This window comes from Acinonyx jubatus, chromosome A2 (genome assembly GCF_027475565.1).
Source record: "Acinonyx jubatus isolate Ajub_Pintada_27869175 chromosome A2, VMU_Ajub_asm_v1.0, whole genome shotgun sequence".
In the NCBI taxonomy this organism is placed as follows: domain Eukaryota; kingdom Metazoa; phylum Chordata; class Mammalia; order Carnivora; family Felidae; genus Acinonyx; species Acinonyx jubatus.
Window position 1 is genome coordinate 127,564,555 of NC_069383.1, and position 71,571 is coordinate 127,636,125.

At 45.3% G+C, this 71,571-nt stretch overlaps 1 protein-coding gene across 1 annotated transcript; it reads left to right on the forward strand.

Annotated features, from left to right (window-relative positions):
* Positions 1-4,540: 4,540 nt before the first annotated feature.
* On the forward strand, positions 4,541-43,885 carry EIF4E3 (eukaryotic translation initiation factor 4E family member 3). Its single transcript, XM_053219070.1, has 7 exons — positions 4,541-4,777; positions 19,358-19,430; positions 29,511-29,605; positions 31,254-31,314; positions 33,882-33,948; positions 37,337-37,492; positions 41,858-43,885. The coding sequence occupies exons 1-7, from the start codon at positions 4,599-4,601 to the stop codon at positions 41,902-41,904; spliced, it is 678 nt and encodes a 225-aa protein (XP_053075045.1). The 5' UTR covers positions 4,541-4,598; the 3' UTR covers positions 41,905-43,885.
* Positions 43,886-71,571: the final 27,686 nt, after the last annotated feature.

Below are 71,571 nucleotides of genomic sequence, written 5' to 3' on the forward strand. Positions count from 1 at the left end.
TCACTGAGACAGGGATTTCTTTTGTCTGTATTGCTCACTAATGAATTTCAGGAGCCCAGAACAGTGCCATGTGCATAGCAGACATACAATAAATATTTATTGAATGTAAAATAAATGAACACCTAGCATTTACTGCATCTTTACTGTATGCCAGGCATTTGTCCTGGGTGTTGTCTCATTTACTCCTAATGATGAGTTACGAGACAGGGAATGTCAAGATGCCCGTTTCTCAGATGTGGAGACTGAACCATCGGGGGACAAGAAGCTTATCAGGTTTGGGGAGAGCTAGCTGTTGACTCAGGTTCTCTGACTTTGGAGACACTGTGTTTAACTATGGTGCACAATACCTCTTGTCTGCTGTGTGTCAGGGCCTTGTGTGCAGCATTGTCACCATTTAGACTGGTGGTAGAAGTCCTCCCACGGGACCACTAGCCATTCCTCTCCTGTGTTTTGACTTTACTGAGGGAAGTTTTCCATCCCACCGTGCTATGACAGAGGCATCAAGTGCAGGGAATTCAAGAAAAGCTGGCTGGCCAACAATGAGTCCCTGTCACTAGCTAGCTGTGTGGCTGTGTGACTTTGCACAGTGCCCCTGAACCTCAGTGTCCTCGTTAGTCAAAGGAGGACACTGAGTTAGGATCCCTTTTTCCCTTCAGCTCCAATATTCTACTATTCCTGTGACTCCCAGGGAGCTGGATGTGAGTGAAGAGAGAGCACCACTTGTTCCTAGGCAACCAGCACCCGCCTCACCCATGTTGCCATGGCGATGATGAAAGTTGGGCTGATGGGATTACCAGCTCCTGCTAATTGCATATGAGAGCTCAAGGTCTCTGTCTCTTTCTTGCCTGCTGGCTTGCTCTTACTTTCTCATTCTTCTAGGAACTGTGGAAAGATGTCTCTCCTCTCCTTCATCTTCAGCATCCCCAAGGCAGCCATAGTGCAATGGAAAGCAACTGGAAATGGAGCCTAGCTGTGCCTCTGAGGAGCTGTGTGACCTTGGGCAGGTTACTCGGCTTCTCTGAGCCTCTGTTTCCCCATTTGGAAAATGAAGGTGTTGGAATAGGGACCCCTGTCTAAGCCTCTTCCCAGCTCTCAAATCCTTTGATGCCTAGGGAGCATGTCAAGGGAGCAGACCACATTGTTACTAGGCAACCAGCAGGCACCCTGCCCAAGTTGCCTTGGTGACTGGATACTGGAGGGGAGGGGAGTAGCTGCTGCAGCTAATTGCTTAATTATTTATGAGTGCCTCAAGTCCTTTTTGTTGTTTTCGTTGCTAGGGGCTGTGGGGTCACCTTTTCTTCCTCCCTCCTGCTACCCCAGTCGTCTGAGGTGTGTGTTACGCAGTGGGAGAGGACGTTGGCCTGGATCTCAAGCTACGCACGTTCTAGCCCTGCCTCTGTCATTTCCTAGAGCTGTGGCTTCGGGTAAGTCACCTCACTTCTCTGGGCCTCAGTTTCCTCATTTGTAAAATGATGGGGTTGCTTAGATAATCTCCGTGTTTCCCTTCTGCCTTGAATTTCTAATCCCTGATGTCCTGTTGCAAAGTGGGGAAGAGGAGGGGAATTGTCCTAATTTTTTTTATCTTCTAAGGATGATTCTGAAAAGCAGCAACAACAGTTAAGTGTCTTACACATTTCGAATAGGAAGCGAATGAAAATTATGCCCATTGTTCTCTGCTTGCCTCTCACCTTAGCCATGTTGCCCGACCTGTTTTATTAATCTTAAGGTCCTTTAACTTTTTTTTTGTTTTTTGTATATCACCTACTTCCAAATTAGATTTGAGGGGTTCAGGGTATAAGATGCATATGTGCAATCAGGTCATTAAAAACAAAAATAGGAGTAAGTTAATATGAAAATAGAGATGCTTCTTCATTGGTGACTATCAGTGTTATGATTAAACATCAGATGTAACTGTGAGCATCCTGGAAGCCAAAGCAAAAAGAGAGGGAGGTGTATAATTGTTACTCACTAAAGAAAAATTGCCAGACTGTTCTTAGTTCTGAATTCTGGAAGTAATTTATCATGTGGTGCTTAACTCTCTTTTGGAAATTACCGATAAAACTTTAAAAATAACCCTTTGTTGTTGACAGTATGTTAACCTTCTGTTGCAGGACAGAAGGAAGAAACTAGACCAGACAGTTTGACAAGTTCTAATATAATTAGTAGGGGAAAAGTCCCTTTCTACCTTAGAACTTTATGAAGATAAATATCACTTAATAAACACAACTTCAGAGGCAACCATTATTTATAAATCAGTTACATACAAATTCATGTAACTGCTTGGGACAGTAATTTAGCAATATGTGTCAGATTTTTAAATGCAGGCCAAAATTCCACTTCTCTAAACTTACTCTGAAACAAACTTATGCAGCTGAAGAAAGACATTGAATATAAAAATGCTTATGGTGGCATTATTTATAAAAGAAAGTGACTATAAACAACATCAATCTTGAGCTAGTGAATTAAATCATATTACTTCTTTACAATGGTTTACTTTGTAGCCCTTGAAGTAGGTGTATGTGTTTTGATATGGAAAAAAAATCTTCAAATGTATCATGTTAAGTAGATAAGGAGGCACAGCAATGTTATGAAATGCTTCTATTTCTCTTCTAAAAGATATAGATAGGTACACAGTTTCTGTGTCTAGATACACGCTTTTATGTGCCTACTTGCATTTTTCCGGAAGGAAACTGTTAGCAGTGGTTTCCTCTGGGTGGGAAGATTGATGGCCTTCAGAGGGAGGGAGGCCTGACTATTCACTGCCTTATTTTTACTATGTGGACCTGTTCATTTTCCCATTAGAACGGCAGTAGAGGCTGACAGTTTAAAGCCTAGATTCCGGAGTCTGAATACTTGTGTTCAAATCCTGGCTCTATCCCTTGCTAGCTGTGTGACCTTGGGATTAATTTAACTTCTGCATTCCTCACCCATAAAATGGATAAATCCATAAAATAGTACTTTCCTCATCGGATTGTTACGAGGCTTAAATGAATTAATAAGTGTAAAATGCTCAGAACAGCCTAAACAATACCACATACACCTTTTCTTGAAAAAAAAAGGGGGGGGGAAGGAAAAATTAAACAAAAAACACTGCCTCTAACCAAAAGGAACCCAAGGATCTCAGAGTTGGAAGGATTTTATAAATATGTCACTGCTTTCAGCATCGTATGTTGTATACAAATTGTGTTTCAAGTAGGGATCACAAAGCGTTGGTCTTGTTTAGCTTGTCATTTTATCTGAACTGAAATACCTTTTAGGGAAAGCACTTATCTTGGGATGCATAATAGGCATTTCCAATGCCTGTGAAGTCCCTGAACCCATCTGGTTTTACAGTTCTTTCATCCCACTGAATGCTCAAGCCGAGAGACGAACATATGCTGGGCCAGGGAGAAAATCTCTGAGAAGACAGAAATCTACATCCACGGCTGTTAAAGGCCAGAGAGGGACCTAACCAACATTCAAGCTTTGAGAGGGCATCCGTGCCCATACCAGTTGCCTCTTCTTTTGAAAGAGAGTGACAGAAACCGGTCAAGGAGCTGTGCTGGGAGCATTGCTCTTACTTTGGACCCAGGAATCTTATGGCCACAGTGACATCCTCTGTCTTCCGAGGTTCAGAAAGCAGAGGGTTCTGTGTTCGAGATGTCCTGGTTTCCTTCTTTGAAGGTGCTTTGGGGCCAATCTGGAGAACTTAGACTGACTCTGAGAACCTTTGTTTGAAGTTGGACGGCCTTTGGGCCAGACTTGGTGCCTGACTATAGACATATGGTGGCCCCAGAAAGGCTGAGCTGGGAGCTCTGTTCCCTTAAAATTAGCTGAGTTGGGAAACATGCACACCAGAAGAATGCAGAACCGACCTATCACCACCTCATGCCCAAGTCAGAGGTTCCTGCCTTGTGTCTGCCCAGCCTCTCTTCCTGCACTCTTGGGCATTCCACTTTCTTTATCCACTTGGCCAGCGGTTCCCCTTGCCATCTATCTGTCACATCCAACTGTGCTTCCATCTGCCCTTCCATCGCTCCATCCTCCTCCAACCATCTGCCAGCTTTCCCACCCATCCTTCAGACTGCTGGTATTTCTACGCACCCCTCTTCGCCTCCCTACATGTGCGTCTGAAACTCCATCCACTGGTCCGTCTGTCCGTCCATCCCTCCATCTTTCCGGAGCCCGCCCATCCATCTCTCCGGCCCCCTGTCTGGCTGCAGCGTGAGCCCTCTCCTTGACCGGTCCTCTGTTCCCCGACCCCAGAGCCCGCTAATCCATACCCGGCCGCAGCTCTGCCCTCCCGCAGGCCGGTCTGCCGTCGGTCTCCCCACCCCCCCCCAACCCCCCGCCCCCGCCGCGGGATGCAGGCCGGTGCCAAATGGGCCCCGCAGCCCGCAGCGGGCCGGCCGGCTTCGGTTTGGCGGCCGGGTCGTGCCGTGCCCCCGGCGGCAGGCGGCGCGGCTCCCAGGCCCCGGCGGGCGGCGGGCCCGGGGCGGGGCGGGGCGCGCGGGGCGGGGCCGGGCGGCCGCGGCGGGGCGGGCGGGGGCCGGGGTGACTCAGCCGCCGCTCGCCCCGCGGTCCGCGCGTCCGCCGGCCTCGCAGGCGGGGCGGAGAAAATGGCGATGCCCCCGGCCGCCGTGCCCCCCGCCCGGGCCCGAGAGCCGCCGGGGCCCCGCGCCGCCGCCGCCGCCGCCGCCGCCGCCGCGCCGCCGCTCGGCCTGCAGCAGCTGTCGGCGCTGCGGCCCGAGCCGGGAGAGGTCCCGCTGCACTCGCCCTGGACCTTCTGGCTCGACAGGTGAGGGGGCGCGGGGCCCGCCGCGTCCGGCCCCGGCCCCGCGGCCGCCGCCGTGCGCCCGCCCGGCCCGCGCCGCCGCTTTGTCTCGGCGCGGCCCCCGGCCCCGCTCGGCTGCCGCCCGCGCCCCCAGGGCTCGCGCAGAGCCGGGTCGGGAGCCCGGGGCTGGGCCGGGGCGAGCGAGTGTTGGGCGGCCTCGGCTCCGCCCGGAAGGGCACAGGCGCAGCCCCAAAAGTTTCGGCAGCACTTTCCCCCCTTTCTTCCCCGCAAAGGAAGCGTGCCGGCGGGCGGCCGCCCTGGCCGGGCCCTGGGAGATGGCCCGGTCGGGGGTCGTCGGGTCCCCGCCGTAAAGTGGGGAGAGCGGCGCTGTCCTGGTTGCCCCCGCGGCGCTCCGGGGGAGCTCGGGACCCGACCTCCGCGGTGACAGCGCTCGGGAAAGCGGACCGGCCGGCCCCCTGGGAAGTGTGCTGGGGTGGCGCGGATCGCGGCCCAGTGGGGGCCTGCACCCCGCGCCCCACCGAAACTGCCGCCGACACCGCTTTGCGTTCTTGCTCAAACCCTGGGCAGGTCCTTCCTGACCACTTGCGGTGCAGCCACGCGCCTTCTAGGCGCTGGGAATTCAACGGTGAGCAATACCTCACCTAGTCAGTAAAGCGGGGGCAATTATGGCTCTCTCGGGGGACGGCTTAGGTGCCATCTCCTCAGAGATGTTTCCCTGACCACCGTATCCAAATTAGCACACCCCAAACCTTGCAGTCATTCTGTGTTCCCCTGCTCTCGCTTATTTTGCTCTGTAATGCTTAATGCTGCCACATAGTATTCTGTATGAATCACTTTATTTTCAGTCTGTCTGAGTCCCTGGGTACTTTCTCCTCTGTTAAAAGCCAAGGAGCAGGGACTTTGTCCTTGACTTTTGCTGTATCCCAGCACCTAGAACTGTACCTGGCATACAGCAGGAGCACGAGAAGTTTTTGACAAATGAATAAATTCACTAACGTGAAGCCCTTTTTGGTATCTGTCACCCAGTGGGTGCCCAACGATGACACCTCAAGGTTGTCCCAAGAGCTTATGGAAATTTTGATGACACTGTTTCTCTGGTTAAGCGTTAGGGAGGAAGGTATATGGCTGTTTTCTGTGAAATTTACTTAATAGACCCAAGTCACGTCTTTAAAAGCCTTCCATAACATGCCTGCAAGATTTTTAAAAAGTGATAATCACCCTTTTAAGGGACATAAGTTCGTTCCTTTCTTCTTGTTGGAAATAGCACCCCTCTGTAAGAATTGAAACTCAGAGCCACTGCCTTTTCCGGGGACCCAAAGAAGTTGGGGGTGGGGTAGATTCAAGAGTCTCGTTATCTAAAACATTTTCACTTTCATTATGGGATGCTAAGAAAGCTTTTTACCGTCATAACAGGAGTGATTTTGGCAAACTTTAGCAGAATGAAATTATGTGTCTGTTTTCAGAGGTGCGTTGTAACTAATGTTGTTACCTGGTATATGTTTTCAAGGTAAACCTGGATCTCTGGTCTATAATGGGGAAACTCTTGACTGGTGGAAACAGGCTTGAGGGAGTTTCTTTTTAAACAGGTCACAAATTAGCCTACTTAAAGGCACAGCATTTTAAGTATGGTCCAAGATTTTAATACTACATAACAGTAAATAACTTTCTAAGAATATCTGGGATCTTTTAGGATAAGAATGTAGTAACTTCATTGAAGACACAAACTCGAGCTGTCCTAGTCTGTATTTCTGCATTTCTGATCTCTGAAAGCCAGCAGTCAAATGAAATAGTGTCTATAGTGTCCAAATTTGTAATAGAAATAATTATATTAACTTAGAAAGTATAATTACTTCCAACATTCTTCATTTGAATTCATTTTGCCTGACCACTCACCCCATGGCTTTTATTGAGCTGTATTCCCTTCTCTGGGAGTCCCTTCTGTTTCTGTAGGTTGGTCTCCTTCCCTGTGGGGTTGTGAACACATTATGTTCCAGAAGTTCATTTGTAACCATTCCTCCCTAGGGAAACAGTATTCTATAGAGAGTAGTGATGTTCTCAGGAGAGCCTTCCAAAGCAACCTTCACCCCAGCATAGCTGATGTCCGCCACTGAGGGCATCAGTATTGAGTTCCACAGCACGTAGAGGCCTCCTTCCACATAAGACTATCCTTTGGCACTTACTACCTACTTGTCCCTTTCAGCCTACTGTGTGGCCATGGACAAGTGATCTAGTCACTCTAAACGCTCAGTTTCATTGTTTGTAAAATGGGAATAATCATAGACTATATCTCATGGGGGCTGTTCCAGGGATTATTGGATGAGCATAAAATACTCACATGCGTGCCTGGCATAGAATAAGTGTTTAATAAATGCTGACAACACTGTTACCTGGAGCTCCAAAATTACCACCTCACCCCCCCTCCCCCCCCGCCCCCGACCACACACACTAATAGTCCCTGGATGGAGCACCTTGTCTGAACTCAGTGCTAGGAGGCCAGCAACCTGAACTCATTTCCCCCCATGAATGAATGGGAGAGTCCCTTAGTAGAGTTAGTTGCATTTTCAACAGTAATTTCCAGTAAGTCCTTAGTTGTTGTTGTTGTTGTTGTTTTAAACTAGATGGTATGGCTAAGAATTCAAGCATATGGGGCTATAATTTTGGTTGGGGATATAGGATGGAGACTTTTCCTCCCCTTTTCTGGGTATTTAAAGCCGCATCCTGTCTTGATCTTAGAGGCTACTCTTGGTTGCATGTCTCTCTCTGAGTGCTTTGTTTTCATCTCGTGGTGACCCCCTTTCCTCTGAGTATTGTCCATGGGACTCAGTCCTCTGGCCTCTTGTCCCCATCCACACCACACCAGTGATGCCGTTCAGTCCCAAGGCTTTTAGGTCCATCACTTTGCTGGTGATTCCCACAGTTTTACACGTGTGCATCCGTCTCCTTCTCTCTGTCTCCGTCTGATACACATGTGAACTCGACACAAGTCAAGCCACCTCTCCAGTTTCTCTCCCCAATTTGTCTTCCTCCATGTGTCCCATCTCAGATAAGAGCAGTTGACGGTGAGTCCATCCTTCCAGGTGCTCAGCCCCCGACTCTTGGAGACCTCTGTGACTCTCCCTTCCTTTTCTTCTCCTGTTCCTTCTCCCTCCCCTACATCCACTCTCAGCAGATGCCGTTGATTCTACCATCCACATGTATCCAGAATCCAATGCATTCTCTCCACCCGCATCCTAAACCCTGAGCCACACCACCTCTCTCACCTGGGCCATTGCAGGAGCGTGCTGACTATTTTCCCTGCTTCTACCCTGGCCCCCTACAGTCCCTTCCCATCCAAGCAGCTGAAGTGGTCCCTGTAATACCTAAGTGAAGGCCTTTCCCTTCTCTGCTCTCCTTTTTACTCAGAGCAAAAGCCAAAGTACTTACAATAGCCTTTGAGACGCTATAGCATTTCCTGTCCCCACCCAATATACCTTCCCCCTCCCTCCCCCACCCTCGTCTCCCTCTCACTCTTTCTCCTACCCTTCTAGGTCTTTCTCTATCATCCCAAGCATGGGCCTTTGCCACCAGCAGCCCCTCCTGCCTGGAATGCCCTTCCCTCACTCACCTGCTAGGACTGGGCTTTCCTCTCCTTTTGGTCTCTGCTCACGTGTCATCTTCTCAGCAGGGCCTTCCTTAACCACTGATGCAAAATGGCGCACACATCCTGACACACACTTCCCGTGCCCCTGACCCTCCTTTGTTTTTTCCATAGGAGCCTGCATTTGCAGGTCTCCTCTCCCTGGAATGTCGGCTTCCCAGAGTCCTTTCTGCATCATCCTGCCCTCAGCTCCTGGATCAGCACCTGGTACCAGCCACCCCACCCTGAATACTTCGGGGTTGTGGGATTATACCCCTGGTGACTTCCCCTTCTCTGTCATGGTGGTTCATATGATTCTGATGACCATCTATAAATCTGCCTCCCTAGCCCTGACCTCTCTCCTGAGTTCTGGACACCCAGTCTACCACATGCTGCTTAGCAATACCACCATCTGACACATTTTTCAGAGTCGGAATTTCCGTTTGTTCCTTGACTCCTCTCTCAAGTACACTACTCCATCCAGTTCTGTGCTTCCAATGGCTGGTCCCCTGTTGGAAGTCTAATCCGGCCCCTCCCCTCCATGTCCATGCCTCTGCAGGGCCTGGTGTTCCCTAGCCCCAGGTACATGCTAGCCTGCCTGCCCCCAAGCTCTTCCCTTCTCCCAGCACCCCCCTACCTGGGCTTCGAGGCTTAGCCTTCTACACTGTACCTGGTCTTGCCACTCCAAACCCCTACCTTTTCACCTGTGCCACAGCAGTGGCTTGTGACTCCATCTGTCACCACCTCAGGGTGCCTCTGTTGTGGGCTTGTGTGCTCCCAGCAGGTGGGATTCTGGATCGCCACCCTCCTTTGACTAGAGCAGCTCTGATTGGTTTTGTTGGTGGTGGTTTATTTTAGAAACTGGCCACTCTAATTTGAAGAAAGCATTCCGCAGGTTACAAACAAAAACAAAACCTAAAACCTGTAGGTCGCAGGTTATAAACGTCTACATTGCTGTTTTTAACGTGAAACCCACCTTGTTTTTAGCGTCATCCCCTGTATCTCCCCAACTCTGAAACACCACTCTCTATGCATCTCCCTGGACCCAACGTGTTGTCTCTCTGGTAACCATGGACTTGACAGCCTCTGATCTTTGTCTCATGATGTTCCTTCAGGTTGGGATGCCTCTCTCCCCTCTGTCTACCTAAAAGGCTGCCATGCATCCTTCAAGGCCTTGCAAAGATGCCAACTCTGTAATTGTCCTTAACTAGCCCTTGGCCTAGGCAGGATTCATCCCACCACCTCCTTTGTGCACCTGCAGCATTTTTTACAGGCCACTATTTATATTAAGAATTATTGATTGCTTCTCGGTCCCTTCTTCTTGACCATGAGACTTGGACTGCCCCATGTCTGGCTCCCTAGGAGTGGATATGACAGTGCACATAGTAGGTGCTTAGGGAGTATTTGTGTGCTTGTGTCTTTAGTCACAGAGGTAGGCCAATCACATGAGCCTCCCACCAACCCACCCCAACGGGGTTTCCCTCCACCCAACCAGTGTTTTTCACACTGTCATCCCTCTCCACTTACATCTGAACCACCTGGCTGTGCCTCTTAAAATATAGGCTCCCAACCCCGCCCAGGACCTGCTCTTTCAGACCCCTGAGATGGAATGCACATTTGTGACAAATGCCTTACCCATCACACGTGAAGAATTACTGCTCTGTTTATGGATGAGGCTAACTGAGCATATCATTTGCCCATCCCCGTCCTCACCGTTAATAGTACATGCACAATGACAGCATGGTTCTGGGCCTCCCGGAAGGGACGTCTTTTGTACCGCATGCTTCCTTAGCATCAGTAGAGAGTTCCAGGAGGTACCAGAGGGAGCCCCCTTTCACGGTGTGGTGCTTTCACATGCATTCCAATGGTGGGCTCCATAATAACAAATCTGATACGGGGACAAGGCCATGCTTGTTGGAGAGGATCTCAATACCATCCTTGTTCATAGAGTGGCCTTTTGGGACCAGGCGAAGGTAGAAGACTGCGTGGAAGGCCATAGCTGACAGGGACAGAGTGGCTGGCATCTCGACTTTTCCTTTCCTGTTTTCATTTTTGCCTTTCTGAATCCACAGTCTCTCTTATTGTCCCAGGATTTTATTTTCTGGAAGGGGCAAAGGGTCTCCAGGGAGCTCAGGTGGGGAAAGGCTCTGAAGGAGGGGCTCACGACCTCAGTCTTTGGGTCATTGGTTCCTTCCCACAGGTAGGCCTGAAGGCCCTAAACATTCTCACCCAGGAAAGTTATAAGCCCTTCCCTGGCACTAGCTGCTTAAAAAGTGTATTTTCCTTCTTTTATTATTACACATGCCATTTCCTTATTTCCAAACCTGAGACAGTCAGTGGTCTGGCATGGTGACAGTCCAAAACCTGGCCCTAGTGCTCCTGTCACCTCTGACACTGTCACACTTCTCTCCCACGCAACCTCTCTGTGCTCAGGGATTCGTTATATGCCAAGAGGGAAAGAGTTCCGGTTGCTAGTGTCCAGGAGCTTAGAGGCCAGGAATGAAAATAGATGGAAGCCTGGAAAAATAAAAATAAACGTGCAAAAATAAAGCATTTAGACTATGAAGCGTGTTTCAATAGACACGTTATTAAATGTTCCTGATAGGCCCTGGACCATTTTTGTATGTGACTGTCAAACAGGAAGCTGGTGTGGCCACAAGCCACAGGTGTGTTTAAAAGTGATTCAGTCGAGGGGCTCCTGGGTGGCTTGGTCGGTTAAGCGTCCAACTTCGGCTCAGGTCATGATCTCATGGTCCGTGAGTTTGAGCCCCGCGTCGGGCTCTGTGCTGACAGCTCGAAGCCTGGAGCCTGTTTCGGATTCTGTGTCTCCCTCTCTCTCTGCCCCTCCCCTGTTCATGCTCTGTCTCTCTCTGTCTCAAAAATAAATGTAAAAAAAGTTGAAAAAAATAAAAAAAAAATAAAAGTGATTAAGTCGAAATCAGCTTTAATGGAGTGAACGATTTAGGAGGGGTGCTCTTCATCACAGAACTGAGCCTGTCTGTCAAGAGTTTCCCTCTGACTGCTGAGCCGGATGTCAGTAAATTCAACAAGACTGGCTTTATGAGACCTATCCCTGGCTTTCAACTCTCCCTCTCTAAGGTTGTTCCCTTGGCTCAAATGAAGTGGTCACTCATACAAGGTGGAATATTGTCAGTATTCATTTCTTTCACCAACCATTTATCATGTGCTTGGACATTGGGTGTGTGCATACGTTATGTGGATATATTGTACTGTTTGCAAAATTTCACATCTTTTTCCACTCTAGCTTGTCAGTATTAATTCCTGTGTACTCTGTTGGGCTAGGTGCTGCCCTGGGTGCCGTACGTAATTACCCACAAGGTTCTCACAGTGTTGCAGTAGGATGTGTCAGCAACATTTTACAGATGAGAAAGTTGAGGCCCAGAGAAGCACCTTGACTAAGGTTACCCAGCCAGTACAAAATGGAAACAGGATTTGAACTCAGGACTGTGTGTGACCCCAAGCACTGGTGTCCCTAGCCCTGTTGAACACCACTTCCTTGTGAGCATGAACAATGAACGGGACACAATTCTTCCACATCTCATATCCCGAAATAAGGAAGCTAGGTAGGACTTGAGAGGCAATCTGGTCCTCCCACTTAATTTCACAAACAAAGAAACCGAGCTCCTGTTTCATGGGGAAAAAATGAAGCCAAGGACTCCCTGCTTCAGAATTTGCAAAGAAGAGAGCCTTGCCTCAAATCCAGATTTAAGAGCTTGTGTCGGATTGTCCTTCACATTTAACGACAGCCTCATCTTGATCATCTCTTTGGGTGACGACAAAAAATGCATCTGTGAGAAGAAGGATTTTATGTGTTTTTGATGATGCTATCTGTAGTTCATTAGCTTTTACTTCCCAAGTTGTTAGCATTTCTTACGGTGACTTAATTTAGATGACACAGGCCAGCACATCTCAAACTTCGATATATATACAAATCCCATAGGACTCAGCAGGTGTCTAATGGGCCTGGAGATGCTGTCATTCTATCTAACAAGCTCCCAAGCAACACCGCCAGTTAACTGACCACGCTTTGGCAAGGATGCAGGCAGGACTTGGGGAAACCTTTCCGGCATCTTTTCTTTCTAAGAAGCATCTCCAGGTGTCCAGGTCACTGGTAAGTGGTGCTGTGGCCTGCTAAGAGCTAGCCAGGTAACGGGCAAAGATCTTTGCCTGGAGTATTCGTAAGGGCTTCTGTCTCCATGAATTATTCATGAGCCTTACCTGTAGCAACCGTATCTTTAAGGGTGGGGTTGAATGGAGAAGGTGCATTTGCATTGCAGGGAAGTAAACTGAGGATTGCAAGTTACAGGAGGGTTGAGACTGCTTGGTGCAGAGTTGTATTCATGCCACCAAGCAGAGGATGGGTCAGGTAGTACGTGATCACTTCAGGCTCGTGGGAAAGAGCGAGGTTGCCAGCCATCCATGGTTCAAGTCCCAGCTCTGCCACTAGCCAACTGTGTGGCTTTGGCCAAGTCACCACCCTCAAACTTAGTTAGCTTTTCTGCAGAGTGGGTTTGCAACCACTGTTTACCTCATTATGTTTTAATGAGGGTGAAATGAGATAATGCATGCACATAACACGTGATACATGGCCTTTTCAAGTATTGGGGGCTCAGTAAGTATTTCTGGAATAAGAGAGAGGGTAAAACGCCTTGGAGCATTTCAGACTTAAATTGAACTGGAAGGGTTCTGTCTTGTGAAATTCTCAGGGACCTGCTTTAATGAATCGATAAAGATGATTTGTAAGTAACACATTAGCTTTTTGCATGTAAATGGTGCTTAGGTGTCTGTAAACCATTTAGGTAGAACTGTTGGTCCAAACTTATGGGGCTTCCTGCCTTCTCCTAACTCCCCAAATGAAAAGAAATTTTACATAAAGAGTCTTAAGATGCATTTCCTGTTATTCTGTTATGCAGTTGAAGACACACAGGAGTAATATAAAGCTGGATTTGCGAGTTTGCGGTGTAAGTAACATTAATAGTTCCCCTGAAGTCTTTACACAAATCACCTACTTGGCAGACCTCGAAGGACCCCCTCTCACTTCTGCCCTAAACCATCACAGCTTCTCAATTAGCCAACTCGGAGTGGAAACAGCCCTCAGGGTAGCTCTGGCCTTAATCCCGGAGACACTGGCACCCGATGGGCTTTCTTTTCTGAAGAAGGAATACAGGAGTTTCTCAGCTGTGTGTGTAACTCTCACAGACTTGGGATTCTTGCTGGCTGCCCCACAGATTAGAAAACGTACTCAGTATCTCTCAGTTCTAATTGCATGCTCATCGGTTCCTGTTTTTCTGCCCCTGATGGTGATGATGACGATGGTGATGTTAGCCACAATTGCATACTAAATGCCACATGCTGGGTAAATGCTTTAAATAGAATTCGGTCATGTCATCTAAGTGGCAAAGCAATGGGTGATAGAAACCATCTTCTCAGAAACAGGAAGTGAGGGTCAGAGAGGGTCAGGTTTATCACCCAGCTGGAAGGTGGCTGAGCTGGGACTTGAACTCAAGTCCATTCATTCTAAAGATGATCCTCTTAGCCCCTCTGCTTTCCTGCCTGTGTTTCTTGTTTTGTAAAGTATCTTCTCCTCATGTTCAGCCCCAGAAAATGATGACCAGTACATGTGTTCTTACTGAATTGTGTCCCTTATATCACATTTTTGGATATCGTTATTGCCAGGGATTCTGGTAGCATCCATCCCAGCCCTGCGTCTCCACATCTGCCCCCTCCCTGCAGTGTGGCCAGATGGATGTTGGCAGGGGGATGACGGTCCGGAGCAGCTGGTGGGTCCAAGAAGGGAGTAGGTAGTCTAAAAAGAGATGAGAGAGGGATTTGCCGTTAAGAGGCCATGTGTGACCACCCATGATGGCAGTGACTGGTTTTTACTGGGAGCCATCCTTGTTTAAGAGGAAGATCATGGGCATGAGAGCTAGACAGATCAGGGAAAGAACCCAGATTTGCTACTTAAAAAGACTGAGCCTCAGTTTCCTAATTAATAAAGTGGGGATGATGACACCAACCTGACCGCGTTACTAAAGGATTGGAGACAATAGAAGCCAGACCCTCTCATATGACACGTGCTCAATAAAAGGAGGCCGTTATTACATTAATATCATTAAATCAGAGGGAACACTCTTGGTGAACACTTCAAACTCCTTAATGTGATCCATCCAGAGGGCATTTATTGTTCTGCTCCTGTGTTCTCAGCTGCAGCTGTATACCTCGAAAAGGGGGCATAGAATTCAGAGAATGTGAAAATAGGTTCTGAGTCCCTGGTTCTGTGGTTTCCCACCCCTCTGGCTGTATGTCCTTCTAGGAAGGGTCATCGTCGACAAGTATATTCCTCTCATGGCTTTCTCTCCCACCTCATCCCTCCTTGGCAAAGAAAAGAGATCATAATTTCTTTGGCTTCAGGAATCTGGGGAGTTCAGAAAGCAGGGGTGCCAGTTTGAGAACGTAAACTTCATGAGGACGGGTCTTTGTGTAGAGTGATCACAACTGTGTCCCCATCAGCTAAAAGAGATGTGCAGTGAATCTTTGTTAACTAAATAAATTATAAATCCTCTGAGACTCTGTTACATGTTTCTGACAGGGGTTCTCAGCATGGACTCTGTTGACATTTTGGACTAGATAATCCATCGTTGGGGGTGAGGTGGATGTCCTGTGCCCTCTGGGAGGCTCCACAATTGCCCTGACTTCTACCTATTAGATGCCAGTAGCATCCCCCTCAATTGTGACAGTTGGACATGTCTCCACATATTGCCACGTGTCCCCTCGGGGCGGGGGGGGCATGCAACATCACGCCCAGATGAGTGCCTTCTTTGGTCTGCAGAGTGAGGGTTTGCTGAGGGTTCTGTTGAGAGGTTTGGGTTTGTAACGTGAATGAGATACAAAGGTTTGTTAAAGATACGAGAATATACTGTGTATGTGAGATAAGTAATAGTGTGTCTTTGATTTACCTCCGGGGCAGACATTTATCTTCCAGCCGGCACAAGTCTCTTTCAGAGTCACGGGGAGGAGGGGTGCAGGGCGGTCAGCTGCCAGGCCTGCAGCTCTGCCCTGAGCCACCCGCATTGCTACTTTAAGAAACAGTAACAGTAGACGATGCAGCTTCTGGTTCAACTTTGAACCGGCAAGTCAAGTACAGGCTGACCTGTTTACAAGGCAGATTATTTTAAAATCTCAGCTTGCTTATTACCCTTTTAAAATTGATTCTGTGGATATGACGCGGTTTTGCTGGTTAAAGATGTCCCAGGTCAGGCGTGAGGATTAGGCATAGTGGTGTTTTTCAGTGACCGTCGCAATCAGATTTGGCTCACAGAAGAATACCTTTCCTACGCTGGCCAAGCCAACCACTTTCTACTGTCAGGAATTCTGACAACACTGTTTCGTTACTTTGAAACCTGGATATTCAGAAGACACTCCGGCAGCAAGAGGAAACCTTGAAGATCACAGAATCCAACCTTCTCCATTAAGAAATTAGGAAACCGAAGCTGATATTTTTCCTTAAAATGCCAGTACATCAGCATCACGAAATGTTAATCAGAAGACACCTATCACTGAGGGTGATCCTGTTGGTTTGTGTGAGAACTTTCTCTGCTCTACTGGCAAGACTCCTCCCACAAAGCTGGGTGGCAGGGATTCAGTGCTGTGATGGAGGTGGAATGGTTAGGACCGGCAGGAGTGCAGTGCAGGGGAATGGTGGGCGCACGGGCGGGAGTGCAGTGCAGGGGGAAGGGTTGGTGCACGGGCGGGAGTGCAGTGCAGGGGGAAGGGTTGGTGCACCTGCAGGAGTGCAGTGCAGGGGGAATGTTTGGAACACTAGGAGGAGTGCAGTGCAGGGGAAACGGGAAATTGTTACCACATTGGCAGGAATGCAGTGCAGGGGGAAGGATTGGCGCACCGGAGGTATTGCAGTGCAGGGTGAGGGTGGGTGCCCTGGTGGGACTGCAGTGAAGGGGGAAGGGTTGGCGCACGGGCGAGAGTGCAGTGAGGGCAGAAGTGCTTTGCAGGGGGAAGGGTGGGCGTACGGGGCAGGGGGGCAGCACTGGGGGAGGGTGGGCGCAGGGGTGGGTGTGTAGTGCAGGTGGAATGGTTGGCGCACTGGCAGGAGTTCGTTGCAGGGAAATTGTTAGCACCCTGGCAGGAGTGCAGTGCAGGGGAATGGTTGGTGCGTCTGCAGGAGTGTAGTGCAGGGCAAAAGGTTGGCACAGTGGCTGGAGGTCAGTGCAGGGGGAAGGGTTGGCACAGCAGCAGGAGTGCAGAGTAGGGGAATGGTTAGCACACTGGAAGGAGTGCAGCACACCCTCAGGAGTGCAGTGCAGAGGGTAGGGTTGGCACACTGGCACGAGTGCCATGCAAGGGCAATGGTTAGCACACTAGCAGGAATGCAGTGCTGGAGAATCATTAGCACACTGGCAGGAGTGCAGTGCAGGGGGGATGGTTAGCACACTGGTAGGAGTCAGTGCTGGGGGAATGTTCAGAACACTAGCAGGAGTGCAGTGCAGGGGAATCGTTTGCACACTGACAGGTATGCAGTGCAGGGGGAATGGTTGGGGCACATGCAGGAGTGTAGCGCATGGTGAATGGATAGCACGCCAACAGGAGTGCAGTGCGGGCGGAATGGTTAGCGCACTAGTAGGAGTGTCCTCACACACTAGCTCCTGATAATATTATCTGACCCAGACGGAGTTGCCTTGTTGTTGTACTCAAGAGCCCTTTCTGGACCCTGGAAACTAGATTTCTTTATAAGACTTAGACGGTGAAACTGAGGGACCCTGAATGATTTTGTATGGTTGTCTCCTTTACTAGAATGCAACTAAAAGACCACAGTGTGGATACAGAGGCATTTAAAAAGAGGCATATAAAGGAAATATTCCTCAGTGACTTTTTCCAGGTAAACAGTATTACCTTCACATTGTATTAAGTTGACCTAATGTCTGAGGTGAACATTCCAGTTATACTCCTTCTGCACAGTTAAAAAATTGAAGTGTGATTTAAGAAATAGTAAAAATTTGAAACATGCCGTTTTTGCAAAGAAGGAAAGACAAAGTACATTTCCTTCCTTTGAATCCTAACCTGTCTCCCACCCTGTTAGGGAAGGAGCCCTGTATATACTCTCCTATGTGCTTTGGGTAATCCAGGGATATATCCTGCTGGGCATATTTGGTGGAGAGGTCAGCTAAACTTTTCAAGTGGAAAGAAATAGACATTGGAATAAATGCCAGTAGGTTTCCACATAAAAGTAATAGATTTTCTCATGTGAAAATCTATTCAGAAAAGGTTCAAGGTCTGTCTCGGTTTTTTTGTTCAATCTTTTTATAATTTAAGCCAAAAGCAGCAGAACAACCTGCATTAAATAGTAAATTAGTATTTATCCAAGTCAAGGCAGTCTCTGTGGGCTGATGGATTGATTGATCTGGGGCCCAGTCACTGTCAGAGTTAGGTGTTGATTGAATACCTCACTGTTCACCACACTCTTCAACATAGTTATTTTAGCCTTCAGGTCTGGCAAGAAAATGCAATCATGTTGGTTATTGCTTTTAAAAAATGTCCGGCATATTTATAAACAACTAGAAAAGAGTCGTAAACACTTGGGTCAGATGTATTTATCAGATTTCACCTACTTAACATGGTCCTTTGTTTGCCCGTAAACTGGTCCATAATTGTTCTTCCTTAGTGACCTTCAAACAAGGGAATTGTATTCAGAAATTATTTTTTTCTATTCCAGGTAGATACCAGAGAGCATTTACTGGCCCATAGTTCCAGAATTATACTCTGTAGAACCCTGCCACTCATACCTCATGCCCACCCTACACCTGGGCATGATCCTTTCTTTGCTGTCCTCTCTGCCTCTGTGCTCTGTGAGTTTTGTGTGTATCTCAAGCGTGCAATGGTTTAACAGCTCTCCAGAAAGCGCAATGCCTTCAGGTTCCATGGGAGCTGTGTCTCTGCAAGTGGCCAGTAAAGATCATTTTTTACAGATGCCTGATCCTAGTGGGTCAACCATGAGCCAGCATGTTCTCCTCTCAACAAACCCCATTTCTCACCTCACAACCAGACATGGGGCTTTCAAGCTTTACTTGAGGGATGAGTTTTCATCTTCGGCCTGACATACCTGAATCCCAACGGTCTTGAGCAAGAACTGGTAATTCAGTGTAGGGAGAAAGAAAAGGTGGCAGGAACTGAGAGTCTTAGCTTCTAAGGATTGATGAGACGGAGTCCTGTTGCCCCCAGTCCCAGGAAATGGTGCCGGATTTTTCTGGTGAATAAACCTGTAGTATGTTGCCATCTAGTGGAACATATGGCAAACTAAAGATTAATGTATTCTGACCGCAGAGTTCCCCAGAGCTAATTAAATCAGCCCGAGAAAGTAACTGAAAGAACTTTTCTAAAAGGAAGTGTTTTGGAAATGTATGCAAATTTCAGGTGAAACTACAGTTGACTTTTAGTGATGGTGTTTTCTTAAAGTTGCCAAAAGGTTGCTCTGTTTCTTAAAGAGTTTGTGAATATTTACCACCGGGGAACTGACAAGTTTTTCAAACCTGTATCCCGGCAATGATCCTGCAATTTACCTGTCACCTACCTGCACAGTAGGCATCGTTTCTTTTCCACAGTCCTAGCAAAAGGTTTGGTTGTGACAAGGCGATTTTAGTGCTTTTTAAAATGTGGTTTTTTTTGAAGTTTCCAATATTTTTTTAAATCCATTTCCTTTAAAAAAATTGTTTTTAATTAAATTTCCACAGAATAAACATGCTTACGTTTAGGAGAAGCAAACACATGACTTCACAAAGTAGGAATTTCACATCTTGAATTCTAAAGAACATCCCAGAAAATGCCTGATTCTGTGGTTTCAGACCTAATTTGTGCAAAGACCTGCAGACTTCTTTCAGGAACATTGACTACTTGTTTTCTCTTGTTTCTTTGCTCTTTTGCTTTTGTTCGCTCAGATCCCTCCCTGGTGCCACAGCAGCTGAGTGTGCCTCGAACCTGAAGAAAATCTACACGGTGCAGACAGTCCAGGTAAGACGTCCAGGAAGTGGACGTCCCAGGTGAACGTGGTGTATGTTCGACCTGTAACCCTCCAACCTGAAACGGCTGCCGTGCTGGCCGTCCCCACCCAGCGTTCTGACATCGGGTGTCAACTCTCAGGTCCAAGCTGGTAGAGCCGCGCTCAGCTACGTGTAACCCAGAGGCTGGCCCAGCGCACGTCCAAGTGGCCTGCTCTTCTCTTGGTGACCTGCTGAAACTTAGTTCCTACCTAAATCCTTCACAGACCCTCAGGGGCAGCAGGCTGTGGTGCGTCCTTACATGGATGTGTGCCCCCATTCAAATACCAGCCTGGCCACCCCCTCTCTGGGTTCTCTTACCCTTCTCTGAGAGGCAAAATCATATCCCTGCAGGGTCATCTAAGGTTATAGGCCACCTAGGAAGAGCAGGCAGGTGTGAAGCATGAAAGTAGAAGGTCTCAAGCCAGTTTCCTGCTTCCATCATCCTAAATTGGGCAAGTGTTAACCCTTTTTATTTCTGCAAACATTGGTATGACGATAGCACCTACCTCCGGGGTGGTTGGAAAGAGTGAGCAAGATAATGTTTATACCCTGCTTAGCAGAATACCTGATACATGGTAGGTTCTCAACACACATAAGCTTAGATCTGTTAGTTCTTTCTCTGGCCAACTCTTATGAAGAAAATTTCCAAAAACCCTGGTTTATTTAGTTGAGCATATTTCCATTTTCTTCAAAAGCAAAGTCTATCAGGTTTATCCCCCTTTTCGAGGTTAATATAGTGTTTTAGACAGAATAAGGATTTTAAGGCTGCTTTATTCTTGGAATGACTAGTTGTCTTGAATTTTCTGGAAGGGCAAGCTTTGGAGTTTTCCTGTTGTGCCCCTAAAAATGTATTGGCAATTCCATGAGACGGGCATCTAGATTGTGTCCCTTAGGCAGTTTCTCATACTCAAAAGTAACACAAAGATCTTTTTTCAGACACTTTTCCCAGCATTTGGTTCAGAAAATTTGATGTGCCTGGTTCTGTGGTCCTGGGAATCTGATTTTAAGGTGTCATGCCTGGTCACTGAGCCGGGTGTAAAAACACAGCCCAGACCATAGGCCATGTCTGTTCCAATTGAGAAAATGACGTAAGCATGTGGAAGGCGAAAGAACAGAGCTGCTGTCAATAACCATGCGGTGCCAAGTACAAGCAGTGTCACAAGGCAGCACGTGGGCCCCCGTCCAGAGGGATAAGTGCTCTCATATTCCGGGAAAGGCTTCCCCTCGCTTCTTCCCTGCGGTGATGTTGTGGACTTTCATCACCTCTTCCCTAGCAGTCGTTGTACAGATCTCAGAGCACTTGATTTTGAAGCTGTCTCCACATGAAAGTCCATAGATCCCTTTTTCCACCCCATGATGACGTTGGGTCATCAGAGCTCCACCTGGGATTCCAAGACAACATTGGTGAAGTCAGATCAAGGGGTCCATCTGTTTCCCTGACCCTGCATGACAACAGAACATTGGGTTGGGCTTTGGTATCCTGCAGCAAGTTAGAGCCTTCAGGGACCAATTTAAAGTACCCAGGCTGGCACATGCTGGGAAATACTGTCTTGAATACTCTGTTAGGAGATAATTTAAATTCAGTAAACGTAGATTTCATAAGTATGCAGTTTGATAAGTTTTGACAAAGGTATGCAGACGTGTAACCATGACCCAGATCCAGATAAAAAGATTTGCATCTTTAGAAAGTTCCTCTGGGCCCTTGCATTCAGTCTTTTTCTTCTAGAACCAACCACTGTTCACATTTCTATCACCATAGATTTGTTCTGTCTTTTATTGAATGTCGTATAAATGGAATAACACAGTACCATACTGTATTGTGTCTGGTTCCTTTCCCTCAGTAAATATTGAAGGATTGAATGAATAAATGAATGAATGAATGAGAAGTTAATAAATGAACCACTTTCCTGAATCACAACTGACTGCTTGTATAAGGATCCTTTAAGCTGTAGGCCACGTTCTCAATGGAGGCAAAAAGTGATCCTTGGTGGGGTAAAAAAAAAAAAATCCCACTCTTTTTATACATAAATCAGAGATACATATACAGCACATAAACAAATATATGGCTTTGCTGTGGTATTGACCTTTCACAAGGGAGTAATTAGCACAAGGGGCTCTTTTGAGGAGGCCTGGAGAGGTGTGATAATGAAACACTGTCCTTAGTGGTCAGGAAGTTCTTTCCTATCTCTGATGCCTCTGCCTCCCTGTTTCCTCATCTGTAAGACTGAGATAATTGCAGTGCCTACCTCCCTAAGGTTGAGCAAGGTTTTGATGAGCTTGTGTACGGTTCCTGGTGGTGCTTGGCACTTAGTAAAGCCCTTGGACGTTGGCAGCTTTTACTAAAGTGGTGTTGGATGCTACCCCTTGGCCTCATCAGTTGACTGGCGAGGATGTGGGTGACGGTGTAGAGCGGTCACACTGCCTGGGTTTGTATCCCGTGTCTGCCGCTTACAGGGTCGGGCAGGTTGCTTAACTTCTCTGTACCTGCTTATTCATCTCTAAGATGGGGAGAATCTTGATACTGATTGTATCATGAGGCCCTGAGAATGAAATGGCACAAGGAGGTAAAAAGCACATAGTAAGTACCTAATAATAATAATAATAATAAACCTCACCTGCCATTATTCACTTACTTCTGTTGGAACATCTTTTTGTAGTTTCCTCAGTCACATTTTCTGTCAGAAAACCACATAGCACTACTTGTAGATTATTTATTTCAAGGTATTATTCCCCAGAGTATGCCCCTACTGACACCTCTACTCACGACAACATATTTAACCTGTCAGTAACTCTGAGGATTCCAGTCTGTGAATGTCCTAAACATTTGCGAATAGTCCTTAGTATTTAACAACTAGCTTTGGTGCCAATTTTAATTCATTTGAGGACATGCCTTGGCTCCCCTGTGTTGTTATTCTGTGATTATGTGTTGATTTTTGGACCTTCCCTCTTTCAGCACTAAAAAACTCATTCCTAATTGTGTCCTTGATTTTTCCCCATCCCTGTTGGGATGAAATATGAGAACCATGTGTTATTAATGACTGCTTTACATATAAATATATAATATGTCTTTTTGTACTTTGAAGCCCTTCAGCAAATCAGAGATGTTGATGGGAGTCGGGGAGGAATGGTTGTTCCCATTTATTAGCTGGAGACACTGATACTGAGAGGTTAGTGCTCCGAGAAACATCTAGTGGAAACAGCCAATCTTGCCACGTCTCAGGGACTAGAACTCCCGCCCCTTCTAGTTCAATTCTTTTTCTTTCACTCTGACCTGACTGAGAAGGTGGGGAGGTGCGTGCCTCCAGACGGTCCACTGACCCCTGCTGAGGACACTCTCACTGTAGCCAACAATAATTCTCTTTGCTTGGAGTGAAATTTATTTCCTACTTTCCTGCCTTTCTTGGAAAATTCCATTTTTCATCTAGTTGTGTTTTCCAGATGCTTATTGATTCCTTTCACTCTTTTGTAAACATTTCCAAACTTCCCACATTTCTCCTGTGTTTTTACGTCCTGAATGGACACAGTACAGAATAGGACACAGCTTCTGAACACGCCTGATTTTGCCTGTGAGACAATGGAGAGCTAGCTGCCAAATGTGATTTGCAAGAGGGGGCTCCCTCGTCCCCACTGTCTTTTAGCTTTCCTACCACAAAACCAGCATTTCCACCCATGAAAACTCATTGCTCTACAACACTCTATCCCGTGTCGGCCCTCCGGGTTATCCCCTTCAAGATTTGGCCATACTGTGTTCCACCGGTGCCGTGTTCACCCCGGTATTTCCTATAAGCTGGCTGAGTTTTTACTTAAATTTACATAATACAGAAACTTCATATTTCTTTTGTAGGTGGCTATCCAGCATCGTTTATCCTAAACAGAATGTCTTCATCAGAAATACATACAATCTGTTAAAATCAGGAGTGTTCCTTCTGTACCTGTGTACTGCCAGTGGTAATCAAGACATCATCCCTCATCAGAAGGTGTGGGATGGCTGTGCTCTTACGGATCAGTAGGTTAGGGTGACAGATTGCCTTCCACATCACTGGGGAGTGAGGGCTGTCGCTTTCAAAAGGAGAGGTGTGGGGCGCCTGTGTGGCTCAGTCGGTTAAGCTTCCAACTCTTGATCTCAGCTCAGGTCATGTGAGCACCCTCCCCCCGCCCCCCACACACACCATGTCTGGCTCTACGCTAACAGTGTGGGGCCTGCTTCTCTCTCTCTCTCCACCTCTCTCTGCTCCTCCCCTACTTGTGCTCTTGCTCTCTGTCTCTCTCTCTCTCTCATAAACTTAAAAAAACAAACAAACAAACAAACAACAGGAGAGGTTTATAGGTCAGTACTGATAATGAAGAGTGATGTGAAGATTGATTCAAATTTTGAACACAAGGGCAGCCCGCAGTGGGTGGCATCCTGCAATGGAATGGCCTGGAATGAACCATTTGGGTGAAGGGAGGGGACCGAGGTAAGAAAGAGACACTCAGTGTCTCCGCATTGAAGACAGACAAAAGGTACTGCAGCCAGGACTGCTTCGTGGGTCTGTGGAGCACAGACTTAATTTCAGGTTAAGGCAGGTTTCTTTATCATCTAATTTATTCACCATGTGCATAATGAGATCAACATTTATAGTAACTGTCCATTTGTGCCAACATAGAACTGCAGTCAGGTTACCCATGATCCTCTCTCTCTGCTGGGGGCCCTCGTATGGGTGGGGCTGAAGGGGCAAATTAAATCTTGGAAAGAAGAGTAATTTAGTCACTTCAAATGTAAAACCTGGTCTCTGAAGGGGATCGGAATATGCCACCCCCTAAAATGCCACTTTAGCATAAGAATTATTTTGAGCTGGAGACAGTTGAGAAAGAGCAGACACAAGAGGAGCCCTCTACCCTCCTGTCTGCCTAACATCAGGGCATACATTTCCCTTTTAAGGTGGCGTAAACTTCCATTTGTAAGGGTATCCCCCTTTCTTGTCACTTGAGTCTGCATAGCAAACCTTACTCAACAGCCATCTCTACCATATATGTCCTAGTCACCTCCCCAACTTACCACCTGTCAGGAGCCCCGAACCCCTTCTCCTTCGGCCAGTCACTTTTCACAGTGTATCACCCTTTGTTATAATAGTGTATAAGCTCCTGAGTCCAACCACTTTCTCTGGGCTTTCACTTCCATTCTGTGAAGCCCCTGTGCACTTAAAAGTATCAACATTGACAAAGACACATATACCTGAGGGCCTTATTCAGGAAGCCAGATGCACGCAGCTCCGATGTCTTTCCCCAGGCTTTTCTGGGGGCTCTCTCCTCTCAAAGTTTGAATTCCACTTAGCTCCCCAATCCAGACTTTGCATTTTATTCAGTGACTTCCTGTGTGGTGAGAGATTGCCCTAACACCCTATCCTTTATTTTATCATCAAGCGATGACCAGACCTCCAAACTTTGGTTCTCTCTGTAAGCCAGGCCTTTTTGGGATTCAGAACAAAACCCCTTTCTCTATCAAGTGCCCAGCTCTTGCCAATCAGAAGCACTTGGCTTTCAGCCTGTTGTGTCTGCTGTCAGTTAAAAATGTTCTCTAAGTTCTTCAGTTGTCTTCTTTGTTCTGGATTCTTTCTGCCTTCTTCACAAACATCGTTGATCCAGTTGGTGGGAAGCAAGCTCCAGACAACTAGAAATTCATTCCTAATAAAGGAAAATATTTGCATATTATTTAAAAAAAAATACTCTTCTGGGGTACCTGGGTGGCTCAGTTGGTTAAGCATCCAGGTCCTGATTTCGGCTCAGGTCATGGTATCAGGGTCCTGACTTCATACCCTTTGCTAATAGCATGGAATCTCTCTCTCCCTCTCTTTCTGCCCCTGCCTCCTCTCAAAATAATTAAATGAACTTAAAAAACTGCTCTCCTGCTTCATATGCTATGGCCCTTAAGAGAAATTCTGAATTTTGTTTTTTTGGGGGGAGGGGGTATAATTTGCTGGGCATTTTTGTTTTGTCTTACACCCGGTTGCCTGTCACAGCATGGCATTGTTTTCTTCTCTAGTATGTTCAAGTATATTGTCTTTTTCTATTCTTGAGAACATTCCAGTAGAAACTCGAGGAGGAAATGTGTCAGTTTTTCTGATAGTGAATGATGATCTGTTTGGCAGACGACGGTCAGGTGGCTCCAATCAGAACTGGAGGATTAGGGATTCATCAAGTGGTCACTACTGTCTAGTGAGTCTAACCACATCTTGCTTCCTTACTTTAGGCAGATCACAAACTTTGACTTCACCTTGAATCATTAAATTATGCAGTGAAATAGCTGTTGTCTGCTCATTATGTGGAGAACGAGGTTGGGTTTCAGGGGCCCCATGAACTGTGAAGGTGATCCTGAGAACCATGGTCCTAAATCCAGGTAGACTTGCTTGGATTTTCACCTCCCCTGATGAGCCTGCCTCCATTCAAGGAAGGTGCCAGAATGATGCTTGAGAACGTACCCACCAAAGCGCAGACTGCAAGGGCAAGTGTGGCCCTCATATATGCAGTTCTGTTCCCCCAAGGACTCATCACAGTGCCCCGCCCCTCACTGGTGTCTGCAAATGTTGAGCAAACGAATGATACCTGACTCTTCTGCCTGTCCTTATCCTTGAGTGATCGTTCAGGCTTTTGGAAGAAGCACTTAGGCACTGTACAGAAACATTGTGCTTACGTCTGCTTCAACCTACTATTTGCAGGCCGCTTAGAATTAATTATGAGAGTTATAAGAATCCTAAAAGCCATTTGGCTTTTGAAGTCTATTTGCAAGTTTCTATCTGTAGTAAAATTTAGGTGCTTGAACAAAAATAAAAATGTGTTACAGAGAATATCATCATGAATTCTCAAGCTTCCAGTGAAATAGCTCTTTTACTTCTGTGGGTAGGGCGGTGTAAGGAGCTGGGCAGTGCTGGATTCCTTCCTCAAGCTATTTCACCATCATGCATACAGTCGTCTCCCCTTGTCCAACAGGAAGACATTCCGAGGCCTCCTGTGGATGCCTAAAACACGGCCTTGTGCTGAAGCTTACATATACAAAGATTTTTTTTTTCCTGTGCAAGCATACCTATGATAAAGATGAGTTTATAATTAGGCACAGTAAGAGATTAACAGCAGCGATGATGAAATAGAACAATTATATACACTATAATAAAAGTTACCCGAATGTGGTCTTTCTCTGTCTCTCAGAATATTGTCCACTAGTCAGCCTTCTTGTGATGATGTGAGATGATGAAATGCCCACATGGTGAGGTGACTGACAAAGGCTGTGACATAGCCACTAAGCTACTATGGAGACCTTCTGCTCTTATGTCAGAAGGAAGACCATCTACTTCTGGACCACAGTTTACCACGGATAACTTAACAAATATTCCACTCATTGGATAAGGTTTGCAACAAGGAAACAGACCGGTTTAGTGCCGCAGATTTTAAACGGGGCTCTTTTCAACGGCATCACCAGATGTTTTGCTCCTGTTTTGTGTTCACACACAAACTTGTAAATATGTGCCTTGACAAGTACCTTAAGTCAGAATTCAGTCTATTGCTGTAACTTCTTGGGCTGTAGTCTCCTGTCAGATGTGCCAAGACTAAAAAAAATCAGCTGTCTGGTTTAAAAGAGAAACTTTTACAGCTACAAACCTTAGCACGATCCTTCGAGTGTTTTCTTTCTGGATGAGGAGAATATTGTGTTGTTCTTTTCAAGGTGCTTCAGACACTCAGTGAAATGCCAGGATACGAGAACTTTGGAAGGGGTGGGGGGGACAAGGGCAGGTGCTTTGTTTTGGGTGCCCCGTTAGGAGGTGTGAAGGTTAACAGCACCAAAGTCCTCTTAGTAAAGGAGGGATTTTTATTCTAGCATAATTTGATCCATAAACTCTACACAGGTCACTGCCACATCATCGCACAAGTCCCAGACTAGAGCTAACCAGCATGCTCAATGTGGTTAAGGGCATTTCCTGGCAGGAAGATATCTCTAGCAGGCATCCCTCATTCTGTGACTCCTTGACCTGGTCTGTGGCTTCCAGGATTGGAGAAGGATGTGCCTAAAACATATAGTAACGTTTTCAAAGGAAATAGCATAGTATTTAAGAGCACACATTTTGGGGGGCACTAGGTGTCTCAGGCAGTTAAGCCGGGTCATCATCTCGGGGTTCCTGAGTTTTGAGTCCCGCATCCGGCTCTGCGCTGACAGCTCGGGGCCTGCTTCAGATTCTGTGTGTGTGTCTCTCTCTGCCCCTTTCCCACTTGTGCTCTCGCTCGTTCTCTCTCTCTCTCTCTCAAAAATAAATATTAAAATATTCTTGAAAAAAAAGACACGTTTTGCAATCTAACTGTGGGGTTTCAAATTCACTTTCACACCCCAGACAGATATTGGAGCAGTGTTACCATCTCCACCAGTAGCAAACCATTATAGGGCGGATACCTCCATAAGGACAGATACCTGTTTGGGGGCCTGCTGTTGTTACCACTGACCTATTTTCAGCTCTTCCCCATGTAGCACCACTTTGGTATAAGGATCAAGATATTCTTGATAAATCTACTGCCAAGTAGTTTTCTCTTCTGTTTTTTTGTCAGGTGGTTTTCTGACTTAAATTTTATCTTACATTTCATTGCAGGTGCTCTTGCCATTAATTTGGCTTTAACTTTTACACCGACAGGCTTGAACTCCTCATGAGGAGTACCATCCAGCCTACATAAAAATTTCATTTACTGATATTACCCCATTGAAAAGGCCCCAGGATTTATTTTTCTAGTTGTTCTGTTAATTGTGCTTTCCTCACATCTACTAGGAAACCCAGCCAATCCCCCTTTACTGACCTCACCACACAGAGTGGTAACTCTTGTTTGCGTAGTAATTCTACACACAGAGTAGATGATGTAGTGGTACTATGGCCTGTTCCAAACGGTCTGAGAAGGGTTTTCTTATTTTAAGCCTAATCCTCGTCCCAATCCTAGTGGCTGTACTAAACAGCGACTGGAACAGATTAGTCTCCGTGCCTGCATTTCCTTATGTGGAAAACAAGAATAATAATTGGGCCCCTAAATGAGGTTTTCAGTAGGATAGATTCCACGCGTATGTAAAAGTTCATGGGCCAAAGCCTGGTGCTCTCGCTGCTACTCTTACTACTGTTAGTATTATTCTGTTATTTTTATATAATCTGGTTTTGTCTACTAGCCACCCTGTGTCTTAGTTAGTTCCAGCTACTATAATAGAATACTACAGACTGTTTGGCTTAAACAGTAGTAGACACTGGTTTCTCTCAGTTCTGAAGGCTAGAAGTCCAAGCTCAGGGTGCCTGCGGGGTTGAGTTCTGGTTTACAGCCAGCCATCGTCTTGTTCTATCTTCACACCATGGAAAGAGGGCTTGCTTTTCCTGTCAGAACACTGATCTCGTTGTGGGAGCTCCATCCTTCTGACCTAATTACCTCCCAAAGACCACCCTTCCTGATCCCATCCCATTGGAGGTTAGGGTTTCCATATATGAATTGGGGGAGGACAGGAACATGGAGTTCTGTTTTGGGCAACTTGTTGCTTTAGTACCCGAGCTGTTCCCTGTTCATTCTAGGAGGGAAAGGAAAGGAGACAGTACCTAAGGTGATCCCTCTCTGCCTCCTCTTCTATAGCTATCGCCTAATCCAGAGTGGAACAGTCTCCTTCGGGGCTTAGAAAGAAGGTGGGTCTGTGTTATAAGGAAATACAGTTCATTACATGGATTCAGCACTACAGTCTTTGTTAGATGCCATCGACCTGCCAGAAAAGTCATTAGCAAGGTCCATGCTCAGTTATATGTGGAGATATGTTGCAAAGGAATGTTTGTTTAATAACCGTAGCTTCCTGAAGCATAGAATTTGGTCTGACATCAGCAAGGAACGTTCTTTAATGCTATGTTACATTTTCTAGTAGGGAACTAGAAAGAATACTGAAAAGAAAATCTATTTGGAATGGTTAAGACTTAATGAGAATCTGGTTTTTTTTTCTTTAATGCATTAATTTTATAATCTAGTGGCATTGTAAATCAATACTGGGTATATTAAACAAAGTGTTTTTCTTTTGAAGATATTCTGGAGTGTGTACAATAATATCCCTCCTGTGACTAGCCTGCCTTTGAGATGTAGTTATCATTTAATGAGAGGAGAGAGGCGACCACTTTGGTAAGTGTCTAACTTGTAATTTGAGGTTAAGGTGGGAGGGAAGTGGTCGTGAACCTCATAAAATATTTACCTCATGCCAAATTGGAATGCCAAAGTAATTTTCTCCTGGTAATGATGGAAAGTAATTTTAGCTATTACTTAATTATGAAGGAAGCCGCTGCTCACAGTCTCCTTCACCTTGGGCTCCAGGATGATTCGTGTTCCCCACTGCACACCCCATTGTCGTCTCACCAAAAACAGGTCATCGTTAGCATGCAGAAGTTAGGGTGCAGCTCTTTGTGTGGAGTGCTGCTTCTTTTGGGTGTGTTCTTTCATTTGCTCATTAATGGCCTGGACAGTGGAGTGAAAAAGCCTAGAGGCTTTCAGGAGATGAGAGGAACAGATGGAGTATCCATGTCTGTTGTATGGTTGCTCCCCAGAGACCTATCTCACATGGACCACATAAAGAGCGTCGTGATCCAGGCCATGGCCCGGGGTCTAGAGGAAGATATCCTTCTTTAATAGCTTGGTGTCATGATGAGGTTGGCAGACAATAAGCCAGTTTGCTTAGGCTGGAGTCTCACTTAGTAATCCATTCTTATATCACGTCCCTCCACTGTTCTGAGTTATTTGCTCGTTAATAAAATGGAAATAGGCCCTGGCTCATTTGGTAGCCAATGACAGAAGTCTAACGTGGGCCCAGATAGATAGATAGATAGATAGATAGATAGATAGATAGATAGATAGATAGATAGAATTTGTCTTTGTCCCTGTAACTGAGCTGTCCACTGGTTAGGGCTGATTTCTGGCATATCTGAGTGCTCAAATGTTATTAGGAATCTGATGCTCTCCATCAGATTTATTATGCTTTCCTGTGGGTTGATTTAATTTTTCGGGCAGGTTTTCCCATGTGTGGTGGCAAAATGGCTTTCCTGAGTTCCAGGCTTACGCCTTACGTGTTGAATCACTGTCAGCCTTCGCCAGACCCATTAACATGCCAAGGCTGGCTCTCCTTGGCTCACCGTGGGCCCTCTTTTACATCCCTGACCAGTGACTGGGACTAGGAAGAGGCAGTTATTCTCCTAAGCAGACCTGGGTCATAAGCCCTCTTTTGAGGCTAGGATGTGGAATCAACCCTGTTGGAATGGGTCTGATATAAAGTAGGGGACAAGTAGCTCCTTAAAGGGAAATTGGGGTACTTCTCCCAGAAGAGCAAGCAGATACTAAACAGGAAAACATAGGAGATGCCCACCATGGGGGCCAAGTGTCCTATTAGGCATACGTTACAAGGTTGATATGAAAATCAGAGGAGACAATATCATGAATGTGGCTCTGAAACATAAAGGTGTTTACATATGGAAAGCCCTGTATTAATTGGTCTGTCCCCAGATAGTGTAGGGAACATCTCATCTCCGCCTCCTTCAGGGTGAGAAACAGGTGTCCCATCCCCACCCTGCCCTTGTGGCCCCTGAATCCCACTTTCTTCCCTCCCTGTCTCCACTCTGTTCCTTTCTCTTTCATCTGCTTCCTTGTCCGGTGAAAGGATGGAGGGAGAGTTTATTGAAGAATGTTCTATTGTTTGTTGTTTTTAATGTCACCTGTTGTTGAACTAAATGCATGTAATTCCTTAATCCTTGAGTATAAATTTAAACCTTGGTCTCTGATCCAGGGAAGAGGAGAGTAATGCCAAGGGCGGCGTCTGGAAGATGAAAGTCCCCAAGGACAGCACGGTAGGTTAATTCTGACCCTTTTCTAGAACTGGCTATGGTTGCGATTGTTGTTGACTGCATATGGTGAGCATCTTGGGCTTTTTAGACAGTCCACCTGGTAGTCTCAGAACAGGACTGGGGGTGAGAAATTCTGTTCTGACCTTGGCGATTTTCTGCCTCACGGTGTCACCTTGAAAGTGTAGTATCGTGTTTCTCTAGAGGGATGATGTGGTAGTGTGACTGTATCGTAAAGTCTGAAGAGCCACATACCCACAAACCTCCCAGAAAGGCTGACCGTGGCGGTCATTTCCTCACCAGCCATAACTAACGTGTGGAAGTTGGTGTACATAGTGAGAAGCAGGATCCCGCCCACCAAGGGCTCACTCGTCCTTCCTCCCCTGATGTTGGTGCAGAGGCAGGAGATGCTTGGAAGGCCAAGCGTCCTACCATTCTTGGGGGTTTTGTGAGAGGCTGTCCCTAGCCTCCCTGAGGGGCTGATGAAAGCCTGGTTGGTGGGACGCTTGTTTCTAGTGTCCAAGCCTCAGAAACCGAGATTTTCTAGGAATGGGCTCGCATTCATCATGCAGACTGAAAATGAACACGCAAACCTACTCTTAAGCTTTGGGAAACCAAAACACTTCTTTGAAAATGGATGAAAGGGCACAAGCTACCCAAGTCACCTTTTCATGGTTTCTTTTATGTGGATAAGCTCAAAGAACTGCAGTGTCTCCAGAGACCCATAGGTTTGAGTCATTTCCCTAGAAGCACAAACCTAAAGATATGACCGGATTTATTTGTGAATGATGCAAGCTGTCGCCAAGATGCGCAGCTCCAGGATTTGCCTGGTGTTTGGCTTTCCTAAAAAATGTCAGCGGAGCGAACAACCAGGCCAGGCCTGTGAAGCTCCTCTTGCCCCCCTTTCGAAGGAGGGAACGCAGAGAATGGAAGAGAATGAGAGAATGTAAGTTGTTTTTAATTTCGGCGAGAACGCCTTTTCCTTCTCAGGTTCTTTAATTACCCACACCAGGCTTTGAGTTATGGTAGAAACAGTAGTGATGTCAATGTGTGCTAAATGGTAGCTGTTGTGCACCTTGGCCCTTCCTCTCCCTGGCCATGTGCGGTCACAGATAATAACATGTTCATATTTGTACAAGTGTCCTCATGCCAAGAACCTCACGCCCTTTGAATTGTGGAGGAGTGGGAGTGTGATGGGCCAGCCTTGTCTGATGTGCCAGCGAGGGCAGGGAACTTCCCCTTGCCCCTGGCTTCCTTGCGACACCCTCAGCTTCATCGCCAACAGTGTAAGACACTGCACGTGGGATAGGTGGGGAATGGAGAAGATGATTTCGAGAAGGGAGCATCTAGGAAAGGGAAAATAAAATCCTCCTTGACAGTGAAAGGTCACAGTGCTTAATTGCTATCCTCTTGGTTAAAAATTCAGCGAGGCTGCTTTCAGCTTCTTAGAACATAGTAATAAACACTATTATTAATAGTTAATATGTAGCGAGCACCTGGCATAGAGCAAGCCTGCAGCTATTTGCTGAATGGAACTTAACTGTTAGGTTCTATTGCTGCAGTCACAGTGCTAAGCCCTTTGAATGCATTTGTTGACTAATTTCATGGTCACAACAGCCCTGGGAGGCCAGCCCGTTGTTATTCCCCCCTTCGCCTAAGGAAACTGAGACTCCCCGGGGTTCCTCACTTCCCCCGTTACAGACTCTGCAACCTGTCAGGATTCAAACCCAGTTCTGAGAGAGCTCAGGGCCTGTGAACTCTGGCAAGGACGATAAATAGGACCAAGAACTTTTCAAAGGGGAATAACTGGAAGCACTTCTAGGCCTCCAGTTACCTGTGAGTGCACGCTAGGTGCTGACTGGATGGCCTTAGGAGATCTTGGGTGGAAGGGGCTCCAGGTCTGTCACTTGTAGAGGTGGATGGGCACACGTACTGATCCTTCCAGGGATATGCATAAACAGTTGGTCTCCAGTGGATGGAAGTCTGCAAGTCTCTAGTATTCCCTAAACCAGAAATTTCCTTAAGTGCTCATCACTTGGGTTGCTTTTTTAAGTACCTTATAAACTGCAAGAAAAACAGAGGGAAGGAAGGGTTTGGGAGAGAAGGATTTTACTAATAGCATTCAGCTGTAGTCAGGTGATCCATTTTGAATCAATGAAAGGTAAAGGAATTGAACATTATACGTTTGAAAACATTCTTCCCCCACCCCCCATTCTTTTGAACTTCATACTGGGTTTTAGTAGAGATTGGCTTTGTGGCTTTGGACACAAAGGCTTTGGACACAACTTTGGACCTCTCGTATGTCTCTGTGTAAGGTTATCTGTAAAACAATACAGTATGTGCCAATAATGGGAGTGTTGACACCTGTGATCTGGGGATGTCTGTGGGCTCCAAATATGGGCATGAAAAGTGCATATGAAGCTGAAGAAAATGTGACTTGTTTAGCTCCTGGAGATACTTGTCTAAAAATATCTATGTTGTTATTGGTCTTTTTTTTTGGTTTTTTTTTTTTTTGGTTTTTTTTTTTGTTTGTTTTGTTTTGTTTGTTGTTTTTTATTCTTTTCCCATGCCAGTCCACAGTTTGGAAAGAATTGTTGTTAGCGACAATCGGGGAACAGTTCACAGACTGTGCCGCTGCAGGTAAAGAAGCCCGCACCATCGTTCCCCCACTCATGTGTGCTTGGCTTGTGCTTGTCCCTCGGAGAGGTTTGTTTTTGTGTGTTTGGCTTTTGACATGTTTTGAAGTTGTTTACTGTGTAACTGTGAAGTTACTTGGGTTTTTTTCATGTGATCCTGGCATTTCGTGATGTGTGTATGTGTGCATATTGACGTGTGTGTGTTACATGTATACATATGTGTGTATGCATATATTTTTTCCCACATAGCTCATCTTAATAGTATCCATGAACATCTGTCCAAAGTAAATAGCAGAAAGAAAAGAAAATTTGGTATCGTTTGGCTCTTAATACAATTTGGGGGAGGATTCTTATTCCAGTTCTTCCGGGGGGAAGTGCCTTTGAGGTCTAGCGGGGTTTACAGTTAGTCAGGCACAGCCCTTTCTGTCCTCCTTAGTTTTTTCTCCCTTCCTCCTGTCCCTCTTGTGGTCCCCTACCTGAACAGACTTAACAAAGACCAGGCAAGGATGTGCCCACCATTATTACAATTGAAGCTGCAATATAAGGTCTAGAGGCATTTTCAAATATTGAGTGAATTTCTCCAAGCCTCCCTAAGCCCATTTTTATTTTGCTCTTTTTTTTTTTTTAAATCATGAAAACACTGAAAGAGGAGAATTGAATTGTTTGTTTCAAGTTTGGTTTTCTTCCTGGCTAGTTCCTTCAGAATGCTCCTGAGGTAATATTTAGAATAACAATTTACCTGCTCAGCTTTCAGGTAAAAAAAAACTTTTCTTAGGTAAATTAGTACTGATTAATTAGTCCTCAGATGTCTTAGTTGGTACTGTCTTCAGGCCCGTCCCCCCTCCCCAGGCCACGCCAGTGTCATGGCTAGTTTCAAATTCATCTACTAGCAGTCTCAATAATTCTCCTTTTGTTTTGCTTCCTTATTACACCAGTTTTCATTCCCTTAAGACAAAACCTGGGTTAGGATGAAATTGTCTTAAAAGTACAGGTTCCTTCTGTTTTAACAGGGAGTCATTAGCAGCTTCACAATATGAAGCCAAAAATGCGTCCTGGGTATAATTATAAACACATAAATCCCTGGGAGAGGAAGTTTCCTGTGCAAATTATTCCTGTTTCCAGAACCAGGGAAAATAGTCTAAGTAATAATAAACAGCCAGGATTGAGTAAAGAAGGCCTGTTGTTCCGCGGTTGACTTAGGAAGCGAGTCCACTATTAACTGTCCGTTAAGCATTAGCTCTTCTATTAAGCTGGCTCTGCCCCCTGAAGCAAGTCGGCCAGTCTCTCTGGGCCTCCCTTCCCCCACCTTTAAACAGTGGCTCCTCCTAGCTGTCATGGTGCCGGTACCCTAAAATAATTAGGGTTTTGCTGGTCGATTCTACTTATGAATATTACACGTCCGCTGATGGATCTGCCTTTGCGTAAGAGTTGCAGCCCTTTACCACACCGCTTCTGAAAGTACTATGCTAGTAGGATCCACCTAGTTACCGACAGCCAAGCCAAACCGAAATCCTGACGCCTCAGCAGAGTCAGCATCCATCAGTCACAGCGCCCTCCGGCCAACAGTGTAGAAGTAGGCCCTACCCAAAGACCAGACAATGTTGATGTTTCCTACACAGCTGACCTCGTGTCTCCGTGGCCCTTCTTGGAAATGGTCAACTACACGTAGGGTTTCTCTCTTTACTTGGTGATTTTCTGTTCACATAGAAGTTTTAATAGTGAGTTTTAGCAAGTACACGTTGGAGGTGTAAGTTTTTTTTTAAAAATGAGAAGCCTGCACTAAAACAACATTTTTGATGCAATAATAAGTTTCTCTTGGCCAAGGAATGGCCACCATCAGGTCCTATTTGTTTTTTTTGGAAATTCTGGGTTAAATGTGACATCTATGCAGCAAAATACACAAATTGTAATGTGTTACAGCTTGATAAATATTCATGAAGTAAACAGGTTCCTGTAACTGCATTCTCAGGGAGCAAGCAGAACATCACTTACCCCCTAGAATCCTTCCTTGCCCTCCCTTCCCCCAAAGGTGGCCACCCGATCTGGCTTCTGATACCATAGGCTGATTTTGCCTGTTTTCAAACATTTATATAAATGGCATCATTTAGCGTCAAGTTATACACATTTAGCCAGGATCAATGCAGGGAGGGAGGAAAGGAAAGGAAGGAGGAAACAAAGGAATTATTTTACTAAAGACGAATTGCTTTAGTAAATTGAACATGCCCTCACTTAAATTGTATTAAATACTAGAATGTTTTAACCCCCAGAAGACAGCTGGAAAAATTGACGGTATAAATATTCAGATATATGGATTTAGAGCAAATTAGGCCAGTTAGACAAAGCATATTATTCAAGGCAAAATTTCCTACTTTTGATAATGCTCATCTCTCGCATTTTACTTATAGATGTTGAGCATGCAAGTAGAGAGAGCTGACCGTGTTTCATTAATATGCCGGGAGCATGCAAACCAGGAGTCAAAACTCTTTACTCCTGTCATTATCCTGTAAATTAACATACAGTAAGTGGCTGCAGGGGTGCGTATTATGGTACGACAAAGCCTTACTTCCCCAGCCACCATTTTCAAATATCCACAAAGTGGACCCCAGTCCAGAATTTAGTTAAATAAAAGACCTACATTAATCAGTGTAGATGAGTGCTTTAATGTCCATTTACGGAAGCCCCAGAATAGCAGAGCCAAACTCCGAAGATATTTACTCTTACTTTATATACAACGCTAACAGATGGCCATTGGTTCTGTAGCCCAGAGTTCAAAACCCGAAGGGGGATGGCCAGGGAAAAGCACTGGAGAGCAGAAAGAATGAAAAGGAAAGGAGCAGACAAGCAAACCACAAAAAAACAGAATGAGCCACTTGGAACACACAGTTTGGGGCCAGTTAGTATTGGGGCAAATAGCGCTCACCGCCCCACGATCTCTGAACGCTTGGCAGGCAGTCAGGAGCAATACTTGCTGTTTTTAACAAAGACAGTCAAGCATCGAGGAAAAGTTCATTTGAGTTCACTTGGCTTTCATAGGATAGAGCGTTATGCAACCCATTTTAGAAAAAGTCTCATCAAAACAGACTAAGAAATCAGTCAAAAAGCTTTGGTAACATGTTAAAAAGGATAAATTACTTATCTGGAAAATTCGTTTGGCTGGAACATGATGTTTATCTAAGTTCCTGGATAAATGCGATGTGACTGTTTCAGCTTTTGTCCACTAACTTGCTTTTTGTCCAACGTTTCCCCTTAGAAACAATATTTATTACGAGTTCTCTTGTGTCACCTTTTTATTATCGAGTCCATAATTTGCAGCTAACATGTTAAGTGCTTAAAAAACAATGTAGACAGACTTGACATTACCACTCATTTCTTTTTTCCCTGCCTTCCCTCAGATGATGAAGTAATAGGAGTCAGTGTCAGTGTCCGGGACCGGGAAGATGTCGTCCAAGTCTGGAATGTAAATGCGTCTTTAGTGGGCGAAGCAACCGTTTTAGAAAAGATCTATGAACTTCTGCCCCACATATCTTTTAAAGCAGTATTTTATAAACGTAAGTGCTTCATTTTCAGTTATTACTTTCTAGCCTATTCTGTCATACTTTTAAAGATAGAGACTGTGTTGCAAATGAGATGGAGGTAGAATCACTCAAAATTCTATAATCCAGAAAATAATTCAATAAAATACACGTGTTTTGTTTAAAAAAAAAAGTTTAGTCTCAGAAATTAAAATGAGATTTTATTATCATCTAAACACATGAGTCAGAAAAGGTGGTACATATTGTATTTATTTCAGAAATTTAAGCCTGATCTTAAATTTGTCATTCTCAGGAAAAAAATTACCTTCTATTTGAAGCAACAATAACAAAAATGTTATTATATGAGCTGGCAGGTAGATATTCAATCATCCCTTCATAAACAGGAATTTATAATGTATAACATCTGTATTTGTGGAGGAACTTGTTCTGAGCGCGGGGATGATTGAATGTTCTACTGAAATGCTAATACTTCCTCATTACGGAAGACTGTGACACAGAACGAAAGAGAATTCACGCACAGTGGTGAAATGTTAACAGTATGAATAGGTGTGTGGACCCATTGTTTCCATCATGATTCATGTTCATTGCTTTTGTGTGCTCTTTTGAAAAAGTCATCTTTTTCATAATGAAAACACCCCTGTGCTTATTAAACCAATGTTTGGTAGATCAAACTGCAGGTTACACTTTTAACAGTGAGTTAGAGAAACGTACTGATAGCCCTACACATACATAGGATAAATTCCTACTTCCCAAACTACCCCAAGAGCCGATCACCCAATTTTTTAAACTCTGGTATTTCATGGACTCTAAGATGCCCTTGACTATGGTGTCATTTTACTATTCGTAAGAAGGAAAAATAAAAGGCTCCCAATTAAACAATGACATTGTATTGATTCCAGGGGTCTTGAGATGTGGGGTGGGGAGTGGGGAGTGCATCTCAGTTTTGCCGAGATATACTCCATTACTGTTTCCCAACCCCTTGCCAAAAAGGAGGGGAAAAATCAAATGCTCTTTGGAGATTGTCTTAGTATGATAGAGGCTATTAAAACAAAGACCTCCCTCGTAGGAATCCTACGTTCCCAGACCAAATGATTTAGATTTTAAGCAACAAGACTGACCTGTTTCTGTCGGTATTCAGGAGGTGCTCAGCTTCTGAATTTTAAATGAAAGTTTAAATAAAAGAGATAGAAAGATGGCCCTGCCGAAGTTGATTCCTGGCTGTGCAGTGTGGAAATTGCACATTTGCAGATGCAATTTTCCCTCCTTAGGGCACATTAATTGTATTTTCAATCCAGATATTAATTGAAAGGTCACCAGGGGTCTTTTCTGGTTTTTCTCCTTCACAAGCCTGCCAGGAAGAAGTGTGTTTCATGGCCATTTATAAATGGGGCTACAGCATTCTTTACCACCTTTGAAGCAACTCCACATTTGACTCAGAAGAGGAGAGAACCAGTTTGGAATCATTAAGTCAGGCACTCTGAATTTTTGTCCCCCCTTCAACGGTGTGACCTTGAGCAAGTCACATCTTCCCGTCTGTTCGCTTTCTCACCAAAATATCGAGGAGGTTCGTCTTAAATGATCTCCAAGGTTCCTTCTACTTCAAAATTCTCTCATTAAATTTCCAAGTAACATGGTTAGCAGCAGGTCCAAGATGATAGGAGTATATCATTAGAAAATTAAGCCACAGGGTGGTTAGGCTAGTTTTTAGGGCAGTGGTAATAATCAGGTAAGACTGAACAAGGATGAGTCACAGCTTAGTTGTTATGATGGCTTGGGGGGGGGGGGGAGGGGAAGCCAAATCTGGGGGGAAAGTTGCAACATGGCCAGTTGAATCAAGTTGAATAGATGCCCTAAAGATAGATGCCATTGTGAAGTTTGTGAGTAATGCAGAACTGGCTAGGGTCTCTGTAGAAATCCATATTTTAATGGCATAAATTAACATTTAAAGACTCAAAGATTATTCAAATAAAAATTTGAATTGGAAAAAACAAGCAATTCTCTTTATTTTATATAAAGCAGGCAGTCCTTTACTCAGTAGGGTTATTATATACCACGTGCTGCAGAATTGATTTGGAAAAATGAGGTTTGTGCAGAAATCTTATTCACAGCATGATGGAGAACGGTCGTAGGGTGAGCTAAGTTAGAAATGGCCAACTTTCTGCTTTTATTCTGTCTTGTTAATAGGATCCTGGTGTAAGTATTCACAAGTGTACGAAAGCCAGGTGACATGGCAGGTTTTCCATGTGGAAAGAGCCCAAGCATATTCGGTCAAGACCTCCGGCAGGGGAGATGAGAACTGGGCCGTTGTTAAGTCATACATGATTTGGATACAGAGTAATTATTTGACTGAGAAACTCACAGTGTACAGAGACCCTTCCCCCGCCCAATCCCCCTCCCCCAGTTCTACCCTCCCCCACACCAATTCTGTCACCTTCTTCAGGGCAGCTGAATGACATCTTTTTGATGTGAGAATTATTTAGAGCAGAGGTTGGCAAACCATGAACCTTATGCCAAATCTGCCCCCTCCTTGCCTTCTTTTTTGTAAGGGCTGCAGCTAAGAATGGTTTTCACATTTTTACATGGTTGGAAAAAATTAAAAGAAGAACGACATTCTGTAACACAAGAAAACTGTATGAAATTCAAATTGCAATGTCCGTATATAGACGAAGTGTACTGGCACCTAGCAGGGCCTCTTTGTGCCCACGTGGTTTGTGGCTCCTCCAGTGCTGGCAGTGGCACGGTTAATTGTTGGGACAGACACCGGATGGCCCGCAGAGCATAAAACGTTTATTCTCTGCCCCCTTCCAGAACAAGTCCTCTGACTCCTGATTTCCAGAATTCTCTATTCTCTTGCCACCAAGGCTAACCTAAGGCTAAAAGAACTTGTGTCTCGCAGAACTCGCCCAGTTCTGAATGTTCCATTCTGCTATCTCCATGGCCCATCACACTTGCATTATTCTGGTATCTCAGCTATGCCCACCCCAGAATGGTCCCTCACACTCAGAGCAATAAAAATCTCTGGACAGTCCGTATCTCTTGATTTATCCCTTGGAGCCCAGCAACCCTGAGAGGTCTGTTGGCTTCACCACTTGACCCAGCATCACTGTATATTCTAGTGCAGATCAGAGCCCGTTTGCTTCAGTACCGGCCTGAAAAACTGTTTTAAAAAGAAAAAAATAAAATAAAAAGTGAAATATTTGTAAAGATTTACATGTGAGAAGTGTTCAGTTAGATCATTTCTGTAGGCTGTCCTTAGGAATTTGGCCAACTCACAGTATCCTGAGAGCTCTAAGTGTGCTTCCCCCACAGGGTTTCATCCAAAGAACAGGTTGGGATGAACCTCCAGGATGATCCTGAAGGGAAAACGATCCCTTTGCCTATCCCTTCATCCCTTTAGACACTGGTCTGAAGAATTTAGTCTATACTAAAAACAGAGAATTGGGAGGGGCTTAACAGGTGAAGCCGGCCAGCCCATCCATTCACTGCCCATGAGAGGTGGGGGGAGGGGGAGGGACCGGAAGACAAGCACAGAGAATTCTGATTTGCCTTTGGCTTTATTAGACCCAAGCCCCGGTGGCTTGTCCCCTTGAGAGAAAAGGACCTACTCTTGCTTTATGATGATGGTTAGCCGGATTCAGGAAGTGGATTTCCACCCTTGGCTTTTTTTGTCTTGGACAAGATGTTATGCATTTCATGAATGTCTCATTTCCGACTTCCACTTTACAAAATTGTTAAGTCTTTGAAAAATACTTTTGATAGCACCATTTTTTATTCTAGAGTTCCTAATTGTAATTAGTAATTTCATAAGCCAGGCAATAGGACTGGGGGGAGATTTTTTTTTTAATTAAAAAAGAAAATATGATTGGAAAAAATAAAAGACCCATCAGTTTTTTGAAACTTCATTTCCCACAGGGGTGCTCAGAAGTGGGGAGATGTAATACGATTGCTACCCGCTTGTGTTGTTCTTTTGTTTTGCTTTATTTTTGTTTTATTTTATTTCTAAAGATAGGTCCATGAATGGCCCTGGCGTGGGTAACATGGGGTCTCCCACCCCGTGCATTCTGTGGGGCACATTTTCCCCTGTAGCATGGGAAGCCTTGCATATTTCTCTTCATCAGCTCGTGGGGATTACTCATCCTCTCGGCACAGCAAGAAGAAACAGGCAGCATGCCCATTGCTTGTTTATTCCTTGTTTTAATTTTCATTATTACGTTTCTCAGGAAATGCACGCCTTAGCTAACAGTTACTGGCACAAAAAGGTATTTGCATTCTTGCCAACATTTGGGGAAACTGAATGAGATGCCTTAGAGAAGGGTTGCCCCATCCTTTGCTTAAAGTTTTCTTTCCTTTTTTTCTTTTTTGTTTTTTTCTGTCCTTTAGCCCATGAAGAGCATCATGCTTTTGAAGGTGGACGTGGAAAACACTAATTGCACTCTAAAGAATTCTTTGTCCTTTGCTGATTGGTTTTGGAAACGGTCTTAACAGGAGGGAGAGTGAAGAGAAGACTTGCCGAAGCCCGATGCTGGTCCATTTAGAGTGGGTTTCTGCCCTTGCAGACTGGGCACTTAGGGCTCAAAGTGGCAGGTGGGGTTGGGGGAGACTGTGTGGGTTTCTACCGTCACATTATTTGCTTTTTTTTATTTTTCTTTTTTGGCTTTTTAAATTCTCTGTTCTTTTCACTCTGGGCTTTTTTTTTTTTTGGGGGGGTCCTTTTAAATTTCCTTATTCAGTCTAATTATTGTTTTCTACACTCCCCTTTTATTGAGGCACAAGAAATCGGTTTCCCTTTAAGTAGCTCTGCTGTACCTAGCTAATGAGAATATGCATAATCGTGACAATACTGCTTTTGAAAACTACACTGTACTTGGAGGAATACTAGCTTGGTGAAACCTGTCTTGATTATTTGTTGTGACACATTCCTACACACTGTGCACTGGGCATTGTTTTTTTTTTCTGTCCCAGGAAAAAGAAAAACCATACTTAATCTGATTTTGCACTGACAGCACACACATCTTTTATTTTTCTTTACTTTTTAAACTTTTTTTTTTTTTTTTTTTTTAGCAATAAAAGGAAAATAATAGTTGGGTTGCCTAACATGAAAACTTGTAATCACAGTTGAGTATCAGGATATAAATCAAACTCTAGGTCTTCAGACCCTCTGTGGAAGTATTTCTAAGCACAATTTCAATTCGGCCTTTTCGAAGGATAGGCACAGAGTGGTAGCAAGGAATTTCTCCTGGTAGGAAACCTTGTATTTCTGATTTAAAGAGGAGGTGATGTTTTAATTGTTCGAGGTAAAGCTGCTTCTGAATTTTGGGTATGTGTACCCACCCACTTAGGGCTTTCCAGATGTATCTGAACACACTTTGTTAAATTATCCCTTTTTCCTGCTCACATTGTATGTCGTTTCCAATAATTAATAGTCCTCCAGCCTGGGCAGCTCGCCCCTGCCTTTTTCATTTAGGAGCAGCTGGGTCGATCTCATTTCCAGGATGAATGTGAACGTTGACAAAGTGAAACTCTGAGTGCATTTTGTTGATACTAATTTTTGGAATTGTTGATATATATTGTACTATGTTACCAAAGAAATAATGGTTTTAGTAGAAGGAAATGGCCATGCTCTGGAGCGCTGAGCCTCTTTCCAAATGCACCCATTTCCCTCTCTTGACTCCACCAAGCCTCCTACTGCTCTTACCTGAAAAAGGCAGGGGCGTTGGAAGACACTTCCTCTTGCTGGCTTTTTCTGGAGTCAGGGGAGCTGACACGTGCTTACACATTTCACACAAGGGCCCAGGGCTCAGAACTCGTACCCAGGATTTTTAATCCCTCTTGCAGTATTGACCAGCAGAGAGAGGTGGGGCTACTTCGAGCCTCCAACCTGTGTTTGTAAATAAAATTCTCCATTCAAAAATGTAAACGAAACTTTCCGCGATATCTGTTTACAAAAGTTGTGCCCTTTTCTTGCATTACTAACCACATCAACCATAATCACAGTGACCATAGTTTTTAAAAAAAAACCCTTTGTTTCTAAACTGACTTTCTTCAGTGGTTTCAGAATGAGTCATAAGAATATCAGATCCATTTTTCTAGAGCCTGGAACTCACTTCTCTAAGCATTGTACTGACATCCAACTTGGTTTTAAATTATTCATTCAAGGATTAAAAAAAAATTATTCTGAACACGAATTTAAATTCTTTTTTATAATATAAGTATTTTTCTGATAGATTAGAAAAAAAGGATGATTGACCTATCTTCATTATAATTGTCATATATATTTCCATAAGTAAATGGATTTTGAAGCATTTTTATTTTTTGAACTTTATTTAAAACGTTGTGGTGACATGTTCAACTTCTGCATGTATGTAGCCTTTGAAGAAAAAAATAAAATAAGTAGGAATGTTAGGCTCATATTAATGTTTTCTAGTTTCTGTTGTTTATGATCATGACACATGGCTTAACACACAAAGTACATTTTTGTCCCAGAGAACTTCTGCACCTGTTTCTGACCCTGTGGAAAATACCAACTGTGAGAAGGATTTAATTTGCCAAATGTTAAGAACCTATTATCTAAATTACTTTAAGAGTGGATTTTGTCAGATTTTGCTTTAGAAATTGTTTTAATTGAATATGTAGTTCCTATTAGACTTTGTATGAACTAAGCTGATTTAATCAGCCTAAAAACCTCTCATTACCTTCTTGGATTAAAGAAGCTAATACTCTTTTGAGATACAAGGAAATATCTTGTGGGGCATGTGACTTCTGTTTAGGGCAGCGTACCCATGCTGGGGGAAGTGGGAACTTGCAGTTGGATCCCGATGTTTCCGTCTGGTCCTTGCAGGTGCAGCCTGCTCTCTGCAGAGAGCCAGATGGAAGTCACAGCCCTGACTTTCTCGCTTTTGTCATTCCTTAGGTCTGGATGCAGAGCCAGGGTCTCTGATCGAAACCAGTATGCGGTTTTCTTCTCCCATTATCCCATACTAGGTTTGTTAGGTTGCAGGTGCTTGCTTACACTGGGGAAGTTATACCCGTTTAATAAGGACGGATAATATCAACTTAAAGGAACTTGTCTATATCTTCACTTTTCTTCTGTAAGCACTTCCTGAAGTGTTGATTCACCCCACTTAAAGATTCCCTGCTGGACGTCTCCACATTTCTGAAATGAGGGGATGGTTTACCGCAAACACTTACATTTAACATAATGTGGCTATTAAATTCGTGGTAAAATTGACAGAGCGAAAGACACAAAAGCAAACACACCTCTAGTGAACTTTAAATAGTCTAACTTGACTCCTTCTCAACTTTCTTCTTGACTTTAGCTTATGTCTGCACCATCTACACAGTTACAAGACTTTATAGCTGAACGAAACTTTGGGTATCACTGAGTAGTGGACACAGTGTACAGGCTACTAGCAGAGACTTGACCAAACCTGTCCCTCGTGAAGGGACGTGGGGTCACAAGCGACAGAGCTGGGCATTAAAGTCTGTAGGCTACATACGCAGTCCAAGCTTCCTTGACCTGAAAAAACTCAAAAGTCCTGTCAACCTAACAACAAAACGGCTCACCCCGATCAAGCACGCCATACCTCATCTAATCTGGCCACTGAGATGCCTGGACACGGTCAGATGTCCGCATTATAAACAGTTCTCATTTTCTCTCTCTGGCTCTCAGTGACTAAAGTCATGCTGCAGGCTGGTGTTTGCAAATAGCCTTATAGTGACAGGAGGTGGGTACTTGTCATGAGAAGCCCAGCTCATAGAGGGTCCCATCTTTTGTACTTAAACAAAAGTGACAACATTTGGAGCGATCACATGGTGGCGCTGCCTTCCAGCCAACAGTTCTGGCTCAGCCGTGTAATTTATCCAGCTAGATTTGTGTAATTATTTTAAGATTTGAGTGCATTTTGTTCGTCTGGGTTTATAAAAATTTGACTAGATATTACCGATAGAACTTTAGCTCTCCTATACCTCATAAAAATGTGTACAAGATCCAACTCTCTGGACCTGCTTTAAAAAGCTCAAATCTTAGGCTCTCCATGAGCCTCTAAGTAGTCATGAAGAGAAAGAAGGAAATAAACATATAGGAAATACCAGAAATATTTCATCAAATATTGTGCCGCAAGGGAGAAGTAAAATCAGGGTTTGATTTTTGTTTTTATTTTTTTAGGGCTTTCTAAATATGGAACTCCCCTTTAAAAATGTATGTCTGCTGTTCACCTTTCCTGTAATGTATGTTTCTGTAAGATTTCACTCATTACAAATGAAAGTAGAGGACTGCCTGTAGGTAGTTTATTTTTGAAAAGAATACGTGCAGACCAATTAAAAATTACTTTAGAGTTTGGCGCCTCGGGATTGTAAGAACCTGGATCATTGCCTTTACAGCTGAGAGGGGTCGGAAGGTGGAGAGGAAAAAGACGGGAACAGAGGTGCAGTGAAGAGCCCTTTGAGCCTATGTTCCTGCGTAGCGTCGAGAGTGTGTGTGTTCTCACACTTGTACTCTCACAAAGAAGAGAGCTCACATCGGTTCTTTACACAACCGATGATGCTGTTCTGTTTCTGCTTTCTATTTTTACATATGCATCCAAATCTGTGAGCGCTTCTTACTTAGGTTAGCTCATTCAAGCCAAAAGTCACCATCTTGTGTTGTAGAGATACTCTTATCTTGCTGACATGACTCCATTTTTGAAAGAAAATTCAGTTTTTGAATTTTAGAGTGGAAGGGACCTTCGAGATCATCTGCCAGCCCTTCTCGCCCCTTGGTGTGCAGAAGAACCTCAGGGCGCTTACTCGATACACACATTTCTCGGCCCCAACCCTAGAGATTCTGATTCAGTAGGTCTGAGAGGCCTAGATATCTGCCTTTTCAGCAAAAGCCCCAGTAATTCTAATGTGGGTGGCCCCCAGACCTCACTCTGAGAACCCCTGTTCATATCCAACCCCCCAGTGACAAATGAGGAAAGCCTCCCGCTCCCCCACGCTCTCAGGTGACCTGACTGGAATGCATAATACCAACAACCCTAGGAAGGTTGGAGAAAGCCATTATCAGGAAGACTTGAGAAGATGTTGCTCGTAAATAAAAACTTTATGGCTAGGACCACAGCAGTAATAAGTAGCCCATCTCGGGAAGTCCATGATATAAAACCTTTAATACAGAGTGGTGGCTTTTCTCTTTTCTAAATACCACTTCAGCGTGTTAAGAGAAAAGAAATTAATGTTCAGAAAAAGTAGTTACTCCATATGTGCAGTAACTACTTTTCTATAATATCTTATGGCATCTGGGGTTCAGCATCATTGAACAAGATTAAATGAACGTTATAGAGCTATAAAATTGCATGTAAAATAACGCAAAACTGTTCAAATGACTATCAGAGTAGCCTGGGAATGAATTTCCACTAAAATTGTCAGTCTTAGACGTAGCTTAGTAGCTGTTACTGAAGTGGAGGCGTTCTTTCATACAAAGACGTGTCCAAAAAATCAAGTAAGTATTCCCTAAGCCATGTGAATGACAAGCAAAAGTCATTGTGAAGTCAGTATTTTTTTGTTCATCGTTGCTAAAATTGAGACTCCCATTGTATATGTGTGTGTTGAACGTACCAACCAGAATATCCAATAAAAGAGCCTTTTGGATATTCTATGCTTTTTGTGTCCTTCAGAAATCATGAGGTTGGAGACATCAGTGTTAAATGTTTGTTTGAGTTGCTCCCTTAAAAAAAGCCATCAACTCATTTAATGAAGTGCACGAGTCCTTCGTGAAAATTTCAACTTCTCATGTTGCCGTGAGAGAATTTTTCTTAAGCTTTCATCTTGGAACAAGTGTTTGAGCTTTCTAAAACTGTCAACTTTGTATTAGAGAAGCAAGCATGAAGTAAATAGTGTTTCTTAGCTTCCTGTAGAAAATCCATGGTACCTTCCGTCTTTTCACATATGAAAGTTTAAATGTTAGCATTGCTACCTTATATGGTGAATGGGGACTTAGACCTTTTAATAAAACGTGGAGGGTTTCTGTTTTCAAATAGAGCTATTAATTTTGTGAGCCTGCATTAAGTTCCCCCCAAATTTCTCAGACCATAATCAGGTAACATGGCTCACAACTGCTGTATGGTTGGGGTTTTTTTGTTTTGTTTTTTGCTTTTTACGTTTTGACTACTCAGTTAGCATCTCATACCAAGTCCCCATCCCTTTGCACGTATGCTCTCGAGATTTTAGTTTCACTTACATCAGGACACCAAGGATTTCGGAGCTTAAACCGGTGAGCACAGTTTAACTTGGGACATCTTACACAAGGTATCCCCCAATTTAAAATCTTATCGGTTGCATTCACAATTATTCATCCTTTCACACTGTCTTACCTGTGTGTAAGCTGAAGCAGGTTTATTTGCCTTCTGTTTTGGATCTGCCGGTGCCCCCCTCTTCCCCATTGTATACCATCTGCGCCCTGTGCAGTTGGGGCCTTTCCACATATGGCTACAAGCTGGTGTAATGCCCTTCCTTTTGATCTGGCTTCATCTAGTGATTTGCTCAGTATTTTTAAGGTCAGGCTGAAAACTTTTCTGTTCTAGTTATTTTTGATTTTATATTGTGTGTTGTGTTTGATGTTCAGATACATGTGAAAGTTGCTTCTAGGAGTCAGTAATTTTTATTCCAGCCTTTTGCAGCAATAAGGTAAGACTAGACTGTACTTTTTCTTCCTTGAAAATGTAGTGATTTATGTGTTAGGGCGAATGCCTAGGCTTTTCGTGTAAAAGCTCTTGCTGTTTTCTAATTTGGGACTATGCTGCTATGAATTTATGCTCCTTTTTGCAAGTTGTAACTTTGTGGGGTTTGAGTGGCCATTCGTCTGTAGAACTTTTGACTGAGATTTTTTTTTTTTTTTCTCATCTGTTGCCAGTAACTGTCACTCCGTATTTGGATTCTATAGGATAGCAATGTCCTTCTCCTCCCCCCGGTTTAAAATTTCTTGCCATTTTATTATTCGCATTGCTTCATCTTCACTGGGTTCCAAGTATGTGTCTGGTGATGGTCATAATGCTGTTTATTCCAGGACGTGTTGGAACTTCCCGTCCAGCTAGCACAATGTGTGTGAAGCGCCTAGCATGGTATATGACACATAGTAGGTGGTCTTTGGTACTCTGACAGGAAGCGGCTGTTTTTTCTACGCTCCCCTATCGAACACATTTGGTGATAGGGTTCATCTTCGGCTCTTCGAATCCACATCTCACTTATTGTCATTCTTTTTCTTTACTTTTTTGCTACGACTGCTCTCACGTTGGAATAAGTCGTCTCCTCTTGTTTGTCTCTTGTCCTCCAATTCGCCCATAAGATTCAACCGTTCCCTGTGTAGCCAAGTAAAGTGAACTTGCTCTTCCTTTCGGGCTGTCTGAAACACCCCTTTAAAGACAAAAAGTGACCAGCAAACTCTTATTTCTCCCGTTTATCTGCAGATTTTCCTTTCTCTTACTGCAGAAGCCAGCAATTCGAGATTATGTTATGTGGTGCCCGGTTAACTTGAACAAAGCAGATTTTCGTGAAATCTGAAGGAGTGAAGATTTCCTAAGATCTCCTTCTCATATTTGAGTCTAATTACTGCTGCCATGTATTCTGTCTGTACTTTATCATTTAGTGGTTATAATGCACTTTTAGGGCAACTTGTTCTTGGTTATAGGCTCTGCCTTCCAATTTAAGGTACAGGTTTTTAGAGGCCAACCTCAGTGATTCTTTTGGTTGTGGTACCCACTGTTCCAGAACTTTTAACTGCTTCCCCTAATGAATGGATATTTAAAAATCTCTGGAATCCTACAGGAAGATAGGTCTTTTGTTCTAGGAAGAAAAGAAAACAGTAGCATTTACGGGGCTCAGCAAGTTAAAAGGTGTATCATTGAAATATGTATCTATTTCCCATCATCTGGCTAAGCTGTGGTGCTGACTAGCTTCTTTCTTGCCAAAGAAAATAATTTTAAATCATAAGCATATTTAACTAGCAAGCATAAATCATAAGCCCTTCTAATCATAAGCATGTTGAACTCTGGTGCCATTTGCACAGATGTTATGGTTAAATGTGTGTGCTCCTCCCAGCCTCAAAGATGTGGACAAGCTCTTACTCCCCAATTTCCTCTTTCACTCGGGGAGCTTAAATCATTTGTTGTTTGCACATACAGAATTCTAGAAAGTACGGGACCTAGAGAACGGTTTCAGGTCTTAGGAAAGTTCTGGATTTTGTCACCCACCCTGACTGGACAACAGTGGAAATAAAGGGTAAATATTAAAGCAGGGTTCCCTTTTTAAGACAAAAATAATTGGTGTTTCATGATGATAGGCAAGGTACGAAGAACAAGACTTTGATTTTCAGAATGTATCTTTAAAAAACAAACAAACAAACGTCATGGAATCATAAATAAAATTTTAACAGAAGCCTGTTGGCTTTCAAAAAAAGGTTCTCCACGTGGTTGGTTCTAGAGAAATACTTTTAGATACTGCAAACAGAGCTCCTATTGCAAAGTATATTTTAAAAAGTATTTTTAAAAGTGTAGTAACACAATAACACATCCATAGTGACTTGCGTTGCAAGGCAAATTGTTAACATTTTGGAAGCCAGTAGGCATAATTTACATACTCATTGATTTTGTTTTACGAAACATCACTTTTTAGAAACTTTTTATTGTAAAATAAAACAAAGATACAGAAAACCACCCAAAACAGACGTGTAATCACTTGTTGTTTGGAGAACACTTCCATAGAGCGCCCGGGTTGAGAAATTGAACTTTGCCAGCCACCCCAGGGACCCCCTCATTAGTTTCCCCCAGTTCCGCCCTGTTTTCCCAACTAAAATTACCCTCGTGCTGACTTAGAGTGAGAGGAAGCCATTCTTTGTATTTCTCTCTGGTTTTATCACTCGTGTGATAAACATCACTGTTATCTTTTTCTGTAGAAGCTCCTCTGCTTATAAAGTTGAGTTCAGAAACGTTGTTTATAAGCTCTTTACACGATAGGTGCAGAATGACCGTGTGAGCACTTGCTACCCCCACAAAGTCAGTGACGGGATGGAGTTTGGCATGCTTCTGCTGTGCTCTGTGGCTCTGCTCATAGCTATAAACCAATAGTGATAATGACTAGTGTGTATCGAGTCCCGTGCCATCTAAGCACGTACGTTAATTTATTTCTCCCCAAGACGCTCGGAGGTACTCTCATTAGTGTCGCCCCCATTTTCTGTATGTGGAAACTAAGGTTCAGAGAGGTGAGGCAACTTGCCCAAGGTCACACAAGTACTGCGTCAGAGAGCCGGGGGACATCTAAGGTAGTGTGGCTCTAGGCAATTCTCCCGATGCTAGGCTTGATGGAGGATTCCAGTGTACGCGGATTTTGAGACTGCTTATACGAGCTTGTCAAGGAAAGGATCTACAGCTTTAAGAAAAAGATTGAAAACTCGCTGGCCTAGTTCACCCTTTTCATTTTACAGATGAAGAAATGACCCAGAAAGCATAAAGAATCTGCTTAAGGTCACACAAGCAGTTGGTGGCAGACTTGCAGCCAGCTCCCCAAATCTCCTGGCTGTTAAAATCGATGAGCTTTCCTTCATTCCATACCTTATGTGGAAAAAATACACATTTTCTAATCCGCTTCTTTGCATCAGTTCCACATGAGCAGATTTGACTCAAAACCAGCGTACAACTAGGATACAGCATCTCCTTGCTTACTTGCTCGAGGTTTTAGCTGGGAATTAACAAATTTATATTTGAAGTTTGTTCTTCTGTAGATGCACATGCCTAACACTCTCCTCCAAAGAATGTACAAGAATAACACATTTGACTGGTGTGGATGGCAGGTGAAAAAGAATTACTGGTGTAGTGTAGGCCCTTCCGTGTATTCACGGCCAATTCTGGATTATCCCAGCACAGATGGATCCTGCAAAATCCCTCTTCTGCTTCTTACTGGTGACCTTTAACTATTTGTGTTTGCAAATGCTTCCACCAGGGATCGGAAAGGAGAAGAGCAGAGAAGATGGGATTTGGTTTCTTGACCAGTGTTAGGTGTCCTGGTAAAGAGTTGAGGGGTTTTCATGGGAGACTGTGGGATTCTCTCTGGGTTGAGGCACCCTGGGATTCCCAGACTTTAGCCTTGGATGGCAACAATCAGAAGGGAAGCAAACTGGCACAATGCAAAGGAGCTTAGCTTGGAATTTGTTGAGTTGGGTTGAAATCCCATTTAGCTTGTGCCTCAAGCGAGTTACGCTTCCTCTCTGAGCCCCAGTTTCCTCATCTACAGAAGGGAAGAAGACAGAGCTTCTCCAAAGCCAATAACATATTTAAGCGCCCAGCTCAGCACTTTGCTCATGGAGAGAGCTATTAAATGGTACTTCGACTAGTTGACTACATTCATACGTCCACACGGTAAAGGGAGGTAAAGAGACTGAACTGATCCGATGAAACTTTTGCACTGTCCTCTTGATACATTGGTCCAGCTTGAGTTGTTTGAGGCCCTCCAAATTGGTGGCCACACCAGCCTAAACTTACTCGTCTCATAACTGCTTGTTTCCTGATCTACCTCCTTATGCCACGGTGGGACAAACAAATTCGCCTTCTTCACTGGAGCTCTGCGGACCTGACTTCTGGGTCGTTTGCTGTGAACCAATTAAAAAGCTGAATGAATCTCCCAGTTGATTATTTTCTCAGGACATTATTGCCGTTGTTACTCAGGAATACTTAAGAAGGAAATTCGGCTCATGAAAATGTTTTCCAGTCTGGACAACTTGTTGTTGAGACATAAGCTCTGTGTTATGCTCTGTGGATTGTCGGCACTCAGACTTCTCATTGGAGGAGGTCCAGAGGAGGGTCCCTGGAGTTCCTTGTATTACACACATATGCTTTTAATGCTGGAGGCCTTAAGAAAGTTGATAGGCGTCAGTAGAGATGAGATAAGGATTGTATGGGATATGGACTCGTTCACTCAGTAAGTATTTATGGAACAGCTATGATGTGCTGCTAGGCACTGAGGATACAAAAGTAAACAAGACAAGACCTCATCCGTTCTTCGTGGAGCTTATAGTTGAGTGGATTGGTAAATATCATTACAACTTCGGAAGTCCTAGACCTTCAGAAAGGCAGGAAGTAGATCTCAAACATGTTTGAGCTCCACATACTGACACAACACTATGAACTCAATGCAGGCTGGGTGAAGGAATGCTTAAGTATCGTCCCAAGCGGAGTTGGTTTTTGTGCTTAAGTTAAAATATCCTTAGATTTCTGAAGCTGCATGTTTTTACCAATCTCGTTATTGTTGTAAAATTCTCTAATAATTGTTTGGACACCAACTTTAGTAACCACAAAGACTGTTTATAATTTGTTGGTGCTTTTCAAACACCTTTAAAAGCCAAGCAAACCCTGGACTTCGCTTAAGTCACTGTGTCTTTATGTATATACCTGAGGGGTAACCACCATAAAAAAGACCTATGCAGCAACATGTTCAATATGGGGATTCTAACACTGTGGAATGTCTGAAGACTGCTTGCTCTGTAATGTTTAAAAGCCCTGTAATTCCTTGTAAAGCATATATAGCATCTGAACAAGAAATATGACACTAAGTCTTGGATTAAATAATATCTTGGGGCCACTGCCTTCTGCATTTTCAGCAGTTCGGCAACTCCACTAAGTGCAGGTTAACAAGACCAGAGCATCGTAAACGAGCATCTGTCCCGTGACCCAGTTGGAGACCCCTTCCGATTATTCATTCCAGAAGCACGTGCTGACACTGAGTTCAGCCCTCTCGAGTCTCCCACTCGAAGTGGTCTTTTAAGATTGGCGGGAGGTCAGAGTCTCCCACCCCCAAGCTTTGTGCCGCGGCTAAATGTCGCCTGGGCCTTCCTTGCTTTGGATCGCTCTATTTTCAGAATTGAAGTCAACAAGGGGAGACTCTGGACGGGCAGCAGTCCGGCTCGGAACACTTGTGCGGCAAAGGGTTTTATTGTTGTTGTTTCAGAGTGTCTTAAATGAGAGCAGGCAGCCCTGCACAGAGGAACTTGTTCGGTTGGGCACTTGCTGCCGTTGCGCCCGCCGGCCCGGGTCTTTGCAGGCCGGATTCAGCCTTTCCACTTCAAAGGCCTGGCTCTGAGTGGATCACACATTTTCCTTGATGACAAATTAATCAAACTTGATTTCTTGGATGAGATGGATACAAAAGAACTACAACTCCCCAAGGCCTGAAAGTCAATACGGCCCTTCTGGCTCTGATTATAGCAACAAAAGGATGTCTGAGAGCCATCTTCCTCCCCGCTCGAGCTGTGGGACGGGGCTGAAAGCAGCCAGCTTGTAAAGGAGAAAGGCCTTATTAAAACACATTTCAGCTGCGACCAAGTGCCCGGCGAGTCTTCCTGACAGAGAAAATTACTTTTTAGTAGATGCTCACCTTTTTCCCAAGAGCAAAGTTTCCGCTTAAGAGAATAAGAAGAGGTTGTATATTAGCAGTCTGAAATGTTTATAGATCTCCCTTTTATGTTTCTGTTGGGAAGGTAAGGTTTAAAAAAAAGAAGAAGAAAAAAAAAAAGAAAGGAATCAGCCTGTGATATCTGGCAACCGTTAGGGATAGGTGGAGTTTGGGTGAGGAAATTTACTTGTCCCTGTTTAAAAAGCAAATTCCCGGTTCTGGGGGAATTGGATACCCTTTTTTTTTTTTTTTTGGATTTTTTTTTTTAATGTTTATTTATCTTTGAGGGGGAGAGACAGAGCGTGAGCGGGGGAGGGGCAGAGAGAGAGGGAGACACAGAATCCGAAGCAGGCTCCAGGCTCCGAGCTGTCAGAGGCACAGAGCCTTACGCGCGACTCGAACCCACGAAGCGTGAGATCATGACCTGCGCTGAAGTCGGACGCTTCACCACCTGAGCCACAGAGGCGCCGTGGGAAGTGTGTACCTTTAAGGCAGGCCTGGGACGAGGCAAAGAATGGATTCAAAATGCAACTGCCGTGGGTCTGCTCCGGCAACCCACTCATGCGAGAGAGCGAAATAAGCCTTCTGCTAAATCGGGGAGCGCAGGATTTCGATGTAAACCTTCTTAGCAGCTTTGTCATCCGCCTGTTCTGCGGAGCATCCAAGGACACCGCTCGCATCCCTCTTGTGATCGCTGTGCGTTCTATATTTAGAAGAATTGCTGTTGCACAAAATATGGTCCCCTGACTGTCCTGGGCGTGCTTTACGCCTTTCCCAAAAAGACTTCAAAAAATGAAAGGTTCATACCTTTATATCACAATTTTGGAAAGAAGAACCCAAAGGGTTTTTTTTTTTTCCTTTAATATGGAGTCAAAACACACACATCCACATATTTCCTATTTTATTTGTAGGATCTCCTTCCACGCAGCCGCACCACCACCATCCGGTGACTAAGGGTTGATAACATGTGCGCGGTGAAGTGGGGTCACACAAGCTCATCTCTCATTTCTGACACTTGGTTTGAAGATCTTTCCTCCAAGTATCTGTGTGATCCTGACAGGCAGTTTTCAGAAGTTTGTGGCATTCCAGGACCCTTAATAATTTAAAGCTGTAGTTTAGATTCCAGCCATGAGCAAAGTATACCATGGTTCTGCCCCCCCACACCCCCACCCCCGCCTTGCGCGGTCCCCGGTGCTGACCCCACTGCTCTCTGACATGTGTGTGCACCAAGCTGCGGCCAGCCACGCCCCTCATGTCCTCAGCCTCCCGCCTCCGTCCCTGCCTTGCTCACCCCTCCCCAGTCTCTGAGCCTGTGCCAAGGCCCCCTCCTCCAGGAAGCCAGTCCTGAGCTTTCCAGCCAGAGAGGAGCCCTCCTTCTTGCAACATTGGAGGCCCTCACATGTTCTCTCAGCCCCTCTGTGGCACTTGGCACATTGGCCTACGTGTTCATTTGTGAGTGTGGCACTAACTCAGGAGCTCCCAGGCCTAACACACCCACCTCACGTGGGTCTTTCACACAGGGGCTCTGCTGCTTGTTGAATAAGGAGCCTCATTGCCACAAGCCCATCAGAGAAGCCTTTTAGGGGGGCTGGGGAGCTGTTTTGGTGGTTGGAAAGAGCACTGCCATTTGCGTGAGAAGCCTAGCTCCCACCACCCTCCATGCCAGCCCGCTGCTTTCCTGACCTTGCACGCGGCTGCCTGACTTTTCTGAACTTCAGTTTCTTCGTCTGGGTGGCAGAGTGAATGCTCCCGCCACTGGGTAGGAAGATGAAATGAGAGAATGTGTGTTAAGGCCCTTTGTAGCCACTAGGTTCTGCCCATGTGTAGGTCTGGGTAGTCATACTAATATCATAGTATTCTGGTCAAGGTAGGCCTAGTTGTGTTGTGTTTTTTTTTCTTAGATACACAGCAGGTTGTTTTAAAATCACATTCTCTCTCTCGCTCTCAAAAATGAATACATTAAAAAAAGAGGGGGCACCTGGGTGGCTCAGTCGGTTAAGTGTCCAACTTCAGCATGGGTCATGATCTCGCGGTTTGTGGGTCTGAGTCCTGCGTCGGACTCTGTGCTGCCAGCTCAGAGCCTGGAGCCTGCTTCGGGTTCTGTGTCTCCTCTCTCTGCCCCTCCCTGCTCTCTCTCTCTCTCTTTCTCTCAAAAATAAACAAACAAAAAAAATAACTTTCTAGGGACGCCTGGGTGGCTGAATCAGTTAAGTGTCTGACTCTTGATCTCAGTTCAGATCTTGATCGCAGGGTTGTGAGTTCAAGCCCTTCGCGGGGCATGACGCTTACTTTAAAAAAACAAAAACACACACATTCTAAAGTAGAGTGCAGAAGCGTTTTGTGTCTCTGAAACTCCTTTTTTCGGGATAGAAGTGATACTTATTTTAACAAATGCAAACATTGATAGCCAGCCCATCCCCTCCAAATCATCTCCCTCCCCCCCACCCCCTCCCACCACTGTCACTGAAAACTTCTTTTATACTGAAATGATACCAGTGGGAAATCACGGTGTTCGTGGAGGCCTGAAGATAGACGAGAAAGTGGGGTTGCTCAGGGCCAGGGCAGGGCTGAGAGGGATGCCGCACGAGAGATGTCCAGCCAGTGAGGAGACACTAAATAGGAAAAAGGGGAGACTGTGGAAGAGTCAGCCTTGTGAAGACGCCTGGCCTTACTCAGGGGGCACTACTTAAGTCACTTATCAGCATCACCTGTCCCCTCCCACGTTGGGAGATTCTTTAAAGGAAACATAGCCAGGATGCTTTGTTAACTCCGCCCCTGGAGCTGAGGTCTGAGCTCACCGGAGCTCCCACTGACTTTCTAGAGTTCGGACATGCCCCACTAGGTAACTACGTAGCACTCACCTCGATCAACACATTTGTATTATTTTCACACCGAGACACAGAGATTGTTGGTCCTGGAGAAACTTCCGTGAAGGTTTGTGGTTTTAAATCTAATGATTTTTCTTGTCGGTGTTATATCTCGTTCTCAAGAAAGGTTTAGGCCTCTTGTGTTTATGTAGCTGAATTGTCGCCACCGTGACCAGAGTTGGGCACTGTTAATATTTTTCTACTGGACGTTTTGCTAGCATTTGAGTTATGTGTCACATTCCAGGAGCGTAAAAATGGGAGTTGCCTTGGTCTTTTTTGTTCCGCTAAAAACGTCTGTTACGGCTCTTGGTTCACGTGGAACTCTCTGAGAGGGTAGTCCTAGGATGTCACTCAAGTAAGACCTAAGGCAGGAGAGGTTGGAGTTTTGTTAGGACTTAAAGGGAGCGTGTTCCCTGGTGCTTCTTACCTCCAATTCTCGTAGATGCTGTCTTCATTGTATGACGAAAAGTGAAAAGTGTCTGTGTCTTTCAAAGTTGTAAAAATTCTAAGGTTTATTTTTGGCAGAGTAGGTAAATAAAGCACCCGGCCCATCACATCCTTTGGACGCCACTACCCACTGCACTACCTATGTGCCACCTGCCAGTGTCAACCTTTATAAGCAGCCAGTGTGGTGTTTACTGAACCCTGTGGGCCACCTTCCAGGTCACTGGCTGGGGTCATCAAACAATGAGACCAGCTGCACCTCGGGGACTCGTCGTTAAGGGTTTGCTAGACTGAGGGTCCATGACGGCCCAGAGCAAAGTGGGAGAGTCCTCTCTTTCAGTTGGCCAGGTCGTGAGATAGTCCCATGTCTTGAGCGCAAGACTCCAGCCAGACTGGAAACCCTCTCCCAGGGCTGACGTTTGAGATTTCCAAGACGCAGGACAAGTGAGATTCTCTGGGGTGGGTCAGTTACATAATCCACTTTCCCGAACACACGGCCCAATGCTGAGTCTTTCTCAGCTGCACCCGCCAGAAGCAAACAGGTGTGAACTTTAAGATAAACCTCCATCTATGTTTGGATATGAATGGACACCCTAAATCTGCGTGAGTCATCTGTTGAGGGTTCAAAAGCAGCCTAAGAAGCAGTCACCAACCTGAGTTGGGCCCCCATCTGGTGATGCTCCCTTATTTCAGGGCTTTGATGCTCAGAGGGCAAAGGTTCCTCGCCCAAGGTCACGGAGCTGGTGAGCTGTGGTGCAAGATCTCAGTTTCCCTAACTCTACGTCCAGTTTCCTTTTCGTGTGCGACAATAATTTTACGGTTGTTTGAATAATGCTTCCCCGGACTCCAGTCCGCCTTTATTTTCATAGCTCAGTTTATTCCATGATCCAGGGTGTCAGTGAGATAATTTTGTTTACGTGTCTTAGGAGATTAGAAAAACACCGAAGCAATGTCAGCAGCATATAACATTAGGGGTCCAGTAAGACGGGCCCCACAGGTGCTCTTGCCTTAGGGCTATTTCATTGCATGTGACAGAAAAACCAAGTGAGAATGTGGTGACTCACCTGACTGAAGAGTCGTAGAGTATGGTGGCTTCAAGCGGAGTGTGATCCAGCAGACCTAATCTCGTGGTTCTCTCTGTGCTGTCTTCATTCCCCAGCTCTCAACCTGTATCCGCCAGTTTTCGGAGGAAGACTGGGCCTCTCTCTTCCTCCACCTCTCAGAATTCCCAGGAAGTCCCAACATTGTACACCATTGGGTCTAACTGGCTCTCATTCTTATTCCTGAGCCAGTGATGGTGGCCCGGGGATGCGCGTGCCCTGCCAGGCCAGGCCTAAGTCATCTACCCATCCCCGCAGTTTGAGTGAAACCATGGAGATGGGCCGCAGAAAAGGGGGACGTTGACACGGACCGACAAACTCAGGAACCTCCACTATGGCGTCACATCCCAGTAGCTGGACGACCTAAGGCGAAGTACCTCACTGCCGTTGTGCGGTTTTTTCAGCCGGAGACTGGAGGTGATATTGGCACTGTTGTCATTTTGTGGAGTGTCCTAAGCTTTGTATGTAGTCAGGTTCTATGCGTGTTGCCTTGGAAAACGCTCAGAAGCCAATAGTCATACTGTGGCTCCCCCCGTGGATGATGCCCCGATGCCTTGACTAGACTGTCTGGTCTCCAGTCTTTCCTCCATTCACTGCCATTATCCCTCCTCCCTGCTCCTCCCTGGAGGTGAATGACTTCCCCAGGGTGCCATTGCAGTCCACCTGTCCTTGCCTCTCCCCACCTGAGAGTGCCCTCCTCTGTTCTCTCTTGGGGCCTGAACCTGCCCGAGTGTGGCAGTAACACACTGGGTTGTGACAGCCTGTCTGTCCTTCCCACTAGAGCTGGTGAGGACAGACACCATGATTGACACTTCACGTGACACGCCTGGCTGATAGCAAGCATGCAAAGGCTCTTTGGTGTATAAATCAACCAGGGAGGAATGGTGGGCGGGCAGGGTGTCTCCCAGGTGAGGGCCTGGTTGGCCATGTGTGTCTGGTGACCCAGTGGATGAGGGCGCTTCACTTTGACCATGTGGCTTTAGTCATCGCCTCCAAATCTGGGCCACTGCCTTGCAGAGCATCCTACCGAGTGCACTGGGCACACACAGCCCAGGACCATCCCCCCGACTGGAAAACCGTCCAGGCCCTACTGGATAGTGTGGGAGCAGTCACTTTAATGTTCATTTCCTTTTGAGAGAGAGAGAAAGGGCGGGGGGGGGAGGGGCAGAGAGAGAGTGGGAGATACAGAATTTGAAGCAGGCTCCAGGCTCTGAGCTGTCCGCACAGAGCCTGACACGGGGCTCGAACGCACGGACCGTGAGATCATGATCTGAGCCGAAGTCGGACGCTTAACCGACTGAGCCAGGTGCCCCTGGCTGTGCAGACTCTTCACACTCCTTATCTAGATCGTAGACAACATAATAGGTTTGTAACTAATTCTTACTTTTAAAGAATGAACTGCTTCTCGAATCAAACGCCTATTTTAATCCCCCAAAGAACTTTGCTCTATGTAAAGATGTACTTTGTGGCTTAGAGCTTTAGAGCTCCTCTAAGTCAAAATGCCCCTGACTGCATGGTAAGAGAAACTTGCTTTGGGAGACTCAAAAATGCAAACGAAACACAAACTTGGAAATCACACAAGGAGCCATTAGACCTTGTAGGAGGCCTCCTGTTCCCACCTTCCGCTCGGGGTGGGGGGTGCGGGGAGGGTATTGGCACTAGGGAGGCATTTGCTAGAATTCCTTCTAGTCAAGTTCGGTTTTGATGTTTCATGGATTAGTACCTAAGAAATGCCTCCTCGCCGTAAGTGTTAAGGTGAAACTGAAGGGACAGAGCCCAGGTGCAAGTGCGTGCCATCCGTCTGAGTAAGGAACATCCAGCAACTGTGTTCATCAGGCTCAGCCTGCAAGCCGTCTTCCCTCTCTTTCTGACCCCCAATTTTCTTTTGTGGAGCCAGTCTGTCTCTTACTGAAGTATTTCCCATGTGTTTGCTAAAGGGAAATCACCACCAAGACATCTGCAAAGTCTCCAGGCTTTGAAGTACCCACAGGAACTCGGCAAAGAGAAATGCAGTTACTTTGTGTCTCCCGGGTGGGTGGAAGGATGGTGTGTTTGCTTTTATAGCAGCGGGCGGCATATCCAGGGTGCTGGCACCACCGGAAATGAAGCCATCTTTATTCTTGTCCTACCTGCGACAAGAACTTTTTCATTGATTTTTTTTTCTTCCCCCCCTCCCCCGCCCGAAGGAATGGAAAACAGACGTACATACAGAAAAAAATGGTTTCATTTGCCCTTGTCCAAATGAAGATTCAGATGTTAATGTGTTTTTTTTTAATTTTTAAAAAATGTTTATTTATTTTTGAGAGAGAGAGAGAGAGAGAGAGAGAGAGACTGAGTGCTAGCAGGGGAGAGTCGGAGAGAGAGAGGGAGACACAGAATCCGAAACAGGCTCCAGGTTCTGAGCTATCAGCACAGAACCTGAAGCGGGGCGCGAACCTGGGAATGGCAAGATCATGACCTGAGCCGAAGTCGGACGCTTGACCGACGGAACCACCCAGGCGCCCCAGATGCTAATGTGTTTTTTAAAGTGTGTGCTTCTGAATAAATAACCCCTTAAATGTAGTATTTATGAATGTACCGAGCACATGTGTGTACCTTAGCTCAAGTCCCCTGTTCCGCTTGTTGTTCAGCTCTTACCATTCTCCAGATGAGTTGACTGAGCAAAAATGGCAGAATTACTGAGCATCGCTTAGCCAGTGAGTGGCAGACCCAAGGCCCATCCGATTCCAGAGGGAGTGCTGCCCAGCTTAGAGATGCTTCTTCCAGCTGACTGGAGGATGGTGGCCTGACCCTGAACGAATTTCCTTCCACGTCACCCTCACATTATAGACTAATCTCCTTCCACACGCGTGGAGGCCAGTGTTCATGGTTCTACAGACAAATAGAAGCCCGAAATGAAGCCATAATCGTAACACAATTAAAATAACATTGATCAGGTACAGATTCTATGCCCGGTTCTGTTATAAATTATGAGTATCCACTTACTTAATTCTCGCGAGAACCTACCTTCTCCGGGTGGGATGAAGTGACTTGGCCAAGGTCGCTGAGCTGGAAAGTGGGGGGCCAGGAGTCAAATGCACAGTCGGACAGCAGACTCGTCCTCTAAAACCGCCTCTGCATATTCACTGAGCTCTTGCTTATGCTGGACCCTCGAGGGCATCATCTTAATTGAATCGCCACTCCATTCAGTGTGGTTAAGTGACCTGCCCAAAGTCCGAGGATTTAGCAAGTGTTGGAGCCAAGATAAGAACCAAGCCGTCTGCTTCCCAAGTCCAGCCTTGGACCCTCTCAGTTCATTCGGTGCCTAAATATGCCATTTACACGGCCATACACAAAACTGCCTTGTGAATACCACTGCCAACAAGCCCCCTGGGGCTGGATTCCAGAGGCTGTGCTACTCGATGAAGGAGGGTGTAATGAAGGCTCACTACGCCATATCTCACTGACGTATCTCTCTGAGGCATTTGACAGATGGGGAAACTGAGGCCCAGAGAGGCCAAAGTCTTGGAGGGCCCTGGCCTAGGCAGTTGGGCGCTTCAGAGGGCACTGAATTTGGCAGGGGAGGACTGTCTCGGAGAATGGGATTGGGAGACCCGTTTCCATTTCTGCGCCGTCCCCGTATTCCTCCAGGCCCTTGAACCTCTCTCTGCTTCTCCTCTCTCCTCGAGAAATGCAGAGAAACTGCCACCCACCGTCTTCACAGGAATTTTGCAAAGATTAATTGGATAATTTCAGAATAGTTCTTTGAGCTGTTTGAAGGAAAGGTGCCATCTAGAAGAACAAAGTAAAATAACAATAATAATTACTATATTTAAATGTATTTATGAAAATCTCTCTGGGGGCAATTAAGGGAGACCAGCTTGTACTTGTGGGAAACTCACAAGTTGATGAAATGCCCGTGTCCCTGCCCGTCCCCCACGGTCCCGCCGGCTCGCTGGCGGGGTGACAGTGTGGCAGTGCTGGGACTGAAGCATAGGCACAAGAGGGTGGGAGCTTCCGAGCCAGAGCCACCCGTCCTGCGGTCCCAAAATAACTTGGCTGCCCATCTGGGGCCTGCGGGAGACAGCACCTGTCATGACCCCGGGCTGGTGACCGCAGAGTGCTCACGCAGCTCTTTCCAAAAACTCCACTCCCTTGTCATCCGCAGTGGAGAACTTAGTCTTCAGGCTTCAGCGTCTGTCCCATAATTAATTGCTGCCCATTTACCACAGGGACAGAAAATTCCTACTGCCTCAGCCGGGTGCCTCGAAGGACCGCTCTCACATCTGCTATGGAACCTGTGTTTGTGTTTAGCGGTGGGCCTGGCAGATAATGAGGTTTTGATGCCACAGAGCTATTTAAGCGAGTTTATTCTAGGCTCTCAGGATCCCTCGTCTGCTAACATCTGGTCTATTCAGACGTCGCCCTCTCTCCATTCGGAGGGCCTGGGTTTGGTGGGCAAGATGTTCTCTTTTACAATCGACTTGCCTTTGATCTTTAAGACTGGCTTTCCTGCTTAAACACCTGGCCGTGCTTAGCCTCTGTGGCAATCCTTCACTCCTGCACAGCGTTGCTTTTCTTTTTATACACAGATGGCCATCACGCTGTGTGCAACTGCAGCCACAGCCTGCTCATCATCTGAGAACACAGTTTTTTTCCCCCTCCAGCCGATTCAGACAGGCTAACCTCTTAGGCGAGCGCTCGCTCGGGCACCTTCCCATCTCTTCCAGCTTCATTTTCTGCTCGGCACCAACCCCCACCGGCTCTCATCCACCACGTGTGAGCACAGGCTGGGCCCCCCAGCAGCAGAGCCTCTCCAGCGGCGTTGTGCATACGAATCGTCTGGGTATCCCATTAAAATATAGAGTGTGATCCGTCTGACAGGGTGGGTCTCAGACTCTGATTTCTGACGGGCTCCCAGGGGATGCTGATGTTGGCCCATGAACCACATGTTGAATAGGAAAATCTTAGCTTACTTTTCTGGAATCATCCCCACTCCGGCCTCCCCCTAAAATTGTTCGTATTTCTTTCCTTCACTCTTAACAAAACTTGACCACCTTCCCATAGAAGCACTCTCTCGTCCCCAGGTGACTATTTCATACTCAAGTGCTAACAGCTGATAGAGAAACAGATTAAAGAATTAGAAGAGAGCAAATACAGGATCCATGTTGTAACCACTGTATGAGGATCACATGTCCACTCGCAGAGCCATTTTTGTTTTTAATCCATCTTGACCATGTTCTACCTTGATGAAAGCTTTTAAAGTAATAATTTTATTGACTATATGAAATCACGTGTAGAAGCTTTGTGTACGTGTCCTCCCCGTACCCTCCGAGAACACAGAGAACTACAAAGGTACAACTCGGTACTTATTCAGAGTACCCAAACATAAGGAGAGCATCTTGTCTACTTGTGGTGGAGAAGACTAGCTGTGTACCTGTCCAGCTCCGTTCTGTAGCTGAGACCACTTTTTTCCAGTCTTGAGAAAAGCAGTTGCCCTGTAATAAGTCTGATAACATAACTAAAACGTTGTCCTCGTGACTGAGTGTACTCTTGCCTTTTAACAAATCCTCAGGGGTGACATTCAAGATGAGGCTGGGCATCTAAAATCTAGCTGATGTTGGGGTGCCTGGGTGGCTCAGTCAGTTAAGCGTCAGACTTCCACTCAAGTCATGGTCTCGCGGTCTGTGAGTTTGAGCCCCGTATCCGACTCTGTCTGTGCTGACGGCTCAGAGCCTGGAGGCTGCTTCCGATTCTGTGTCTCCCTCTCTCTCTGCCCCTTCCCCACTCATGCTCTGTCTCTCTCTCTCAGAAGAACAAACATTTAAAAAATTATAAAATAAAATAAATCTAGCTGATGCAGTGGTCTCTTTAGGAGGGACATGCTTTGATGCTATCTTTAAATAAGCTGTTAGGTGGCTCAGTCGGTTGAGCGTCCGACTTCGGCTCAGGTCATGATCTAGCAGTTGGAGGGTTTGCGCTGAGCGTCGGGCTCTGTGCTGACAGCTTGGAGCCTGGAGCCTGCTTCGGATTCTGTGTCTCCCTATCTCTCTGCTCTTCCCCTGTTCATGCTCTTTCTCTCTCTGTGTCAAAAACAAATAAACATTAAAAAAAATTTTTTTAATAAAAAATAAGCTGTTAGGATTCTCCCATTGGTGCCTCAGGGTTGACAGAGTTGAGAATCTATGATATGATACAATACGATCCTGGATTCATATCCTGGTTCCTTAGCATGGGTATTTAGCCTCGTTTAACCTCGTTTTCCCCATCTGTATAATGGGCATAACTATCATCTGTTTGGGGCTTATCATGTGATAGGCTCTGTAGAATGCACCCCTGTCCCTAGATATGACGTGGGTACCAGTGGGTGAGTGCACACCGTTCCTCGCTAGTGGCCGGGCCCTAGAGGCTCTTCTGTACCCACATCTCCCTTTAGTTCAGGACTGCAAAGTGGCCCATAGTGGGCGGGGTGGTTCCCGGGCAGGGTGGGGGCTCTGGTTCATCCAGGATACTGGGAGGGTATGTGCTGTGGGGCCTCAAGGTAACAGCGCCTGGCCGTCTGTATGAAGGGATTTCAGTCCCTGTAACTGGTCTGTCCCCCCCAGGCCCATAAGAATACAGAGAATTGGATGAAGCAGGCTGCCCCAAACCGCGCACACGGTGGGGGGCAGCTCAGGGTGTCTTTCTCACATGCCTATGGCCTTACCCCTTGAGCAGCCCCCACTCAGTAGGACATGACATGATGGCACGTGAAGGGAAATCTTGATCTTTGTCCTTTGTCCACACTTAACTCCTGTGTGTGTCCCCAGTACACCCAGGGCTGTCTTCCTACTGGGGACTAGGGGAGGGTGGATGAAGCTTACACCTCTGACCTCCTCCTCACCCAGCAGGGCCTGCTTGCCACTGTGACTCATGGTTTCCAGCTCTCCCGGCTGCACCTCTGCACACGGGAGTTTTCTAGCTACAGGTTGGTGAAGGGTTCCAGGGCAGGATGTTTACATCCCCTAGAGGAATGGCACGGAATCAAGCCAGCCCTTGCTTGGCAACCCCTGGCTGTTCTTTCCAGCCTAAGGCGCCCTGCCAAACCCACTCAGGAGAAGGAAAACATAACAAGTGCTGATGTGCTTCCATTTTACATAGAACATAATAAACGTTTTCAGGATGATTTATTTTCCTAAACAAGAAAATACAATGGACGCCATCCATTATTCAACATGCTAATGATAACCTTTACTCCCTTGTCGAGGATGATCTAAGGTGGTGTTCAGCTGAAGTACAAAGAACCCGCAGAGAAAACACACACACACACACACTCACACACGCGCACGCACACACAATCATATGATCCCATGACAGTCCATGCCATGGCAGTGGGAAAATTAATTGTGGAACAAGGGGATTTAAAACTAAGGGGCAAAACCTGTTTCCACATTTACAGTTTTCCAGGCATGGTAAGAACAGGGGCCTCTTTAGTTTTAAGTGATTCACTTGGAAATGTCCCCCATACCAATTGAATATTGATAACTCAATGCATGCTTGACTATTATTATTATTATTATTTTAATGTTTATTTATTTTTGAGAGAGAGCCAGAGGGTGAGTGGGGGAGGAGCAGAGAGAAGCAGACAGAATCTGAAGCAGGCTCCAAGCCCTAAGCTGTCAGCACAGAGCCTGACGCAGGGCTCTAACGCGTGAGCCACGAGATCTGACCTGAGCTGAAGTCAGACGCTGAACCGACTGAGCCGCCCAGGCGCCCCTCCGGCTGACATTATTGAAGCCACATGGAGCAGAGGGCACAGAGTTGTATCATTTCTCAAGATTCTTGCTCATGGCCCAGTTAACACAAGCAAGGGAGGTGGGGGCGGGTGACCTGGAATACCGCTTCCTTTTCACCTGAGAAAACATCAGAGGATTTTTTTCCCTGGGCGTTAGAGTTAACCAGGAAGACGGGGAAGTTTGCTTTGACTCTGAGCAAGTCTGATAGCGCACCAGAATCTCCACTTTCTTAGGATGACTTTTTTCAAGTAGAAAGTAAATGGTAATTAAAGTTGTTCATTTCTAAAATGTTGAATGATATTATGTATGTTCAAAGGGATATCAGTAAAAATTAAATCAGTCCAAATAGCTTATGTGAGAATTCACACCATAACTCAAGGATTGATGTCACCAGGTACAAGTTCGTTTCTAAATTTTCCTTTTAGTTTATGCTTTTTCGGTAGTTTGTACACCAAAGGAGTCTACGAATAGGAGAGCCTAGAGAGTAATTTGGAGCTAGGCGTGTGACCCTTGTTCGTGTCTTCCGGGAGCCTCTGTTATTAAAGAAATTAAAAAAAACAAAAAACAAACAAACAAAAAAACCCCTAAAACTCTTGCTGATTCCCTAAATGGTTCTTTGGCTGTGAAAATGTAAGCGTCCCTAAAAAATTTGAATGGCCTTAGCCATTCTCCAGAAATGTCTCCATTTTGAGTTTTAGATTTATGAATAAAGTGAAAAGGCAGCATTTCTCAATTTTGAATGACAGCAGAACAGGCTGTGTTTGGGAGCAGGTGGTGCCTGGGTTCTGAAGCTGGTTGGCCAGATGACCCTGGACAAGCTGGTTAAGCTCAGGCAAGTTTTTATTCTATTGTAAGATGTGAAAGACTAGAGGTTGTCATGAGGTAGAAATAACGTGATACAGTAATGTATTTAGGACAGTACCTAGCACAAAGGAATCCTTTCAAGAAATGTTGTCCTTTCCATGCTCCTCTGCTCTCCCAAACAAGAAAAAAAAAAAATACCTTACATGTGCCACAGTTAACATAAAGAAATGGAGAACTTAAGGAAACTTCATGAAATTATATACCATCATGTATTTAGTACTAATCAAAGAAATTCTTTTTACTCTTTTATCCTTCCAGTAAATGTTGATTGAGTGCCCATCAGGTGTAAGGTACAAGGAACCATCTCCTTGACCTCCAAAGCTGGGGGCACCTAGCTACACAAGTGGTCGTGTCTAATTTTAGAGGCTTTTCTCAACTGGGAGAAATGGTTGGGGGCAGTACTGCTAAAACCAATAGGCGATAAAGTTGAACCGCCCGGTCTCAATCTAGAGATTTACCGAATCTAGTTCTAAAACAATGTCCTTCTTTATGAAGGGGCTTCTAAAATTCTTTAGGCTTAACTCCACCATTCCCTACTTGCAATATCATGTTTAGGATTATTCTAAATGTTTCTGAGACTTTCCACAACTATGTCTATTTCAAGTCTGTTCTCGGAAAATGGAACTCCACAGAAGGCAGTTCACGTGATTTTTAGTCCGAATCTATAAATAATTGGTGTATCCATTTTAGCCCCCAAAACTCCCATCTGGTTCTCTGTTCACACGAGACATTAGGCCGAAAGCTTGGAAGGGTAGCGATATCTTGCGACACATGAACATCGTAGGATAATTGTGATCATACTAGATGCTCCTCACTTCCGGTTTTGGGGGACTATAGCTTGGGCTTCTCCAAGGTAACTTGCACAGGATCAGCAGGCTGGATGGGGGGGAAAACACTTGCAGGAAGGCATTTATTTCCTCCTCCCTGTTCACTTACCCTGCATGTTTGCAGGCATTAAGACTCTCCATGGTTCAGGATCAAGAAGGCCTGACCTCGCCCCTGCTCCTATTACAGACTTATTATAATTGATGTCTGTGAGAGTCAGAAGAACACAGCTTGTTTGGGGGAATCCCAGATGGAGTTTGCAGGATGGATATTAGAAAAATCATCTCTTTGACTGGTAAACTGACAAATTTAAATTGGAACAGCAATGAGAAACCATACGTGTTGGGAGGTGGGGTGGGGGTGAGGCAAGTCAGGATGTCGCTTTTGCATCTGTAAGGAGTCAGATTTTGTAAAGTCGGTCTGCACTTTAAGAATTCCTAATGGGTACAGTCCGTTCAGAATCTCAGCTGAGCGTGTTGGAGTCTCTGATCATGTACTTTTGATTAAAGGGGGGGGGGGGGGGGAGAAAACAATAACAGACACACAAACACACACTTAACAAAAGATGGGGAAAATGTGGGCACCAGGCGTGTCCCTGCTGATCTGAGGATGACAGTTGAAGAGAGAACATTTCAAGTGCAGGGAGTGAAGCAGGAACAGCCCCCAAGAGGAGAGGGGAGAAGGGTCAGCAAAGGTAAGTTCATAAGCAAAACAGGCTGGGGGCGGTCGCAGAGGAATGGGGGGTAGATGACAAAATAAGGGAAGCAGAAACCAAGTACACAAAACCCACAATGACTTCTTAGGAATGTTTCATTTGAAACTGTGATCCTTACAATTACTGAAAATGGTGCCGTTTAAAGGGGAGCAGTTCCATTGTGACAGGGCAGGAAGAACCGGGGAAATGTTTGACATTCACATGCCTTCGTTAAAAAAAAAAAAAAAAAAAAAAAAAATGGCCTTTGTTCCAACGTTCTTGTTTTGCACCTGGTTAAATGCATTTTAATCTTTCTTCTTTCGTGGTGAATCACTGTGTGTTCTGTGTCTTCTTCGTGAAGAGCACAGGGGTTCTCCATAGATGGAAAACGGCAGGGTGCCCTCCCTGCCTTGCACCTTCGTCTCGATCCTATAGGAGTGATGAGGAAATAATGGGGCAGTCTGGAAAGGAGATGGAAATCGAACAAAAGAATTCTTGAACGTGGGAGTTAGAAGTAGATCCCTCTGGTAGCTATTAGACTGTTCTGTCACTAGGGCATTTACCCGAGTAAAACCCTCGCGGCCACCCCAGATCCCCCAGGATCCCCATCTCGTGAACGCATTGATCCATAACCCCCCAACAAACTTAGAGTGGAAATCGTGTTTTTCCTTGTGCCTTTCTGAGAGTGAGTGGCAGTGCAGCCGCGGACTGGCAGGTTCTGATTAAGGAATTAAATCCAGGCCCATTCACCATGTACGTTAACTTTGTGGGTGGAAAGAAACCTGGAGAAGGGAGAGGAAACAAGCCTTAGAGTCTCCAGAACTTGGCAGGCAGACTTCCGGAATGAGGCTCCTCCAAGGAATCTTCTCGAATTAAACCTGGGACTGAAATACATTTGCAAATGATCAGGCTTAAAAGTGGGGTTGAGTTTCCTTGTGTCATGCTGATATGGGCCCAGGAGAGTTTTGTGGGTTTTTCTGGAGATGAGGCGGGAGACATGATGAATCCTGAGAACGCAGAGCTGAAAATTCTGGGCCACAAATCACTTCCTTAGACCAGGCTCTCCCTCTGATAGTCTTCCCAAATACGTCATGGCATTCAGGAAGAATGCTACTGCTTAAATGTCGGATTATGCAGTAATAGTCCCCGAATGAGAACATAAACGCCTTAAAAAAAAAAAAAATTGATCCGTTGTCGTTCAGGTGCGTGTGGCCACTCACATATTCTCTGTAGCATTTGGCCCTCAGCAGACCCCACGGAAACAGATTTCTTATTTACGGACCATCATTTTTGACACATTTATCTCGTGTGATTAATTAAAGATGATTTTTCAATCCATATTTTTCTTTAAAACACTGAAGAGACAGCCCTGCATTTTTCCCTCTGCAAATGGTGGTCTTAAACTACCATAAGATGGCACTATAACATAAATTATGGCAGAAGTCAGCTATATGGAATAAGGACTGAAAAAAATTAAAAGTAGATGGCCAGATTTGCAGGTGAGCATACGGGAATTATTCCCACGGAGATACATTAACTAGGAAATGGGCTAAGAGCATGTTATATTCGTATTGGACTTTTCATCAGTGAGACGCTATCCAGGAATTCAATGCAGACGGGCCCTTTTACATTTTCAGAGGAAATGAATTTAAATATAGCCTGAAAGAAAAGATTTAAAAAATAATAAGAAAGAGAGAAATCGGACAAAACCGCAAGTGCAGAAATGGAAAGGTGTTTTCCACTCTTGGTTCTGTCTCAGGAATATAATAACTAAGGTCAAAATGAAAACCTTGTTTAACCATTTGCCCATTCTTTGCTTCCCTGTCATTATGTGTGTTGGGTAGGGGGGCGGGGATGTGTGTGGATGGAGACAATCTCAGTAAAGTGGCCAACCCCACAGGGCCTGGCCGTGGAGTCTGAAAGTCGGTGCCAGCACATTTATCCCCTTGTTTTTTACAAAGCAAGCATTGCCTTTTACAGATGGGCACTGGGGAATAAAAAGTATTCTGGGATACTGATGCAGCAGGCTTTTTTTTTTTTTTTTTTTTTTTTTTTAGTGCCATGCTCTGTTTGAGAAGGGCTCAGTCAGAGCCGCCTCTGCCAAAGTGGCCCTGGTTTAGTGGCAATCCCTTAGAGATTAAAAGGAGAGAGGGGAGGAAAAATCTCATCCGAATTCCTTTGTAGGGGCTTCATAGCTTCAGGTGCAGTGGAAAACAGCAGCAACATCGCCAGCCTGTTCTGTGGTTTCATAGAAAAGGCTTAAAAAAAAAAATCACCGTTTCTTGGCGATCGTAGGCTATTGTGATACCAAGTGGGTAAGCTCTTGGGCTTGGCATAAAACCAGGTACACGCTTTTCTCTGCTCGGCAAGCAGGTATTCAGGCCCCGTTCAATCCCGTACACGCCGGGGAGAGGTACCGCGTGACGCTGGAACATGCACGGGATGGTTTGCCGAAGCGCTTCGTTCGCATCCCTACAAACAACGTGGCTACACTTGGCTGAAGGGAGATCATCGGGGAACCTGGAGTGATGTGGAAACATCAGACTCCTTTTCTTAATGATTTCCCTCCCCCCTCGCTCCAGTAGAGAAAATAGATGGCACATCAGGCCGCTGGCTCTGACTGGTCACAGTCCAGCCGAAATGCCTCGGGGGGCATGTTGGAGTCTAGAAAGCCCACGCGTGGTAATGTGGGCTTCAAAGCCCGCCGAGCCCGACTTCGAGCTGACACAAAAACCGATGGGTTTTTGTCTCAGGGGAGCAAAGCCTCCATTTTTAGGAAGATCGGCTTGGCCAGTCTCTCTGGCTAGCAAGCCACGTGCCGGAGAGTCGATGGAACAAAAACGGAGTAATGACCGATCCTACTCTAGTGAGTAGGCTTGAGGACAATCGCACCTTCTCACCTCCCTTTGTAAAATCGCTGTGGCGTTAACGTGTCTGTTTCTCACAGTGTGAAGAACAGGAGGTGGAGGTTTGTCTGGGGATGGAGGGAAGAGACAGGACAGGACTCTTAATAAACTCGCGTCCTCTCCTTTCCACTGGCAAAGATTTGTTGTGAAAAGTCAAGCAGACTTTGTTCCTCTCATTACCTGTCTATTTGAAAATACCGAACTCCCCCCTCCAGCTCTTGATAATTGTC

Excerpts from the sequence above, each read along its gene's own strand:
- EIF4E3 (XM_053219070.1), top strand. The coding sequence starts at position 4,599 with ATGGCGATGCCCCCGGCCGCCGTGCCCCCCGCCCGGGCCCGAGAGCCG. Across the intron at positions 19,431-29,510 it reads ACACGGTGCAGACAGTCCAG|ATATTCTGGAGTGTGTACAA; the intron begins GTAAGACGTCCA and ends TTTCTTTTGAAG. Across the intron at positions 29,606-31,253 it reads GGAGAGAGGCGACCACTTTG|GGAAGAGGAGAGTAATGCCA; the intron begins GTAAGTGTCTAA and ends TCTCTGATCCAG.